The sequence below is a fragment of the Clarias gariepinus genome, chromosome 4 (assembly GCF_024256425.1).
Source record: "Clarias gariepinus isolate MV-2021 ecotype Netherlands chromosome 4, CGAR_prim_01v2, whole genome shotgun sequence".
Taxonomy (NCBI): domain Eukaryota; kingdom Metazoa; phylum Chordata; class Actinopteri; order Siluriformes; family Clariidae; genus Clarias; species Clarias gariepinus.
The window spans coordinates 480,311-552,111 of record NC_071103.1 but is presented as its reverse complement, the minus strand read 5'-3'; the positions used below and the strand labels follow the sequence as shown (position 1 = coordinate 552,111).

At 42.6% G+C, this 71,801-nt stretch overlaps 3 protein-coding genes and 2 long non-coding RNA genes across 6 annotated transcripts; 4 read left to right on the top strand and 1 right to left on the bottom strand.

The window, feature by feature from the left end:
* Positions 1–17,276: 17,276 nt before the first annotated feature.
* Positions 17,277–18,395, bottom strand: LOC128519941 (putative nuclease HARBI1). 2 transcript variants are annotated; one of them, XM_053493920.1, is made up of 4 exons: positions 17,963–18,395; positions 17,767–17,882; positions 17,574–17,685; positions 17,369–17,496 (listed from the first exon to the last, which is right to left on the bottom strand). In XM_053493920.1, the coding sequence occupies exons 1-4, from the start codon at positions 18,393–18,395 to the stop codon at positions 17,444–17,446; spliced, it is 714 nt and encodes a 237-aa protein (XP_053349895.1). In that variant the 3' UTR covers positions 17,369–17,443. The 2 variants fall into 2 exon arrangements, with proteins under 2 accessions (XP_053349893.1, XP_053349895.1); XM_053493918.1 differs by having other exon boundaries at positions 17,277–17,685.
* A 24,103-nt stretch (positions 18,396–42,498) lies between these two features.
* On the top strand, positions 42,499–44,032 carry LOC128519787 (lipocalin-like). Its single transcript, XM_053493655.1, has 6 exons — positions 42,499–42,610; positions 42,800–42,939; positions 43,025–43,116; positions 43,252–43,365; positions 43,616–43,717; positions 43,854–44,032. Exons 1-6 carry the CDS (start codon positions 42,515–42,517, stop codon positions 43,865–43,867), a joined length of 558 nt encoding a protein of 185 aa, XP_053349630.1. The 5' UTR covers positions 42,499–42,514; the 3' UTR covers positions 43,868–44,032.
* A 658-nt stretch (positions 44,033–44,690) lies between these two features.
* Positions 44,691–45,909, top strand: LOC128520897 (uncharacterized). Its single transcript, XR_008357966.1, has 3 exons — positions 44,691–44,864; positions 44,953–45,016; positions 45,735–45,909. It is a non-coding gene; the product is annotated as an uncharacterized LOC128520897 (long non-coding RNA).
* Positions 45,910–52,977: 7,068 nt separating this feature from the next.
* On the top strand, positions 52,978–54,196 carry LOC128520844 (uncharacterized). Its single transcript, XR_008357959.1, has 3 exons — positions 52,978–53,151; positions 53,240–53,303; positions 54,022–54,196. It is a non-coding gene; the product is annotated as an uncharacterized LOC128520844 (long non-coding RNA).
* Positions 54,197–66,113: 11,917 nt separating this feature from the next.
* LOC128519982 (lipocalin-like) lies at positions 66,114–67,604 on the top strand. Its single transcript, XM_053493992.1, has 6 exons — positions 66,114–66,209; positions 66,414–66,553; positions 66,641–66,732; positions 66,868–66,981; positions 67,230–67,331; positions 67,425–67,604. Exons 1-6 carry the CDS (start codon positions 66,114–66,116, stop codon positions 67,436–67,438), a joined length of 558 nt encoding a protein of 185 aa, XP_053349967.1. The 3' UTR covers positions 67,439–67,604.
* The last annotated feature ends 4,197 nt before the right edge of the window (positions 67,605–71,801 follow it).

Sequence of the window (71,801 nt, the reverse complement as noted above, 5' to 3'; positions counted from 1 at the left end):
CTCAACTTTTAAAGGCTGCAAAAAGAAGACAGCTGCCTAAAACACATCAACTACCACACAGAATTTTATTAGTAATCTCTTAGAGTTTGATTAGATCACCATCTGACCCCACAGAACTCGATCAGGCGACTAAATATTTAGAGTCGACATTTTGTTACAACTTAGATAATGTAGCTCCAGTTAAAAGAAAAATTATTAGAGATAAGGAACTTACTCCCTGGTATAACGATCATACATGCTCTTTAAAACAGACCGCTCGGAAATTAGAACATAAATGGCGTCAAACTAAATTGTTAGTATTTTAAATAGCATGGAAGGAGAGCATCCTGAACTAAAGAAAAGCTCTTAGTGTAGCTAGATCAACATATCTCTCCACTCTTATAGAAAATAACAAAAATAATCCTAGATTTTGATTTAATACCGTAGCCAAATTAACCAGAAATAAGACCACTGCAGAAATCTCCACAACAACAATGTGTAATAGTGAGGACTTTATGAACTTTTTCAATAACAAAATCATAAATATCAGGCATAAAATTAAGGCTTTGAAACCAAACAATGTAAGTTATGCAGATTTTAAACTAACCATGTCAGATCAGAACCTAGAATACTTTCCTCCCCATGAAGAGAATGAACTAATTTCACTCATTTCTTCTCCAAATTCATCAACCTGTATATTAGATCCTGTACCGACACATTTTCTTAAACAGATAGTACCAGAAATAACAGAACCCCTGTTGAGAATAATTAATTCCTCACTCAGCATTGGGTATGTTCCAAAATCTTTTAAACTGGCAGTTATTAAACCGATTATTAAGAATCCTGACCTTGACTTCTGTCAGCTGTCCAATTACAGGCCAATATCAAACCTCCTCTTTATCTCTAAGATTCTGGAAAAGATAGTAGCGGAGCAGCTATGCTCATATCTTCATAGAAATGGCATACATTAACTGTATCAGTCAGGACTTAGGCTTCATCACAGCACAGAGACAGCACTCGTTAAAGTAGTAAATGACCTATTGGCCTCTGATCAAGGTTGTGTAACAATGCTTGTATTACTCGACCTCAATGCAGCTTTTGACACCATTGATCATAGAATTCTTCTTCACAGATTAGAAAATGTAGTAGGAGTTAAGGGTACAGCCCTCTCTTGGCTCAGATCCTATTTGACTGATCGGTATCAGTATGTAGACCTAAATGGTGATTATACTGCATGTTGTCTAGTGGAGTTTGGTGTTCCACAGGGTTCAGTTTTAGGCCCACTGCTTTTTTCCCTTTACATGTACTCTTCTGGGCAACATAATCCGTAAGCATGGTATTAGTTTTCACTGTCATGCTGTGTCAAAGCCCCAAAGTTATGGAATAGTCTTCCAAATAGTGTTCAGGACTCACAGTCTCAGTGTTTAAGTCCAGGCTAAAAACCTATTTATTTAATCAAGCATTTTTATAAATAGATTTGCCTTAGGTAAAGGAGCAGATCTGGAGGACTCATGGACATAGAGTATTATGGTGAACTGGTATGTTTAGATGCTGCCTTCCCCACTCTCATTGATCACTCAGGTTTGTTAACGGTGAGGTGATTGGTTGCTTTACATCTCAGGAAGCTCTCATGTCTGTGTTTTCTTCTGGCTCTCCCTTTTAGTTATGCTGTTATAGTTAGTCCTGCCAGAGTCTCTGCTTGCACTCTACAGTAAATATACATTGACATTATACATTATGTAACTGTGACCAGACCTAACTGTTACCTCTCTCTTCCCTCTCTCCCCCTTTCTTTCATTCCCTCTCTTTGTCGAGCTACACATATCATTCCTGAGCTGCCAGTGATCCAGACTCCCTCTGCCCTCTGGACCTGTCTGACCCATCCTGGTGTCCCGCTTCTGGTTGGAGATCTTCTCTGGTTGGATTCCCCGTGTGTCTCTTTGGGATGCGTCTGGTGTCTGGTGATGGTTTTCTCTACCTAGAAGACGGTTCTGGCCTCGACTGGTGTTGGCAGCTGTTTCTTTGAGGACTTGACAGTTCGATAGTTCAGGACTTCATACAAGTCTACCTGAGTTTTCAATAACTAACTTGTCTCCATATTAACATCAATTAACATCAACTGTTATATCTGAACTGCATAAATGCAGTTATATATCACACTGTATAAATGCAGATCAATTTCTGCTTTCTGTTTCACCCAAATGAGGATGGGTTCCCTGTTGAGTCTGGTTCCTCTCAAGGTTTCTTCCTACTACCATCTCGGGGAGCTTTTCCTTGCCACTGTCACCCTCGGCTTGCTCACCAAGGACTATCTGACCATTTTGATTCATACACATTCAAATTCCATACAAACTTAAATAATTCTTTTGATTGTGTAAAGCTGCTTTAGGACAATGCCAATTGTTAAAAGCGCTATACAAATAAAATTGAATTGAATTGAATTAAAACTGCTGGGGCCATGCGCGTAAAGTAGAAGGATATTGGGAGGGTAATGAGCGACCAAGGCCCACGGCATACTTTCTGGTTCAAGGAGGCCTCTTATACTATCATGCTACTAGAAGAGGTGAGCCCTGTAATGTGTTAGTAATACCCCAGGGCAGAGTCTATACAATAATGCAACTGACTTGCTCATACTCCCTCGGCTGCCACTTGCGAGCTCAAAACACCATCAAAATCATCCACGGAAAAAAATTTCAGCCAGATTGCCAGAGAACCCCACAGAGGAAACCAGCCCCAGCTCCCCTCATTCCACTACCGATAATAGGAGTGCCATTTAGGCATGAACCTCATTAGCCTACTTCCCAAATCAGCACACGGTCATGAGTATATTTTAGTGATCATGGATTATGCCACAAGATATCCAGAAGCTGTGCATAAGGCCACCTCCAAAAACATTGCCCGCAAGCTTGTACTCCTTTTTAGTCGGGTCGGGATACCAAAGGAGCTGCTTACCGACCAAGGTACCCCGTTTGTATCTAAATTAATGTGTGATCTCTGCTGGCTGTTGCAGGTAAAGCGATTCTGTGTACCATCCACAAATGGAAGGGCTAGTAAAGCGATTCAATCAGACATTCAAGAGAATGGTGTGACGCAAGGCCCCCATAAACATAAACACAAATACAGGTACCTTCCCTGACTCCCTAAATTGAAAACAGTAAATAAATTCCCTCTTCCCAAAATAAGCTACACCCCTACTACTAGTAAGTGCACAAACATACAGTGAAATTATCTACACATATATGTAATATATTATTTAAAATGTAGCGAAGTACATCAAACAAAACATACTTAACACTAGAAGCGCAGAGTACCAGTCATTTGACCGCAGTGAGAAAAAAATATATATATTTTACCCTCGATCAAATTCCAGGACCCTCCTTTCATGACTTTTCCTAGATCTGTGAGCTTAATCACCCAGCATGCTTACATTTGTAAAATTGCACCAGTAAAAGCCAGTATAAAGCTATTTTGCTCTTATTTACGTGAAATTGCTGACAGCTGGTCATGCCATTTCCTGCCTTTTCCAACCTGCATTTCTCATTTTTCTCAGCAGATGGTGCAAGGGACTATCGCACACTATCTATGCGTCATTCAGCATGTATATGTAACTATCTCAGGTTTCATTCCATATATGCAGTTTATATACAAAAATGTATGATATGTTAGCCTAAAGCATAATTGTTTTATTGTCTTTATGCGCTTTAAATATACACTAAACAATTAACACTGCCTTTTGCAAAGTGAAAGTGAGTTGCGCATGCGGCTTTTTGATCAAAAGGCTGATAAAAGCGCGCATAGATATGAGCAGATTTATCAGTAAAACTACAGACATGAAATGAAACAAACATAAAAATATATGCTATTCGCTGAATACAAAGCGTCAGCACGCAGAATCCCTGGGCTTTGACTACGCTTTCTCCATTCATTAGTAGTAGGTTTCTGTAGACACATCGTTGGGTTGTTTATGCTGGGTCAAAATTCTCTGTTATTTTAGGTACGTTAATCACACTGTTGGGTTGCTTTTGCTATGAATACTAAAAGTATTGCATGAATAAACTCACTGTAAAAATATGTATTTAATTAAACCTATATATACACACACAGCATTTTAATTAAAATCCAACATTTTAATGGTTAGTGATTGGTGCATGGGCGTCAACTCGCACATTCTGTAATAGTCCATTGTCATTCATATTGCAGTTGTTTTAGAGCCCTTCACTAAAGCATTCGCTAGTTAGTAAGTAAGTAAGCAAATAAAAGATAAATGAATAAATAGCTTTAAATAGTACTTCACACACACACATATATATTTGTCACTGTGGGCTGAAGTGGCAGGCATAAATGCAGCCTTATGCCCAACACTTATGTTTAAGTCATAATTTAATATAACATATTTTCGCTGTGTAATAAATTTTTTTCTGTGTATAAGAATTGCATTTTAATTAATGTTTCATGGTGTTCCAGATGGCCAGTCCTTTACTGCTAAAGAGTATAGTATATACCATATAGGAGTGTAGAATATAAAATTAAAAAGCTATCTACACACGAGTGCTTAAATGTAAAGCCATAGCAATTATTAATTTATTGTGTATATTTAACTTCATTCAGCCGTTTAAGTTATATGAAAAATAACGTTCCTACCAGCCCATTATTATTTTCTGTTCAAATTTAAAGATGCCCCCGCGTGTGTACAAAAAGACGAATAAAAAGAATACAAAAGTGTATAATCAAGTTAGCCCAATACAATATTGTTTCCAATGCTAAAGCAAACATGACTTTATTTCAGTCTATTCTCTGAATACAACGTCACAGCGCGCTCCGAGGTGAAGCGCACCCACAGAACCCCCAGTTACTGTAACGCCTCGTCTCACCTTTCATTCATGATAGGTGGGAAGTTATCAAACCGGTTCCGCTGGGGGGATTTGCAGGAGAGTGACAATTAAATCCATTACATTTTCTATTAGTTTTGGGCAGGGTTTTATTGTTTTTTAGCTGTATATACAAGATGAGATCTAATTAAATTTAACCAAAAAATTATGCTTTGCAAGAAAACTGTTGCAAGTACAGTTATTTATTATATAGCCATTGTTTCTTTTAAACTATCTACAAATATGTAAATTACACTGGCTATTTACAGTATCCAGTAAATATATTAGCTATAGCCAACCTTAAAATAAACTATAGCCAAAATTTATGGACAGGTGTATCATGTTTGATCTGCATTATTGCGAGAGGGGATGACTGTCTGGTGGAATATGTCTGCATTTTATTGATAAATCGCACGCGTTTATCAGCCTTTTTGAAAGTACAAGCTGCTGTCATGATTTATGCCCGGTCTGCCTTGTGCTCTCTCTTTTTTGTCCCACGCTGTCACTTTCTCCATGTGCTCATGTTTACTCTAGTCTGTCTGTATCCTTTCCCACGCCCCTGTTTCTGCCCCGTCTGCACACCTGTCTCTAATCCCTGTCTGATTACTCCAGTATTTAAGCACGCGCTGCGCGCTGCTTAAATCACTACATTATCTTGTGTATTTTTGCCTAGATTCTCTCGCGTTCATTTTTACGGCTTTCACGTTGCCAAGTCTGCTTTGTTTCTTGTCTCGGTTTTGTTTGCCTCGCTCCTAGATTTTTCGGCTTTGACCTCACGCTTCCTTGTTTTTACCACGGCTTTTGTTTGACCGCATGAAATCAGCGCTGGAGAGTCAAGGTGCACTTCTCGGAGCTCACCAGCAGGAGCTGCTCAACACCAAGCAAACTCTCGCTGATGTCATGACTCAGCTCCAACGGCTCCATCTCTCTCCAGCACAAAGTGGGGGCCCCTGCACGCAACGAGAACTACAACTGCACTACCCCCCCCACCCCCACGTATGAAGGAGATCCAGGCACCTGTTGCTCCTTCCTCTCTCAGTGCACGCTGATATTTGAACTCCAGTCATCCACATTTCTCACTGAACGCTCCAAGGTCGCATATGTGATAACTCTCCTCTCGGGACGGGCTCGGGAGTGGAGCACTGCACTTTGGGATGCTCCAACTACAAGCACTTCGCTAAGGAGATGAGGAGGGCGTTGATCTCCCAAGAACTTCCCTCGTCGCTCCAAGATCTCATGGATCTAGCCAGCTAAGTAGATTCGCGCCTCCGCCTTCGAGAGTCAACCAGACCCTCACCACCCAGAGACCTCCCACGACCTCGCTCTCCTCAAACTAATCCTCAGGAGAGACCCATGCCACTGGACAGGACCTGCATCTCCCCTGAAGAACGACGACGACGCGGAGTGGATGGTGCGTGCTTCTACTGTGGGAGATCTTGTCATCAGCTCAAGAACTGTCCTGTAAAAAGGGAGCGTCTTCTAGTTCAGCTGGGAGGATTGGAGGGTGTGACACCAGGAAGATTCCCAGATCAACGCCGCCTGTTTTCAGTCTTTCTCATCCACGAGCAACGGACCCACCTGGTGCAGGCACTGATTGATTCAGGTTCAGACCGCAACCTGATCAGTGTGACTTCTGCCAAGACCCTAGGAATCCCCGCTCTACCCTTGGAGACCCACCTCAAAGTTCAGGCACTCAACGGCAGCCTGCTCCCATCTATCACACACAGAACTCCCCTCATCGGGCTAAGGGTCTCGGGCAACCATTTAGAACAAACTTTTTATCATGGAGGGATCACATGCTACTGTAGTCCTGGGCCTGCCCTGGCTAACCCGTCACAATCCTCAACTCGATTGGGTCAGGAACACAATTGTAATTTGGAACCCGGCATGCACCACTACCTGCCTGCGAGCTGCAGCCATGTCTTGCCTCAGCCCTGCATCTGTGGAGGAACAGACGAGTCTCATCGCCGTCCCTTCAGAGTACCATGATCTCAAGGAGGTCTTCAGTAAATCTCGTGCTGTCTCTCTGCCCCCCCACTGACTATATGACTGCGCTATTGACCTGCTCCCAGGCACCACGCCCCCCAAGGGCTGCCTATATTCTCTGTCACCCAGGGAACATGAAACTATGAACCACTACATCTCGGAGTCCCTTGAGGCAGGGATCATTTTTTCCTCCTCCTCCCCGGCGGGAACAGGCTTCTTCTTCGTGGGCAAAAAAGATGTGTCCCTTCGTCCATGCATCGATTATAGGGGCCTAAACCAGATCACAGTGAAGAACCGCTATCCCCTTCCGTTAATGACAACCGCCTTTGAACTTCTCCAGGAAGCAAAGATTTTTAATAAACTGGACCTACGCAACGGATACCACCTCGTTTGAATTCGAGAGGGTGACGAATGGAAGACTGCTTTTGATACCCCAACAGGACACTATGAGTACCTGGTGGTCCCGTTTGGCCTGACCAACGCCCCAGCCATCTTTCAGGCGCTCATCAACGATGTCCTCAGGAATTTTCTGAATTTATTAGTTTGTTTATCTGGATGATATTTTAATCTTTTTCCCGAGACCTAGGGGAGCACCAACACCATGTTCGACAGGTGCTACAAAGACTGTTAGAGAACAATCTCTTGGTCAAAGCAGAGAAGTGCAAATTTCACACAACAACCACCACTTTCCTGGGGTTCGTCATTGGCCCCTCAGGCTTTGAAATGGAGCCTGCCAAGCTTCATGCAGTCACGAACTGGCCCACGCCCACCACAAGACAGATTCAAACACTTCAAAGATTCTTGGGTTTCGCCAACTTTTACCGTCACTTCATCCGAGGCTACAGCTCCATTGCTGCCCCCTTAACAGCCCTGACTTCTCCCAAGACGTGTTTCCGTTGTAACATGACCTCTAAAAAGAATTCCAAGCCAGATGCACTCTCCAGGCAGTTTTCACCTACTTACGACTCCATTGCCAATGAAACCATCATTCCCCTGTCACGCTTGCTAGCAGCAGCTGAGCTTGAAACCAAGGTCCAGCAAGCCCTGTCTCATGAACCCGGGCCAAGTAACGTGTCTCCTAACTTCCTGTTTGTTCCACTTCCCCTACATTGTCAAGTTCTGGAATGGGCACACAGCTCCAAGCTCTGTCTCTAATCCAACAACGTTTCTGGTGGCCCACGGTCAAGGAAGAAACCTCCAGCTTCGTGGCAGCATGTGACACCTGTTCTAGATGTAAGCACACCAACACCGCGCCGGCAGGCCTCCTCAGACCATTACCTATCCCATCCCGTCTATGGTCTAACATTGCCCTGGACTTGTCACAGGGTTACCCTCCTCCGACGGCCACTCATGCATCATGACCATGGTGGATCGGTTCTCTAAGGCCGCCCATTTTATTCCGCTACCTAAGCTCCCATCCGCCAAGGAAACCGCTGATCTCATGATAACGCACGTTTTCAGACTCATTGGAGCCACCCCAGTCTGTCCTCAGGCTTTCACCCCCAGTCCAACGGGCAGACCGAAAGAAAGAACCAGTCCATCGAGGTAGCCTTAAGTTGCATGGCCTCCTGAGATGTCGCCTCCTGGAGCAAGTTCCTTCCTTTGGTGGAATACGCCCACAACTCCCAAGTATCGTCATCTACTGGTTTGTCTCCCTTCCAGTGCTGCCTGGGCTATCAACTGCCCTTATTCCCGTCTCAGAAGGAAGGAGGTTAATGTCCCATCTGCCCAAGCTTTTGTCAGGCAATGTAGAAAGAACTGGCTGCAAGCGAGGAGAACGCTGTTACGGGTCGGCAGAAGATACAAGACACAGGCCAACCGCAGCTGCTCTCAGACTCCCAAGTACAGGGTGGGGCAGAGAGTCATGCTCGCTGCCAGAGATATTCCCCTAAAGACCACCTGCCTCAAGCTTTCCCCTCATTACCTCGGCCCCTTCACCATCACCAAGATAGTCAACCCCTGCGCTGTTAAACTCTTGCTCCCCTCAACTAGGGGGCGAACCAATCCTACGTTCTACGTGTCCCAGCTGCGTCGTCTCGCCTCATGCCCATTAAGTCTGCTTAAATCACTGGATTATCTTGTGTATTTTTACCTCGATTCTCTTGCGTTTATTTTTCCTGCTTTCACGTTGCCATGTCCGCTTTGTTTCTCGTCTCGGTTTTGTTTGCCTCGCTCTTTGATCTTCCGGCTTTGACCTCGCGCTTCCTTGTTTTGACCACGTATATGGTCAGTGAAATAAAACAGTGAAAACACTGACCAAAAACAGAAAAAACTGAAAACACAAAATAAACAGCTCTGCCGTGATTCCGTGTTTTTGTGAAAACAAAAAACTAAAGATGCTCTAGGGGCTTATGCCCTTACCGAGGATTTATAAGAAGAGAGAGAGTAGCGTGCTAAACTGATGTGTGTCGCTCTCCCTCACTTTCTCACTGGTGTCTTAGACAGACAGAGGCTTGGGCTTTGCCTGTGTCTTCTTCAGCACGCTTTGTCTTTGGCCCTGAAACCTTTTACCTTTTAAGTGTCGCAGTATCACAATCCTTTATATAAACACGCTGCCAGACGCAGCGCATTCAGGCTGATTGCCTGACAGCAGGGTTGCTTGGCAACCAAGTGTATAAATGTCCGTGCCTTTGCCTGTTCAGAACTCCGTGTGGTAGCAGGTTGAGGATCTGCCCGTTCTCAACAGTTTATGATAAGTTGATAAGTGTATGTTGTCAAAGAATTTGTGGACATATATGTAAAGATGCGGCTCGTGCAGCAACTTTTTTGCCTTTTTCTTTGAAATAAATAAATGTGGGTCAAATTTGACCTGTAATACCATAGATGTTACTATACACTCTAAAAAACGCTGGGTTGTTTTTTCTACCCAAGCGCTGGGTTGCCTCTGTTGGGTCATTTTTCTGGGTTATTTACAGAGAGTTGGGTAGTTTTTGTGTAACCCAGCTGCTGGGTTGAAGTTTGGTGGCTCCTCCCCCAAAGTTCACCGGTGGATTCAGCGGCTGTCAGTCAGAGCTTCGTGTCTCTCTTCAGCTCCCACACCGCTGATGACGGTTCATTTAAGGGGAAATAGCGTTAAATACAAGGTCTGTATACACATGTTCACTCACCTAAGTCACATATGACTAAAAAAATATTACTATATGTGAGATTTATTACTGTTACCGTGTTAAGGTTACACTTAAACTTTTAGGCTAGTCTGAGGTAAGATAATTTAGCTGACAATAGCTGCTATAGTTAGCCAAAGAACCCCACCTGTGTGTGAAAGAAACGGATAAGATGTCTGAGCTTTTTATCTTACTCTGTAGAATGTTTGCAGGGTGACGAAACTGTAACTGTAGTATTAGCATGAAGCTAGCATTTAGTTAACATTAGAACTTTATTAATCTCACTGTTTGAGACAATAAAATGCTGGGGTGTTACAAAACACTGACCCTCTCACAAATATACACACCTGCTAACCTCCCGTTTTTCACTAGCTAGTAATTTACTCCGCGGTCAAAAGTCACCCGCGTTTCTCCCGAGTTATAACAATATTTTACACCTTTTCCCCTTTGGCAAGTAGTATGCAAATATGACTGCTGCATGTAAGCTAACCAGGTAGCCCTCTTTAACCAAAGTTGCTTGTGACTCAGACTAAATTAACTATCAGTCAGCTGTACACTAGATAACTACTAGATGGAAGTATTAATATTTGGGTGATTGTAATGTGCCAGTATGACCCCAGCTATGACAATGCTCTATGACAATAATCTTCTCGGCAATTAGCTTAAAATCAACGCAGACCACAAGATCAACTAGTCTGACTAATATATATGAGCTTTAAAGCCAATGTTTTAAAAGCCATGCTTATTTGCATTTTTTTTTTTTTTTGGTAGTAGCTGTCTCCATGTTTTTGTTTCAGGTTACCTATACCCTAGCTTTGTCATTTTTTTTATTTAGTATAAATCCTATTACACATTAAATTGATAGTCTTGTTCAGTTTAATCTTTGTTATTCAACCAATTTTTACCTTTTTTTCATTTCTTTCTAAGGTTGGCACCAACATGGTGGAATACCTCCAGCAGGCTGAAAGGTCAAGGCCGTACCCCTACTGTACATCCTGACGTTGGGAGATGATGACCAGCGCTGCTCTCAGGCATTCGTCATTCTGGTGGGACAGGCTCTGGAGCAATGCACACTACTTGGGGCGGTTGATGTGTGCTTCAAGGCATTTTATATTTTTGACATTAACTATTTAAAGTAGTGTGCACCTGTATAGGACTTTTTGTAATGTTGCTATGAAATAGCGAGGCCTACTTGAAAAGTCATAGACAGTGTTTGTATGTTAAAACGGAACCAGGGCTGAATAGTTTTGTTCTGCAGAAAAGATATCTAATGTCACAGAGAGATCCTGCTCTGTAGAAGCTGCCTCAGCCTATTTGTGTTATTACTCTATTCTGCCCTTATGAGTAATAGTATAGTAATGATGTCACTGTTGATTATCTGTTCTTGTGCTTTTGAAAAATAAACGTTTTTTCTATGAACGTTTAATAGGATGTTGTTTATTGCATATATGTATGGTTTGCAAAACTTTTAAGTTTTTTTTTTTTTTTAATAAACCAGTATATCAAAGTAATTTAACTGTTTAATAGACGTGGGTAGTTTTAACATGAAAATAATAATAACCTATTTGTGAGGTAGAATTAACCCAGCATTATAGTTAAATATGACCCAGCATTTGGGTTGAATATTTAACCCATTTTGCTGGGTTAAAAAAATAACCCATTTTGCTGGGTTAAATTAACCCAGCATGTAGTTAGTCCAATAGTTACCCAGCAGCTGGGTTAAAAACAACCCAGATTGGGTTGTTTTTAACCCAGCATTTTTTAGGGTGTAGTAAATTATATTATAATAAAAAATATACACTACCGTTCAAAAGTTTGGGGTCACTTTCTATCTCCATGATCATTCCTGATTTTTATTTCTATCTACATTGTAAAGGAATGCTGAAGGCGTCCAAAAAATGCATTAATCTCCTTTGAACAGTTAATGGTGAGATGTTTCTGCTACTTCTGCTCTGTAAAGACTTCATAACGCCTCTAATCTAAGGTGCTATTAATTGTTAAATTTTCAGGCTGATGACTCTAAATGAACTTCTCGTCTGCGGCAGAGGTAGGTTTTGGTCTCGCCCTCCTGGGACGGCCTTCATGGGAGCCAGTTTTATTATGGCGCTTGACGGATTTTGCAAATGCACTTGACAATACTGTTTTTGCAAGAACTATTACAGAAAGGCTGACCTCTGTGTTTTAAAATAACAACTAACTGTTGTTTTTCTTGTTGTTACGTAATTACCTAACTCCATATGTGTTATTTTATAGTTTTGAAATCCCCAGTATTGTTGTAGAATGTAGCAAATAAATCACTAAACAAAAACAAAGAAATTTGCAAGTGACCCCAAACTTTTGAACGGTAGTGTATATAACATTTATTTAAGAGATGTGTTCTAATACCCCTCAGTAATAGTCAGGTAACATAACAACCTTTTATTTATTTAAATAATTCTCCTGAGGTTCATTTAATTATTATTTTTTTTAATGAAAACGAGAGGTAAGCTCATGGGGTAACAGCAAAAATATTAAAAACATTCTTTTAATGGACAAGGAAGCATAACAAAGTAACCAGGAGGTCAGGGAAAAAATTGGATGATAGATAATTGTTTTGAGGGTAATATGGCTGATTAAAGACACGGTCAAAACTGACCTGTTAACATAAGAGATAAAAAAAAAACAGAAAGCCAACATAAGAGGAAGGTTAAGTGATATTAATTACATCTAAAGATGCTTCTCCTTCATTCACCTTGGTGAATGTAGCCTTAGCCAGGAGGAGTTGATGTCATCAGGCGGTATCCAATGATCATTGGGTGTTTCAACCCTAAACCACAACACCCTCAACATTGGTGGGTCAGCAGTGGTGGCCAAATCACTGCCCATCTACTCCCCCTGGCTTCCAGCTAAACTCTTCTCTCCTGCTCCATAACCAGCAAGAAGCCCTCTCTGCAGCCTCCCCCATCCTGCGGACAGTCATCTTTCTCTCCCTTCCCATCACCCCAATGGCTGTAAGCATCCTCCATACTGACTGGGCAGGGAATCCTCTACAGCCGACCTCAACTGGGAATAGCCATGCCTGCCAACCTTTCTCCCTACAGTCCTGCAAGAGATCCTGGTATTTGGCGCTCTTTCTCTCAAATGCTTGCTCACAACCCTCTTCCCATGGGACTGTAAGTTCGATGATGATGATCTTTTTTGCCTCTTCAGACCACAGTACTGCATCTGGCCTCAGGGTTGTCTGGACAACCGGGGGAAACTGCAATCTTTCCTTCAGGTCTACTTTCATTTCCCATGATTGGGCCTTTTGCAGCAGATTAGTTCTCATTATTACTGTAGTTGGTGGTTTTTGACCCGAGCTTACAAACTTAATCGATGGTATTACTCTCCCGTGTGGTTGGTGTTTCTTGCGTCTCTCCTGCTCCAGGGTGTTGGCAAGTGTCATGAGCACCTTGTCATGGCGCCACCTGTATCTACCTTGGGCCAGTGCTGTCTTACACCCTGACAGGATGTGTGCCATGGTACCCTTCTCCCCACAAAGCTTGCACAGTGGATCCTCTCTTAAGCCCCACTTGTGCAAGTTTGTCGGAGTTGGGAGTGTGTCATACACCGATCTTAACAAGAATGAGATACGGAAAGGTTCCAGTTTCCACAGATCTCCCCATGTGATCTTCCTCTTGGGTAGGTCCCACTTGGTCCATGCTCCCTGGGATGCTAGTTCCACTGCCCTTGCCCTTCGTTCTTCCTCTTCCAGGTTCCGTACCTCCGCCTGGATCATGGCCCTTCTATCCTGTAATCCAGCCTTCCCCCATTGCTGGATATGGGAAGTTCCAAGACCCTGTCTTCCTATGCATGGCGTTCCCATGATGTCACGTAGCTTCAGCATACTTTCAGCTTGTGCAACAGATGAGTCAGCTGCCCATTTGCGTCCTGATCTTGTAAGGATGCCTGCCTGCCTGACTTGTTCATCCTGGGAGTCTCTGTATGTCATTATGACTCTGCACTTTGCTACCTTAAATTCCTCAACCACGGATGACAGAGGAAGTTGGAGCTGCCCTGATCTTATGTAAAGGCCTACTGAAGTGAAACTTGGAGGAATTCCCAGCCACCTCCGGAGGTACTTGTTAATCTTTCTCTCCACTCTTTCGACGCTTGTCATGGGAACTTCATACACCGTCAGCGGCCACATGAGTCTTGGCAGCAAACCATGTTGGTAAAGCCATGCTTTGAACTTCCCCGGGAGCCCTGATTTTTCGATCCTCCTCAGCCATTCCTCTGTCTGCTTCTCTGTACTGCTGATGTTATTCCTGTCGGTAAGTGAATCATCGAACCACTTCCCGAGGCACTTAATTGGATTTTCCTTTATCGATGGAATCTCCTCCCCTTGCACATGTAGCATGACTCTATTTGTCAGTTTACCTTTCCTGATCACCATATACCTGGATTTCTTTGGCTTAAACCTCATTCTGGCCCATGTTACCATGCGGTCCAGAACAGTTAGTATCCACCTCGCCTCCACATGGGTTGTGGTCGTCACAGTAAGGTCGTCCATATAACCTTTTATTGGGGGTTGTCGGATGCCCGATTGCATTTTTGGGCCTCGGGCTTCCTTCCCAGCAGCTGTTATTATGAGGTTCATTCCCATGATGAAGAGGATGGGGGAGATTGTACAGCCAGTTACGATCCCTTTTTCCAAGTTTTGCCACGCGGTGGTGAAGTGGCCTGTCCTGAATCGTAGCTGGATTCCGCCAAAGTAACTGGTGATCATTCCCTTGATGTGCTGAGGTATGAGGTAATGGTCTAGTGCTGCATGGATGAGGGCGTGAGGGATTGATCCATACGCATTAGCCAGGTCCAGCCAAACAACGGTCAGATTGCCTTTGCTGGCCTTGGTCTCCTGGATCATCTGACTGAGAACTCCAGCATGTTCCAGACATCCAGAGAAGCCCGGGATCCCCCCTTTCTGGATAGCAGTGTCGATATATCCATTTTCAGTCATATATGAGGTCATCCTCTTAGCCAGTACAGAGAAGAAAATCTTACATTCTACACTTAACAGTGAGATTGTTCTAAATTGGTCTATGGTTGAGGAGTTCTCTTCTTTTGGTATAAAGCAGCCTTCTGCCCTTTTCCAACACAATGGAATGATGCCCTTCTTCCAAATCCTCTGGAACAGCTTCCATAGCCTCCGGAGGAGCATTGGGCACTTCTTATACACCTTATAGGGTATGCCGCTTGGGCCAGGGGCAGAACCCGACCTGGCCTTCTTCACCACCTCTTGGATTTCCTTCCAGGATGGTTTGCTAATGTTAAGCTCCTTTGCAGGTATATCAACACTGTTGATATTTGGGTTGGCATCGAGGACCTGTGGGGTATTGCACAAAAGTAGAATTAAGAAAGCCAGGATAACAGAACAGTCGCGGCTTGACCTAGTTCAATCAGTGCATCCTGGCTTAATCCGTTGCACGTTTGCTGAGCCAGGATGAGAACGCGCGGATATGTTAAGCCAGGTGTATATAGTTTGGATAAATGCGCGTTCATGGTATTCTTAAAAAGATCACGAAATCGATCACAGAATCACCGATGCAAAAATGGACAAAACCCGTGCGGCATACTTTTCGCCTAATGAGCAACAGCTTCTTATGGAAACGTATGAAGAAGTGAAACATATAATATGTAAAAAAGGCAATACAGCTGCTGTAATAAAGCAAAGAGAGAATGCCTGGCAAACAATAGCGGACCGATTGAATGCGTAAGTAGTCCAAATAACCAGTGCTCCACTGAAACCCTCAATTACAATTCAAGGAGTTACTTGTCATTTTCAAAAATAATTGTATACTTTGCCTTAAATGTGTCCAGTGGATATGCATTTAACATGAAGAATAATTGCAAACACTTACCCACTATGTGCATCTATTTGATATATTTAGTTTATTTTATGTCTCTAATGTGTTTAATCCTTTTACTCTTATCTATTTGTATGTAGGTTTTGTTTCTAATTAATTTGATGTAATCTATAATCAGATAATTTGCTCTATTTTTATCCATCTAATCTATTTTATCATTTGTATCTATCTATTCCTCTTAAAGAACAAACATGTCTGGCCAAAAAAGGACTTGGCAGCAAGTCAAGATTAAATACAAGAATATTTTGCAGGCTGGTAAGTGACTTGTTTGCTGAGAACATAGGTGACATGTTTGCTGACATTTTATTATCTGTGCTGATTTTAGCCATAAAAAAAAAAAGTCATATTACTGGTACGGGGGGTGGCATTCCAACCCAAGACTTCACCCCAGCAGAGGAGCTGGCCCTGGACTTAAATAAAGGGAAGCCAGTGATTGAAGGGATCCAGGGAGGGACAGCCACTGACTCTGGCCCAGCAAGGGATACTGGCCTCTTCATACAATGTACATTATTGCCATACTACTGCGCATGGAAAATATTAAAATCCATTTATATTTTGTTATGTGGACTGTGTGACTTTGCTTTACCTTGCAGTGGCTGGTAACACCCTTACACTTTTGGAGCCACCAGACTATGATTTGCCGGTGAGTATTCTTTATTAAATCATTGGCTTTGCGTGTTCTGTCAAAAATATTGTAGCGTTTTTACGCCGGAAAGAATGCTGGAGAGACGAGTGAGCTTATTTGCTGCCCAATGCAATGGCTGGGAGTACTTTATTAGGCACACAGCAGGTATGGCATGAGCAGCACCTTCACTCAGGAGCCTACATCCAATTCAGCGTCAGCCTTCACAGAATTCACAAACTGTCAGATATCTCTACACAACACATCTTAAGAGACAGATCGAGCTGACAGAAGTCAAGATTGATGTGAAAAAAAGAAAGCTACAGGACATGGACCTTGACATGTAAATTAAACGTAAGACACTGAGGAAACTAGAACTGGAAATCCAGAAACTACAAACAGAAGTAAGTGACTTCAGTTCATACTGTAACCATGACTGTAACCCAATGTATTGATCATCATAATTTGTTCTTTCCAAAGCTCCAAGCTGACAAGTGATAACAGCAAAATAATAAAAGAAAAATATTCCAAAACCATTGTGGTCTTCTACAATTTTTTTATGACTGTCAGGTACACTTTATAGTGATCGATCCAGTGAAGTGGAACTAGAATTTGGGAAGATAACCACAGTGTGTGCTACTGATGCCAAATAAAATGCATGTACACATGAAAAAGTTATATAGCCTACATTATCCTTTATTAAGGGATGGGCTAAATCAAAACTAAATTAACTGAAATAATTTGCAATGTATTGTTCTCTAACAAGTCTACCATTTCTGTTATCTGGGAATATGGCAGCATTGTCCCAATCAACATCCAAAGCAACTCTGGGAGCCCTTTCTTTTCTTAGGCTGGCAATATTGTGCAGCACTGTGCAGGCAACAGTCACGTCGCATGCTCTGTCTGGGAAGACCCTCAGGTGGTGCAGGCACTGAAATCGGGATTTCAGGAGGCCGAAGGTCATTTTAATTCGAGCCCTGGTTTTGGCATGGGCATGGTTCATGTCTCACAGGCATAACCTTTGTCCCCCAGCAGCACACCAGAGAACTCGCCTGTGAATACAAAACATAATTCTTACAAGTACTGTACTCTTGCTGTTCAAGGTGCTTAAAAAAATGGGGTGGTTTACCTAGAGAGAGTCTCTGGTAAATTCTACTGGCCCGAAAGATTCTGGAGTCGTGGACTGAGCCAGGCCACTTTGCCTCTAAATTTGTGATAAGGCAGTCAGCATCACAGATCATCTGTAACAATATATAGCCTATTAAGGTAATTTAATGCACAGAATAATTATGTAGCTGACAGTAACCATTACTTATTCTTACCTGAACATTGACACTGTGGAAGGATTTCCTGTTCACATAATCTCCCTCATGTGCCCCTGAGGGGCGTTGGATACGAATATGGGTGCAATCCACTGTACCAATTACATTAGGAAAAGCTATAACACAAAACAATGACTGTCATACTGTGACTGTGCTAATGTAACATTTTGTGGTAATCTGTTATTATTCATGTTACCTGCAATCTTGTAGAACTCCTCCTTGATGTGGATGAATCTTCTGTGGCCAGGGAAGGTGATAAATATGTGCACAAGAGATTTCAATGCCAGACTTACTTTTCTTATTGTGCGGCAAATAGTGGCTTTATTGAGGTTTTCTGCATCACCGACAGAATACAGAAACATGCCACTTGCAAAGAATCGCAGTGCTATGCAGACCATCTGTGGGACAGTGAGAGCATGGCTCCGTGCGGTCCTGTGCTGTATGTTTGGACCCAGCAGCCTACACAAATATCTGATGCCATCACTTGAGAATCTGTACCTCTCAGTCAGATATTCGTCTGAAAAGGCCAATGGGTCTGCCCTATCTCGGAAGACTCTTTCATGCCTGAATGCTCGTCTGAGTATTAAAACTTCCTCATCGACTACATCATTCAACAAAGGGCAAGCCATTGTGGATAGGAAACACAAATCTTAATTGAAACCACATTTGCAAATTCAAGAGCCATTTCTTATCATCTTATCAACTGCAATAAAATATAATATATTAATATTTTTTATCATTCAACAATACATTTCTACTTTATACTTGCATATATAGATATACATAGTCTATATTCTATTTCTCATTGTATAGTATAGTTCTTTTGCACTGTGTTGGCATTCATTGTGGACAGCAAAGTAATAATTGCTCAGGAAAATGTGCTTTCCTCACTGGGTGTTTTAAATCTCGAATAATATATATATATATATATTCATCAAACCTCTGACAGTGAAATGAACAGCAGTTTTCAATAATAACTAAAATAACAGTACGCATAAATAGATGAATGACAGTATATCTAGTTTTTTAATGCAGGACCATGAAATGACTAAAACACATTAATATCTGTAGGATTTGGGGAGGAACTAGCCGATAAATCACTAAGATTAATCTTAGCCTGGTTGTTAGCCTGCTCTGGAGCAGGCTAGCTGCAAAGTGTAAATCTCCATAGTAACTTAATGTAGATTAATTTAGCCTCCCTTCATGCAACCGAGTCAGGGCTAAATTCAGCCCGGATAACCAAAAAATCCCAGCTTAATTCCTTATCTTGGTTTTGTGCAATACCCCACTGGTTTCTGAAGATGTCATTGTGGGTTTCTCTCAAAAATGTCTCCACGACTTCTCTGGTGCTGGTCAGCCTTCCAGACTTTACTTCCCCTAGCAGTGTTCTGGTGAATCGGAAGGGGTCTTTGGTGAACTGAGATCTTTTGTTCTCCCTATCCTTCCTTCTTTTTCGAGTGCTTTCTGCTCTTCGGAGACTGCAGAGACGTTCTCGGAGTTGACTCGTCAGGTCCTTGATGCCTTCTCTTTCACAAACCATGGATCTTTTGAACTGCTTATTAAGCACCTTAATTTCTTTCCTTAAGTGGTGGATTTCCCTTTCTCTTCTATTTGGTTGGTGTACAGCCCTGATGTTCTCCTTCTTATCCTCCAGTCCGAACCGCTCCCTTGCCAGATTGTACGTTATTGTTGTGAGAGTGTTGACTTTCTGCTCAGCTGTCCCTACTAGTGTAACTTCTAGCACTTTATCGAGATCTTGGTCTAGTTGGTCCCATTCCTTGTTGTCGCCCATCTTGGGCCATTTAATTCGCTCCTTCGCAGGGTGGGTTTGGCTTTCTGGGGAGGTATTAGAAGAGTCTGTCTTGTGGTCTTGGGGTGACACAGGTGCTGAGAGATCTCCCGGACTGTGGGGTTCTTCCTGCCTGGAGCTCTCCTGCGTCTCACCAGTTACTACTGTGCGCTGCATTTGTGACCCCTTCTTTCCACATTTGGTCCTGCCTTGATGTATTTTAAGGCCTTTTGTGTTCTTGCAGACCTTTCCGCAATGACACTTAACTTCCGTAACTTCCCCAGTTAACGTTGTTTGAGTGAGCCTTCTCATTATCTGTGGATCCATTGTCCTAGCCGTTACCGTTATGTCTGTCCTGCTGAGTCGCTCATCCTCCCCCCCTCTCGGGCGACTCTGGGGGTATTGCTTCATATAACTTTCCGTAGCTTGAGTTGGTGCCCTCTTGCGAGTGCTGTGCATGAGGTTGCTAACCTAATGCACCCACGCCAGTCTTTCCTGGAAGTCATCTGTCTCTCCAGAGTCACCGAACTTCCTCGGTTGCCATCCAGCCTTTCCTGGAAGTCACTGGTTGCCCAGAGATTCATGATATTAATTACATCTAAAGATGCTTCTCCTTCATTCACCTTGGTGAATGTAGCCTTAGCCAGGAGGAGTTGATGTCATCAGGCGGTATCCAATGATCATTGGGTGTTTCAACCCTAAACCACAACACCCTCAACATTGGTGGGTCAGCAGTGGTGGCCAAATCACTGCCCATCTACTCCCCCTGGCTTCCAGCTAAACTCTTCTCTCCTGCTCCATAACCAGCAAGAAGCCCTCTCTGCAGCCTCCCCCATCCTGCGGACAGTCATCTTTCTCTCCCTTCCCATCACCCCAATGGCTGTAAGCATCCTCCATACTGACTGGGCAGGGAATCCTCTACAGCCGACCTCAACTGGGAATAGCCATGCCTGCCAACCTTTCTCCCTACAGTCCTGCAAGAGATCCTGGTATTTGGCGCTCTTTCTCTCAAATGCTTGCTCACAACCCTCTTCCCATGGGACTGTAAGTTCGATGATGATGATCTTTTTTGCCTCTTCAGACCACAGTACTGCATCTGGCCTCAGGGTTGTCTGGACAACCGGGGGAAACTGCAATCTTTCCTTCAGGTCTACTTTCATTTCCCATGATTGGGCCTTTTGCAGCAGATTAGTTCTCATTATTACTGTAGTTGGTGGTTTTTGACCCGAGCTTACAAACTTAATCGATGGTATTACTCTCCCGTGTGGTTGGTGTTTCTTGCGTCTCTCCTGCTCCAGGGTGTTGGCAAGTGTCATGAGCACCTTGTCATGGCGCCACCTGTATCTACCTTGGGCCAGTGCTGTCTTACACCCTGACAGGATGTGTGCCATGGTACCCTTCTCCCCACAAAGCTTGCACAGTGGATCCTCTCTTAAGCCCCACTTGTGCAAGTTTGTCGGAGTTGGGAGTGTGTCATACACCGATCTTAACAAGAATGAGATACGGAAAGGTTCCAGTTTCCACAGATCTCCCCATGTGATCTTCCTCTTGGGTAGGTCCCACTTAGTCCATGCTCCCTGGGATGCTAGTTCCACTGCCCTTGCCCTTCGTTCTTCCTCTTCCAGGTTCCGTACCTCCGCCTGGATCATGGCCCTTCTATCCTTTAATCCAGCCTTCCCCCATTGCTGGATATGGGAAGTTCCAAGACCCTGTCTTCCTATGCATGGCGTTCCCATGATGTCACGTAGCTTCAGCATACTTTCAGCTTGTGCAACAGATGAGTCAGCTGCCCATTTGCGTCCTGATCTTGTAAGGATGCCTGCCTGCCTGACTTGTTCATCCTGGGAGTCTCTGTATGTCATTATGACTCTGCACTTTGCTACCTTAAATTCCTCAACCACGGATGACAGAGGAAGTTGGAGCTGCCCTGATCTTATGTAAAGGCCTACTGAAGTGAAACTTGGAGGAATTCCCAGCCACCTCCGGAGGTACTTGTTAATCTTTCTCTCCACTCTTTCGACGCTTGTCATGGGAACTTCATACACCGTCAGCGGCCACATGAGTCTTGGCAGCAAACCATGTTGGTAAAGCCATGCTTTGAACTTCCCCGGGAGCCCTGATTTTTCGATCCTCCTCAGCCATTCCTCTGTCTGCTTCTCTGTACTGCTGATGTTATTCCTGTCGGTAAGTGAATCATCGAACCACTTCCCGAGGCACTTAATTGGATTTTCCTTTATCGATGGAATCTCCTCCCCTTGCACATGTAGCATGACTCTATTTGTCAGTTTACCTTTCCTGATCACCATATACCTGGATTTCTTTGGCTTAAACCTCATTCTGGCCCATGTTACCATGCGGTCCAGAACAGTTAGTATCCACCTCGCCTCCACATGGGTTGTGGTCGTCACAGTAAGGTCGTCCATATAACCTTTTATTGGGGGTTGTCGGATGCCCGATTGCATTTTTGGGCCTCGGGCTTCCTTCCCAGCAGCTGTTATTATGAGGTTCATTCCCATGATGAAGAGGATGGGGGAGATTGTACAGCCAGTTACGATCCCTTTTTCCAAGTTTTGCCACGCGGTGGTGAAGTGGCCTGTCCTGAATCGTAGCTGGATTCCGCCAAAGTAACTGGTGATCATTCCCTTGATGTGCTGAGGTATGAGGTAATGGTCTAGTGCTGCATGGATGAGGGCGTGAGGGATTGATCCATACGCATTAGCCAGGTCCAGCCAAACAACGGTCAGATTGCCTTTGCTGGCCTTGGTCTCCTGGATCATCTGACTGAGAACTCCAGCATGTTCCAGACATCCAGAGAAGCCCGGGATCCCCCCTTTCTGGATAGCAGTGTCGATATATCCATTTTCAGTCATATATGAGGTCATCCTCTTAGCCAGTACAGAGAAGAAAATCTTACATTCTACACTTAACAGTGAGATTGTTCTAAATTGGTCTATGGTTGAGGAGTTCTCTTCTTTTGGTATAAAGCAGCCTTCTGCCCTTTTCCAACACAATGGAATGATGCCCTTCTTCCAAATCCTCTGGAACAGCTTCCATAGCCTCCGGAGGAGCATTGGGCACTTCTTATACACCTTATAGGGTATGCCGCTTGGGCCAGGGGCAGAACCCGACCTGGCCTTCTTCACCACCTCTTGGATTTCCTTCCAGGATGGTTTGCTAATGTTAAGCTCCTTTGCAGGTATATCAACACTGTTGATATTTGGGTTGGCATCGAGGACCTGGTTTCTGAAGATGTCATTGTGGGTTTCTCTCAAAAATGTCTCCACGACTTCTCTGGTGCTGGTCAGCCTTCCAGACTTTACTTCCCCTAGCAGTGTTCTGGTGAATCGGAAGGGGTCTTTGGTGAACTGAGATCTTTTGTTCTCCCTATCCTTCCTTCTTTTTCGAGTGCTTTCTGCTCTTCGGAGACTGCAGAGACGTTCTCGGAGTTGACTCGTCAGGTCCTTGATGCCTTCTCTTTCACAAACCATGGATCTTTTGAACTGCTTATTAAGCACCTTAATTTCTTTCCTTAAGTGGTGGATTTCCCTTTCTCTTCTATTTGGTTGGTGTACAGCCCTGATGTTCTCCTTCTTATCCTCCAGTCCGAACCGCTCCCTTGCCAGATTGTACGTTATTGTTGTGAGAGTGTTGACTTTCTGCTCAGCTGTCCCTACTAGTGTAACTTCTAGCACTTTATCGAGATCTTGGTCTAGTTGGTCCCATTCCTTGTTGTCGCCCATCTTGGGCCATTTAATTCGCTCCTTCGCAGGGTGGGTTTGGCTTTCTGGGGAGGTATTAGAAGAGTCTGTCTTGTGGTCTTGGGGTGACACAGGTGCTGAGAGATCTCCCGGACTGTGGGGTTCTTCCTGCCTGGAGCTCTCCTGCGTCTCACCAGTTACTACTGTGCGCTGCATTTGTGACCCCTTCTTTCCACATTTGGTCCTGCCTTGATGTATTTTAAGGCCTTTTGTGTTCTTGCAGACCTTTCCGCAATGACACTTAACTTCCGTAACTTCCCCAGTTAACGTTGTTTGAGTGAGCCTTCTCATTATCTGTGGATCCATTGTCCTAGCCGTTACCGTTATGTCTGTCCTGCTGAGTCGCTCATCCTCCCCCCCTCTCGGGCGACTCTGGGGGTATTGCTTCATATAACTTTCCGTAGCTTGAGTTGGTGCCCTCTTGCGAGTGCTGTGCATGAGGTTGCTAACCTAATGCACCCACGCCAGTCTTTCCTGGAAGTCATCTGTCTCTCCAGAGTCACCGAACTTCCTCGGTTGCCATCCAGCCTTTCCTGGAAGTCACTGGTTGCCCAGAGATTCATGATATTAATTACATCTAAAGATGCTTCTCCTTCATTCACCTTGGTGAATGTAGCCTTAGCCAGGAGGAGTTGATGTCATCAGGCGGTATCCAATGATCATTGGGTGTTTCAACCCTAAACCACAACACCCTCAACATTGGTGGGTCAGCAGTGGTGGCCAAATCACTGCCCATCTACTCCCCCTGGCTTCCAGCTAAACTCTTCTCTCCTGCTCCATAACCAGCAAGAAGCCCTCTCTGCAGCCTCCCCCATCCTGCGGACAGTCATCTTTCTCTCCCTTCCCATCACCCCAATGGCTGTAAGCATCCTCCATACTGACTGGGCAGGGAATCCTCTACAGCCGACCTCAACTGGGAATAGCCATGCCTGCCAACCTTTCTCCCTACAGTCCTGCAAGAGATCCTGGTATTTGGCGCTCTTTCTCTCAAATGCTTGCTCACAACCCTCTTCCCATGGGACTGTAAGTTCGATGATGATGATCTTTTTTGCCTCTTCAGACCACAGTACTGCATCTGGCCTCAGGGTTGTCTGGACAACCGGGGGAAACTGCAATCTTTCCTTCAGGTCTACTTTCATTTCCCATGATTGGGCCTTTTGCAGCAGATTAGTTCTCATTATTACTGTAGTTGGTGGTTTTTGACCCGAGCTTACAAACTTAATCGATGGTATTACTCTCCCGTGTGGTTGGTGTTTCTTGCGTCTCTCCTGCTCCAGGGTGTTGGCAAGTGTCATGAGCACCTTGTCATGGCGCCACCTGTATCTACCTTGGGCCAGTGCTGTCTTACACCCTGACAGGATGTGTGCCATGGTACCCTTCTCCCCACAAAGCTTGCACAGTGGATCCTCTCTTAAGCCCCACTTGTGCAAGTTTGTCGGAGTTGGGAGTGTGTCATACACCGATCTTAACAAGAATGAGATACGGAAAGGTTCCAGTTTCCACAGATCTCCCCATGTGATCTTCCTCTTGGGTAGGTCCCACTTGGTCCATGCTCCCTGGGATGCTAGTTCCACTGCCCTTGCCCTTCGTTCTTCCTCTTCCAGGTTCCGTACCTCCGCCTGGATCATGGCCCTTCTATCCTTTAATCCAGCCTTCCCCCATTGCTGGATATGGGAAGTTCCAAGACCCTGTCTTCCTATGCATGGCGTTCCCATGATGTCACGTAGCTTCAGCATACTTTCAGCTTGTGCAACAGATGAGTCAGCTGCCCATTTGCGTCCTGATCTTGTAAGGATGCCTGCCTGCCTGACTTGTTCATCCTGGGAGTCTCTGTATGTCATTATGACTCTGCACTTTGCTACCTTAAATTCCTCAACCACGGATGACAGAGGAAGTTGGAGCTGCCCTGATCTTATGTAAAGGCCTACTGAAGTGAAACTTGGAGGAATTCCCAGCCACCTCCGGAGGTACTTGTTAATCTTTCTCTCCACTCTTTCGACGCTTGTCATGGGAACTTCATACACCGTCAGCGGCCACATGAGTCTTGGCAGCAAACCATGTTGGTAAAGCCATGCTTTGAACTTCCCCGGGAGCCCTGATTTTTCGATCCTCCTCAGCCATTCCTCTGTCTGCTTCTCTGTACTGCTGATGTTATTCCTGTCGGTAAGTGAATCATCGAACCACTTCCCGAGGCACTTAATTGGATTTTCCTTTATCGATGGAATCTCCTCCCCTTGCACATGTAGCATGACTCTATTTGTCAGTTTACCTTTCCTGATCACCATATACCTGGATTTCTTTGGCTTAAACCTCATTCTGGCCCATGTTACCATGCGGTCCAGAACAGTTAGTATCCACCTCGCCTCCACATGGGTTGTGGTCGTCACAGTAAGGTCGTCCATATAACCTTTTATTGGGGGTTGTCGGATGCCCGATTGCATTTTTGGGCCTCGGGCTTCCTTCCCAGCAGCTGTTATTATGAGGTTCATTCCCATGATGAAGAGGATGGGGGAGATTGTACAGCCAGTTACGATCCCTTTTTCCAAGTTTTGCCACGCGGTGGTGAAGTGGCCTGTCCTGAATCGTAGCTGGATTCCGCCAAAGTAACTGGTGATCATTCCCTTGATGTGCTGAGGTATGAGGTAATGGTCTAGTGCTGCATGGATGAGGGCGTGAGGGATTGATCCATACGCATTAGCCAGGTCCAGCCAAACAACGGTCAGATTGCCTTTGCTGGCCTTGGTCTCCTGGATCATCTGACTGAGAACTCCAGCATGTTCCAGACATCCAGAGAAGCCCGGGATCCCCCCTTTCTGGATAGCAGTGTCGATATATCCATTTTCAGTCATATATGAGGTCATCCTCTTAGCCAGTACAGAGAAGAAAATCTTACATTCTACACTTAACAGTGAGATTGTTCTAAATTGGTCTATGGTTGAGGAGTTCTCTTCTTTTGGTATAAAGCAGCCTTCTGCCCTTTTCCAACACAATGGAATGATGCCCTTCTTCCAAATCCTCTGGAACAGCTTCCATAGCCTCCGGAGGAGCATTGGGCACTTCTTATACACCTTATAGGGTATGCCGCTTGGGCCAGGGGCAGAACCCGACCTGGCCTTCTTCACCACCTCTTGGATTTCCTTCCAGGATGGTTTGCTAATGTTAAGCTCCTTTGCAGGTATATCAACACTGTTGATATTTGGGTTGGCATCGAGGACCTGGTTTCTGAAGATGTCATTGTGGGTTTCTCTCAAAAATGTCTCCACGACTTCTCTGGTGCTGGTCAGCCTTCCAGACTTTACTTCCCCTAGCAGTGTTCTGGTGAATCGGAAGGGGTCTTTGGTGAACTGAGATCTTTTGTTCTCCCTATCCTTCCTTCTTTTTCGAGTGCTTTCTGCTCTTCGGAGACTGCAGAGACGTTCTCGGAGTTGACTCGTCAGGTCCTTGATGCCTTCTCTTTCACAAACCATGGATCTTTTGAACTGCTTATTAAGCACCTTAATTTCTTTCCTTAAGTGGTGGATTTCCCTTTCTCTTCTATTTGGTTGGTGTACAGCCCTGATGTTCTCCTTCTTATCCTCCAGTCCGAACCGCTCCCTTGCCAGATTGTACGTTATTGTTGTGAGAGTGTTGACTTTCTGCTCAGCTGTCCCTACTAGTGTAACTTCTAGCACTTTATCGAGATCTTGGTCTAGTTGGTCCCATTCCTTGTTGTCGCCCATCTTGGGCCATTTAATTCGCTCCTTCGCAGGGTGGGTTTGGCTTTCTGGGGAGGTATTAGAAGAGTCTGTCTTGTGGTCTTGGGGTGACACAGGTGCTGAGAGATCTCCCGGACTGTGGGGTTCTTCCTGCCTGGAGCTCTCCTGCGTCTCACCAGTTACTACTGTGCGCTGCATTTGTGACCCCTTCTTTCCACATTTGGTCCTGCCTTGATGTATTTTAAGGCCTTTTGTGTTCTTGCAGACCTTTCCGCAATGACACTTAACTTCCCCAGTTAACGTTGTTTGAGTGAGCCTTCTCATTATCTGTGGATCCATTGTCCTAGCCGTTACCGTTATGTCTGTCCTGCTGAGTCGCTCATCCTCCCCCCCTCTCGGGCGACTCTGGGGGTATTGCTTCATATAACTTTCCGTAGCTTGAGTTGGTGCCCTCTTGCGAGTGCTGTGCATGAGGTTGCTAACCTAATGCACCCACGCCAGTCTTTCCTGGAAGTCATCTGTCTCTCCAGAGTCACCGAACTTCCTCGGTTGCCATCCAGCCTTTCCTGGAAGTCACTGGTTGCCCAGAGATTCATGATATTAATTACATCTAATTACATCATCGAACCACTTCCCGAGGCACTTAATTGGATTTTCCTTTATCGATGGAATCTCCTCCCCTTGCACATGTAGCATGACTCTATTTGTCAGTTTACCTTTCCTGATCACCATATACCTGGATTTCTTTGGCTTAAACCTCATTCTGGCCCATGTTACCATGCGGTCCAGAACAGTTAGTATCCACCTCGCCTCCACATGGGTTGTGGTCGTCACAGTAAGGTCGTCCATATAACCTTTTATTGTATAAGTAAAAGTAAAATTAAAAACTACTTTAAAAAACTACTCAATTACAGTAACGCAAGTAAATGTAATTCGTTACTTTCCACCTCTGGTGAAGACTGTGTTCTTGACATTAATTTTAAATTGTTACAAAGTAAATTAATTGTTTTTAACAGTACGGTCTGAAGAATATTACTCTAATTAGAGTTAATAGCATTAAAATTGTTCCATATTTTTTTTTTATTTATTCTTTCAATTTTGGATATCTGATCTCTGTATAAAAGCTCAACTTTTCTGAGATTTTCACATTTACAGTTTAGGATTTCTCTGGTGTACAGCTAAAATAGCTTGGAAACTCAGTTACACCTGCAATAACACATTGCTGGTATAATCAGAATATAAAGGAATACAAGGGAAAAAACCCACAGGTGTGTCTGTTTAAAAGTGAAACAGAATAAGTTGTGTTGAAAACACACCTGTTATCTGTGTGATCTCCTCCCATCAGCTCTGTACACACCTGTCTACTGACCATCAGCATTCTGGTCCATCTACATTCTTTCACAGGACAGCCAGTTTGGCGCCAGTTTGATAATCGTTATGATAATCAATGTCCCGTCTTTAGCACTCTCCGGATAGGACCATATCTCACACTTCTCACATCCAGAATGTGTAATAAAGAGGTTTGTGATTTCAGTTACAATCATAAACACCAAGATTTCGATTTTAATTACTTCAGCGTCCACTCAACTTTTAAACAATGAAACTTGTGTCTTGCTTGAGTGCAAATGTTACAGTGTCAACCTGAGAGAGATTCTTTTACTCCTTCTTTTTATTATTTTTATTATTTTTAATAAGAATAAGTCCTAAACCTCAGGGGTTGTATTTATTAATTCTTGCGGAGTTCTACTGATGAAATTCTCAAGTTTCCTAAGAATTCTCCTTAAAGACTAGATTCTAGTAAACATAGAAGTTATTTATCTTAATGCTTGGAAAAGCTTCTTAAATAAAAACTGTTAGGAGTAGTGGGTAGGACTTTTAAAAGCCTTAGGAGTTTTTTAATCAGAGGAGAAAAATGGAGAAAGACAAAGATTAAAGTACTTGATCCCATGTTTGCTGTACAAATCAACCCACAGTTACTGTGTCAGAAACCACAGTAAAGAGCTGAGATGTTTATCTCCAGTTTCTTGCAAATAGATTCAGTTAAAAAAAAAAACTGGCATGTTAAATAAACCGGAAATAAATTAGGGGAATTAAATGGGCCTTTTATATAAAAGTGAAGATTTATATCATAATTATATCATCCGTTTGTAGTTATGCTCGGGTAATGCATGTTCCATTCCCACTTCCGATCTGACACACCTGACCGGCTCTAGCATGCGCAAATCAAGCACAGCAATGGCATCCACTGAAAATACCATGATGTAGTTTATTAGCACCAGACTGATAAATGAAACAGATGAGCACATTGACAGCACAGAGTAAGGGAGAGTTCCCTGTCCCCCGCTCCCAGAAGAGGAAGAAGCTAATAAATATAGTTATTTAAAAATTAAAATAATAAACAAATAGTTTCAGGCTTATGACAAAAACATAAAAGTGTTTTAACACTGGTGGTATAAGAGCAATGTAAACAAAAACTACGGATACCATTTAGGGGAAAGTCTAACTCTATTCCACTGGGCCATTCAGAAATGTGCTCCCGAATAAACTGATGAATGTCATGATTCTCAGGGCTAGAAGACAGATGCAAATGCAGAATGTGCTCTGTAATCGCTCTTGCTGCGTTGTTGGAGGGAGTAGGGACCCGCCAACCGGATGGGATTGCCGGCGGGTGGGGCGGCCCGGGGGTCATGGTGCGGGATGATCCGTCCGTGCTCTGTTGACCGCTGCGGTGAGCTCAAGGTTTAAGATGTCTCTGGCCGGAACCCAGCTTCGTTCCTCCGGACCGTGCCCTTCCCAATCCACGAGATATTGGAGGGAACCCCCTCTCTTCCGTGAGTCTATTAGTTCTTTGACTCTGAATGCAGAGGCGCCGTCTATTTCCACAGCCCCTGGGAGTGAAGGCTCTGTTGAGATCTTTATGTGTGCATCCTTCCATACTTTCTCTGCTTTTTTGAACCACTGAAAACGGCGTCAGGCCGGTTGCGGAGTGGCATAACGAGTTTTGCGCATATTCCGCCCTAATTAAGCAGTTCGCCCATTCATGTTGTCGACTGCTACAGTATGCACGGAGGTATCTGACTCGGGGTGATAGCCCAACGTTAGGCTAACAGTGGTCCCCAACTTCTAGAAGAATGCTTTCCAGACTTTGGCAATAAATTGGGGAACACAATCGGAAACAATATCCTCCGGGATGCCATAGCAATGAAACACTGTCTCGAATAGGGTTTCTGCCACCTGGAGGGCTGATGGGAGGGAGCTAAACAGGATGAAACGACATCCCTTGGAGAACCAATCCATTACTACTAAAACTGTTGTATACCCTTTAGACACCGGCAGATCAGTGACAAAGTCCACAGCAATGTGAGACCAGGGTCTATTTGGTGTTGGTAGGGGCAGAGGTGTGGACTCGAGTCATGTGACTTGGACTCAAGTCAGACTCGAGTCATGAATTTGATGACTTTAGACTCGACTTGACAAAATATAAAAATACTTGCAACCCGACTTGGACTTTAACATAAATGACTTTCACTTGGAGTTGCGCCTATTGACTTGTAAAGACTTGTTACTTCCCATAAAAAGCCCAAAGATAAAAAGTATGTTAACACAGACCGCTCTATCTCTGTTTATGTGTCTGTGCGCGTGTGTGTGACAGAGACCATGCGCGCATTCGGCACGACATTCAATCAAAGTACTGTAGATTCTTTTGATTCGACAGCGTCCAACGTGACAACAACGTGAACGCGCCAGTTTGCGAAATGATACCGAAGATAGTTTCGTTCGGCAATAAAAATTACGAGGTGGTCAACAAAAAACAAATAGCAGTATGTAAAACATGCGGGTCGAAGATTACAGACGGAGGTGCCACAACTTCCAACTTTGTTCGACACTTGAGGTAAGTTTTGAATGAATGTCAAGACTACCTTATCAGCTAAGTAATTTACTAGCTGCATGCTTATATCAATGAGACTGTACATTTCCTCAACGTCACCTTTCAAACACTATAATCTGCAAACCCCTGCTGGTTCATACTGATCGGGATTTTGAAAGCAGGTGCTGTGTCGAAGTTGGTTCCCCCATCAGGATACGTTTTTTTAGCCCCACCCCCGTGAAATCGGCACAGGGAACGCGCATTTAGGAGAAGGCTCGCCCGCGAAGGGTTATGCGCAGACCACTGAGCTTCTACGGAACGCAGTAAAGGCCAAAAAGGAAATTGTTAGCATTTTTTAATCCCCTGACGAACTCTAGCCATCAGGATGAACCCTTGTTATCTTGGACATATTTAGAATGATGAACCTCGGCTGAGTTACTTGTAGGCTGTAAACATATTAGTACATGCGTTGTATTGTTTATATTTAATCACTGGTATACACTACCCATGATTTGTTTATGCTATTTTATCAAGGGATTTTTTTTAAATACAGTATATATTTAATATAAAAAATGGACCACTGCGAGTGCTGATTTCTTTTATATGCAGTTTGGGTTTATTCAAATAATGTGACCTAGTAAATTGACATCACACGGATAAAATGCTAATTATCTCGCATAATAATAATAATAATAATAATAATAATTATTATTATTATTATATATTTAATAATAATAATTATTATTATTATTATTATTAATATTATATTATGTAATATTTAATTATAATATAATAATAATAATTATTATTATTATTATTATTAATTTATATATTTAATAATTATTATTACTATTATTATTATTAATGTCTCTAATGTGTATAATTAAGGTCTCTATTTTGGCATTATGGTTTTGCTGAAAAGGCATATTTGATATGAAATATCAGACAAAATACTGACATGTTTACAGCCTACAAGTGACTCAGCCGAGGTTCATCATTCTAAATATGTCCAAGATAACAAGGGAAACACATCCTGTTGGCCAGAGTTCGTCAGGGATTAAAAAACACTAACTGTCCTTTTTATTCTTTACTGCGCTCCGTAGAATCTCAGTGGTACGCGCATAACCCTTCGCGGGTGAGCCTTCTCCTAAATGCGCGTTCCCTGTGGCCTTTTCACGGGGGTGGGGCTAAAAAAACGCATCCTGATGGGGAAATCAACTTCGACACAGCACCGGATTGTTTCTATAAGGTAGCCTACGTGAGTGTATCACGCAGGGTAGGGAGCAAAGTTCTTGTTATGTGAAGAAAACAACGTTATTGTTTGTATGAAGTAGCCTACTTGAGAATTTGTGCTACCATTTTACATTGCTACTAGCATTTACTAACATTTGTATTTTTATGTATCTGAGCAATGTTCTTTCATGAAAAAAGGTTTGTTTAATAAATACAGATCTTACAACCATACATAATCTGTATACAATTTATTTTTCTGCTAAAAAGACTTGAAAAGACTCGAAAGTCAAACCGTAGGACTTTGGACTTGACTTGAGACTTGTTGGCCTTTGACTTGGGACTTGACTCGGGACTTGCCTGTCTTGACTCGGGACTTGACTCGGGACTTGGGGCAATGAATTGAGACTTACTTGTGACTTGCCAAACAATGACTTTGTCCCACCCCTGGGTAGGGGGCATTAATTTACCAACGGGCAAACAATGTGGGTTTTTTGTTGTCGCACAGATTGTACAAGATAAAACTACTGTTCTCAAGGTTTTCCTCATTTTAGGCCACCAAAATTTTCATGCTAGGATTTTCATAGTGCGTGTTACGCCGGGGTGTCCGGATGACAAATTGGAATGTGCTTCTATTGTCACTCGGTCAAGAAGTGAAACCTGCCGATGCAGGAGACGTGGACCTGCTGATGAGCCCCTGACAGAGAGCCTCGCCGACGTATTCCTCCATTGCCCTGGTCTCCTCCAGGGAAAATGGATAAATATGCGAGCAAGGCGGTGTTTTTCCCGGCAGAAGCTCTATCCCACGAACGATGAGGGGAAAGTCGTGCTGCTGCCCTAACACTCAACACATCTTTAAATTTTGAATACTCTGATGCCACTTCGATTGATACTTGGGACCGCGGGCTTTCAATACTAGTGGTCTGGACCGTTAATGGCAATCGTTTACATAATTTCGTGCATCCAGGGGCCCAGGATGAGATGCGTAAGTTAGCCCAATAAAAATTAGGATTGTGGAAGCTAAGCCATGGCAGACCCAACACGACAAACTGGTCTGACCGAGGAAGCACAAAAAATTTTATTTCTTTGGTGTGACTCGAAAAAGTTAATCGAAGGGGAGCTAAAATTAGTTTAAGAGGCGACTGTTTTAAGGTACTGCCATCTAGAGCTTTAACTGATATCAGGCATGGAAGCTTCAACACTGGAGCTCGCAGTGAGGAAATTATAGATGAAGAGAAGAAATTTCCAGCCGACCCGGAATCTTTTAGGGGAAAAACAGACAAGGTGTGATTATTACAAGAAATTTGTGCTGGTAAACAAAAAGGTTAGTGTGTGCAAGTTGGTGTGAGGTGCGTTACTTTTAAAAAGGGGCATGTGCTAACTCTGTGATTCCCCCCCCCCCACACCTCCCCCAAAGTACAGGTATAACCTTGCTGTCATTCTCCGCTTCCTCTCTGCCGCCGATAGGTGGGATGTGCCCACGTCCAACGGTTCTGGTCGGGACCCTTCGCGCAAACCTGGCTGCAACTTACTGGGGCTATCCTTGCGGCTGGGCTCGTATCTTTTCGCCGAAGTTCTGAGTGAGGTGCGACGCTGCTGGCCGCGGAGGTGCTGATCCAGCTTGATAGCTAGGGTGATGCAATCATCAAGGGACATTTCGGCATCCCTACAAGTGAGTTCAAATTGAATCTCTGGGTGAAGTCTGTCCTGAAACCTGGCCACCAAGCTCCTGTCGGCTGTGTCTGTGCCTGTTCAGCAGCATTCAACAGGCAAAAATCCTCGTGTTAAATGGAGATGGAAGTAATGACAAAATTAACATTATTTTAAAGAAAACAGTGCTGATTAAACACTATTGAAAGATTTATTACATGTTAAAATCCAATGCACAATAAACCTAAAAATTTATCTTTTTTTTAATTTCATAATAAGGTCTGATGACAAATTTACCATATAAGCCTGAAGTAAGATTTTGAAAATAAGGGTAGGGTTTGGGTGCACACACAACATTCCCCAGCGCACACCCCACACGCCTCACACACATACACCATACACCATACCCTGCATGGCTCAGGTTCTGTATACTCTATTAGGACAGAAAAACGTACAATATCTGCATTGAGTTTAATCACACACAAAACCGTGCATCACTATCTATATTTATGACAACATTCAATGGACATCACACTTGATTAAGCGATTATTCTGATAATACTTCTCTCAACCCCCCCTCTGAGAAACTCCAATCCTCTTTCCTTCTTCCTCTTCTTAACTGCTTCTCTTTAACTCTAAACACTTGCCCTCCCACACACAGGGGAAATAATTCTCTTGACTTCGTTTTCTGCCCCCAATCACAGATATAATTACTATTCCTCTTCATAAATCTGATCATTACCTGGTATCCTTCACCATCACCCCTTCTTATTCTGTCTAAAGCTAACCATCAAAATTTCTCTTTTACCCACAGAAAACTTAACTCTGTCTCCCGTTGCTCTGTGTCTTAATGCACACTATCATCCCTCCCAGACCCAGACCCCTTTTCCTTTCCACTACTGGAGACTGTGACTTGAACCTAATCCAGGCCATCTCACGAGACACACACTTCCTTTCACAACAACTATCCTCAACCATTCCATATCATCTGGTCGGGTTTCTGCTGCTTTTAAGAAGGCAGGAGTTATTCTGTCTGACATCTCATCCTGGATAGCAGCTCATCAGCTGAAGCTCTGAGTAAAACCGAACTGCTGTTTATTCCTGGCAAATCATCCCCACCTGTGTGATATCCCTGGACAACAAACAAATCACTCCTTCAGCCACTGCCTGCAATCTTAGGGTAACTGTGGACAACATCTGTCATTTTTCCCACACATCGCCAACCTTACTTTTGTTGGTTTCTTCTTTACAACATCAGTAAAATCTGTCCATTTCTTTCTTCACAGGCTACTCAGGTGCTTGCTCAGCCTCTTGTTATTTTAAGACTGGAGTACTGCAACTCACTCCTGGTGTAACAGGCGGTTGCCTGGTTACGGGCTCCCGTCCCACGTTGGGTGCCACTGTAACAACCTTGCTACTATTAATTAAAACAGTAACAAGCCGTTAACAGAAATCAGGGTAGAGTAAGGACCACCAGAGACACTAATGATATATATCCAAAGTGTATATACATTTACTTTTGTGCCACAATGGATCAGCTGTAACGTAAATTGGAGAATGCCCAGATGAAGATGCAGCAACTGTGTCAGAAGGTAAAAAAGCAGTGTGAGGAGCAGTTGAACAATATAGGCCATTCCGTGGTGGAGTGCATGAAGAGGCGCAACCGGTCGCATCCTCCTCCCCTCATCCTCCCTCTCCTAATAGTTGCTCACACCCTCCTACTTCCAAAGCAACTGTAAAGCAAGTCTCCCTGCATGTGGCCAATTAGGACTTTAGGGCTCTCAATGGCAAAACACCACTAGATGGCTTCCCTATGCCCCAGGTCTATGAGATCTTGGAGGCACTTTATGGGGCTACTGTATTCAGCTCATAAGATTTGCGTAGTGGATATTGGCAGGTGGCAATGCATCTGGACAGCATCCCAAAAACAGCGTTTATCACCAAAAACAATCAGTATGAGTTTTTCTGACTTCCCTTTGGCCTGAAGAATGCTGGGTCGACGTTTCAGAGGCTTATGACTTCCGTTTTGGCTAAAGCCATCAGGAAATATTGTTTTGTTTATATCAACGACCTTGTTGTTTACTCAAAAGACCCCAGTACTCATCTTAACCATCTCCGACAAGTATATATTATCGCGCGCTCCACTTCCAAGTTCGCGGAGGATTCCCCAACGTCATCGCCCACCCACTCCTTGCGTCACAGGGTACTCCCCTGCACTTTGCCAGGTCTCTTTCTCACATACACACACACACACACAAACAAACACACACACTTAAACAAACACACACACACACACACACACTCTTTGCTCTTCCCAGTCCCTGTTCATTTAAATCTGCTGCATTCAATAAAATCAGTCTAAATCATCTCTCTTCTGCTATTGGGTCGTTCCTCCGTCCACGCCCGTCCCTGACACAATATTTTTTAATTGTGTTTATGTGCTTTAAATATACACTAAACAATAAACAGATCAGACTGCGCAAAAGGTGTGTAAAGCTGAGCTACTCGAGCGCTCCTGCAGGCCTGTGATTGGCTAAATAGTAAGGTCACATCTGATTGGCTAAAGAGCACGAATGACGCTCCAACGTGCCAGCAAAGTCTCAAAAACACACACACAAATCCAGTGATATTCACACATCTAAGTCGATTTTCACATGCACAGCCCATGATGCACTCGTAAATTTTAAACATTCTAAATTTTTTACACAGTTGTACATATGTGAATTGTATATTATAAATATGTATTTTTTTTATGCACATGAATGTGTTTTTTGTGAATATATATTTTTTTGTGCACGTGAATTAGCATTTTTTACGCATGTGAATTAGGTTACGCATGTGAACATAGTGTCTTTTTTGTGAATTATTTATGAGACCGGTCTGCCTCCATACACACACTCTCTCAGTGCAGATACACTGTGCAGAGAACAACAGGTCTTCAAAAAGATATTTACACATGACTGCTCAAATGTAAAGCAAACGCAATTATTAATTTATTGTGTATATTTAACTTTATTTAGCCGTTTACGTTAAATGAAAAATAACATTCCTACCAGCCCACTATTATTTTCTGTTCAGCAAAAATAACAAAAGTGTATAATCTTTAATAAAGTTAGCCTAATACAATATTGTTTCCAATGCTGAAGCAAACATGATTTTGTTTTATTCTATTCTCTGAATACAACGCGCACCCACAGAACCCCAGTTACTGTAATCCCCCTTCTCACCTTTCATTCACAATGGGTGTGAAGTTATCAAACCGGTTTCGCTGCTGGGGGAAGTCGCAGAATTGGGGTTTTTAAAACAAATGAATAAGACCGAGCAGACGTCTCTGCCTAAAATGTATTTCGCCAGCAAAACATAAACATAAATAGAAAAATAAATATAAATAGATATGAAATGTTTAATGGTAACAATTAAATTAGACTTCATAGTTAAATGTGTGGGAGTGTAGCGGTTCCTTTTATAATCGCCTCTTCGAAGAAAGACCTGTCCATTATTTCTTCAAAGATGGCAATAGGTCCTGGTCCAAGTCTAGAAATGGCTTCCCAAACATGAATTTTAAGAGGATGTATCGGCTTGGGTTTGAACACCTGTCTCCCTGTTATACTCTGTAGTACAGTATTTACTAATGTGGATTGATTTTTAACATAATATAATTATTATATTTTTATATAATTAAATAAATAGCTGTCAATCTTCTATTTTTTCTTTTTGGTTTATTATACACCTCGGCACCACTTATTATAAAAAATAGCTTTAAATGGTATAAACGTACCCTAGCAACATGTAATTTGGTCGTGTTCACCCATGAGGTACATATTCATGTTTATTTAAATTCTTAAATCATCGTGTTCACCCATGGAGTAAACATGACCAAATTACTGCATAAACACAGGAACATAATAATTATTCATTATTAATTATCATGCTTACTTACAGTACTTAGAGAGATTTTGTTTGTATATATGTGTATATATATATATATATATATATATATATATATATACACACACACACACACACACACACACACACACACACGTGTGTGTCATTTTAATTCAAATCCAACATTTTAATAGTTTCTGATCAGTGCATGGGCATCAACTCGCACTTTCTGTAATAATCAATTGTCTTTTAGAGGCCATTACTAAAGCAATCGCTAGTTATCCAGCTGATATACAGGTTAATATGTTGATACACAGGTCAATCTGCATTTGAAAAGAATAAAAAATGTAAAAGTAAGTCAGCAATTCAAAGTTAACTAATAAATAGCTTTAAATGGTACTTCAGCATAGTAAAAGTACCCTAGCATGAGTTAATATATACCTATATCTACACTCAACAAAAATATAAACGCAACACCTTTGTTTCTGCTCCGATTTTTCATGAGATGGACTTAAAGATCTAAAATTCATTCCAGATACACAATATTACCATTTCTCTCAAACATTGTTCACAAATCAGTCTAAATGTGTGATAGTGAGCACTTCTGCTTTGCTGAGATAATCCATCCCACCTCACAGGTGTGCCACATCAAGATGCTGATATGACATCATGAGTAGTGCACAGGTGTACCTTATACTGCCCACAATAATGTCTCTCTGGAACTTTATCCTGGCCCTGAGGTCATCGAGTTTGTTTTCCAGTGACTGGACATTGGCGAGCAGGATGCTAGGCAGAGGTGTGCGGTGTACACGGGCTCTCAGCCTGTTCCTGACGCTAGGGATCCCTCTGGGCCGCCGCTTCGCGTCACGTCCTTTGTTCTCCCTCAGGATCTCACTCGGCCAGCTCGGATCCGGAGTTAAAAACTTTGAATTGTGAGTACATTGTATACCAAAAGAAACAAGAGTGGCTCTATCATACCTAATGTACGAAGATAGGTCAAAGCAGTCATAACGGCAGTCGACCTCACCGGCGCCATCTTGGATTTCTGGGTGCTAACCCAGAGTGTATCCAAAAAACATAAGAACATAACACAGCTGCCCAACTCACTGTAAAATTAAATGTGAACCCCAACTCTCCTGTTTCCACCAAAACTGTTCGTCGGAAGCTCCACAGGGTCAATGTACATGGCCGGGCTGCTTTAGCCAAACCTTTGGTTACTCGTGCCAATGCCAATGGTGCCAGCAGCTAAAATCTTGGGCTGTGGACAATGGGAAACATGTAATGATCTCTGATGAGTCCACCTTCACTGTCTTTCCCAACTTTTTTTTATGCGTGCTTTGTGCCTACCCTTGAAAGTCCACAAACTCCACCACTAATAAATACTGAGCACTGTGCTCACAACAGAGCGTCATTAACTGTACCTATTTCCATGAGCATATAAACCCAACAGCTTAATGACTTAAAGTAACTGGGTTCATAAACAGATTATTGGTTTGTTAAACATTGCAAAACACCCCAAGTTCCACAGCATAAGAGCTAGTGGCACAATGCAGTGTTTTGATTATGCTTAAATGGCTACATGGCTTTAACAAGATAATGGTATGCCAGGCCCTTTTCTTATACCTCCATGTCCCGTAGTTATGAAAAATATAGTGACATGCTAAGACGGATATAGGCACGCAGGCACTCACATGTCAAAACTAATGCAAACCAACAGAGCATATGGAACAAACATCATCTCTGTCCATCTCTTATGTGTGCAGAGCTCTGAAACGAGCAGTTTCTATATCTTTCAGTCTGTCCTCTCTGCACTGTACCAATGATGTCACCTATATAATTTCCACTCCAGCATTTTCCAAAACGTTCTGAATAAGTTACTGGGTTTAAGATTGAGAATGGTGTTAAACTCCTCTGTGGCTGTGTCTGGCTGTATCTCTCTCTAACAGTTTTTAGATAAAATTGATTCAGTAGTGAACCCAGCGCTACACTGTAAGGGTAAACCCCAAAGACTGTTTTTTGTTGGTTTATGTTTTGTAGTTTTGTTTGGGTTGAACTTCAGTTTCCAGGTTACACCTCGGTCAGGTGACGTAGCCATTCACCTGAACCGAGGAGGGTAATTAAGTTAATTATAAATAGCCTGACTGAACATCAGTCAGGCGTCTAGCTTTTGTTATTATAATTATGGTTTATGTCGGTTGTGTTTTTGGTAAGCTGTTACATTAAAGCTTCATAAGTGTTTTAAAGAAAGAGCTTTACTTCTGTGTTTTGAGTTAAATAAAAGTCTTTATTGAACCGCCAGCTCGCATCTGCAGTTATGCCACGCAAACACTCAAGCCAACTGAAGAATCGTGACATACACATTCTGTGAGGTGAAGAGTGTGACTCCAAAAGGCCTGTGGTTATTGGTGGGTTACAGATCATTTCTGATCTCAGAGATACTTTCTTTTACAAAACTTATCATCCCTGTGAATTATTTTCCCTGACTGTGGCCTGTTTTATTTAATAAAGAAGAAAATGTCTTTGTGTGTTCTTTAGTCTGACTTAAGGTTAGCAAAGTGTTTCTGATTAAATACATTTTAACTTTGAATCTTCTGCACCTGCTCTCCTCCGCCACAGTGACTTCACACATTTTAAAATGAATAATAAATTTCATATTTTAGTTCAAATGTAGCAGTTAGTTATAATCTTTTGTTCTTACAGTAATGTAAAAAATCTTTCTTTAAACTGTTTGTTTTTTATACAGAATGATCATGGAAACCATCTTCAATAGAAGAAAACTGCATGTCATAGTTACTTTGATTTCTGCTATCAGCACAGGGCAAAATGAAACACAAGGCACACAAGGGACAATCATACTTGGTTAAATGTCATTAAAAAGGTATAATCATTACCAGATGGTTATGTTTGCCATAAAAAGCATCTTGCAGAATTTTTGTTAAATATTTGAGAACTCGTCTTGGCAGAATTGATGATGTTTATTTAAATTGCTTGATCCTTGGCATAGACTTTTAAGCACACTCTACAATTTTTTTTTGCTGCAGTATCCATTTCACACTCACCTTCGATGAGGGTTTGGGTACATTGTCCTTTTGAAACACACATTTATGTCTAGGTTTCAACTATCTAGTTGATGATTTGAGGTTCTCCTTTTTGTTCATGGTAGGAAAAAAGCCCCAGAGCTTCTATTCTACCACCACTATGCTTAACAGCTACTACAGTGTTTTGCTGGTTGAGGGCTTTAACTTTACTCATTACTAACCCTAACCCATACTTCCTAAAAGCACTCATCACCATAACTATCTCAGAGGGAGGTTCCATCACTGCTTTACTAGATATGGGAGTGTAGTGTCACTCGCCCAACCCTACACTCTACCCCAGGATCTCATGCTCTCCTGAGGATCCTGTGTACATGCAGGCCCCTGCCACTGAGGTCTGGGTTGAGAGATGGGATGATAATTGTCATAAATGTTTCCTATTAGACTCACCAGATTTCTGGTAGGATAGACTGACAGGGGTTTCCTGTCATGCCAGCCATGTCACAAAGAAAGGAAAAGGGATGGGCATGTCACTGGATCATGCCCTGTTTGTCCTGCCTAGATTGGAAAGAAGCTGATTTAGAGACAAAAGATGTGGTTGAAGCACTGTTTGACCCAGCACCTAAAGATTAAAGGGAAGGACCAGGTCAATGTGACACCACTTCCTACAACCTATTTTTATCATCTGAGATAGTCAACTCTATTTTCACACCCAGCACCAGGGCAAGAATGTGACCAGCTTATCACCCCAGAACCAAGATCAACATCATAATGCACCTGACCCACAACCAACTGCTAGGGAGCCTTCTCAGTGCTTGAAACACCCTGGAGAAGGTTCCCTAGCCCTGGTAGAGATAGCAGTGCTATTCCCCAAGCTCAACAGTCAGGCATGTGACAGCAGCAGAAATGGATGGCACACAACACGTACAATCCAGCTGCAAAAATTCCAACCAGGTGTCTGCGTTCTGCTTATGCTGCCAGTAGCTGCATGTGCAGCTTGACATAAGGAGAATTTTGGAATTGGTGGTGTGCCAGAGAACCTAACAGATCCCAAAGGCACACCATCAAGCTACCAAAGAAGAGGTAGCTCAAATGCAGCAGAAGGGGATTATCAAAGAATTAGGCAGCCCATGTTCTAGACCCATTGTGGTGGTAAAGTCTGATGAGAGCCACTGACATTATAATGACTCTTGCTGACTACATAAAGGTACAGAAGAGTTGGCAACCTGAATGAATAGAATGATTGGCGGAGATGTTAATGAGAACATCCACTAGCGGGTATCCTCTGATCAGTCTGTCAGCATGTTGTCTGGTTAAGCAAGCTTCTGTAGACTGACTCTGACCTTTCCTCACATAAATCCCAGTAACTGGTCATTGGGAGGGAGGAAGGTCCTGCCCAAGTCCTGCCCAAGCATAGAAGTCTAGTGCACTTGAGATGCATAAAAGATGACGTTAATGTAACATACAGGTCATGTTGTCCTGTGGTTGGTGATAGCCTGGTTGGCCGGCCACATCCGTCATGTGTCACTGCTGTCCTGGAAGTATCTGTGGGTTTTAGTGTGTGTAGTTGATATGTGCCTGATTGTTGTGTGTAGTGTGTGTCTAATATGTGTTCAAATTAGTCTCTACGTGACGTGAGTGTGTGAAGGATGTGTGTGCATGTAGGTGAGGGGGGGGTGTATGTGAGGGGGGTGTATGTGAGGGGTGTGTGTGAAGGTGAGGGGTGTGTGTGTATGTGAGGGGGGGGTGTATGTGTGTGGCTTCTGAGCTGTATATAAGTTTATCTCAGCAGCACGCCACCACATTCTCTCTACAGCATTCATTCTAGAGTCACCATGGCAACCACTATGCTGGGACTTCTGGGAGTTTTTCTGTTTGTTTTGTCCACAAATGCAAATCCGACACCGTCGTCCAACTTCAACGTGAGCAAGGTAATAATAATATATTAGAAGAAGAATTTGTGTCATTTCTCGTTATTTAACCTTTTTTTTTATTTCTTTACTTCATTTGAGAAACCATTTTTTTTTCACATTTCTTAATCCTACTGTGAAATAAATGACATTTATTTATTGACTTATTTACCCGTTGCTGCTTCTGTGTTTTTGAATGTTTGCCCTCAGGTGGAAGGAAAGTGGTACCTGTCAGCTGTAGCTTCCAGTTCACGATTCCTAGATGGTCACAAATTGATGGACAAGGGCTCTGTGGTCGTCGTGACAGTCACTGCTGATGGGAACCTGCAAGTGAACGGCTCGCATCTGATGTGAGAAACAGACCGAAAAACCAGCACACAGTGAGAACACTTTAGATACAGAATATTAGAAGTGTGTGTGTGTGTGTGTGTGCAGGAGGAAGGACCCTAAACGTGTAGGCTGTGTCAAGGTATCTCGTTTACTGAGGAGATCCGAAACCCCAGGAAGAGTTGCTACCTACAGCATGCGTGAGTCTGAAACACACCACATTATAATAATAAATGTTGTACAGTTATAAATGATAAGGCTTTATTCTGTGCAGTAACGTGTCATGAGGATTGTAATATGCAGTAGTACGTTACTCTACTGTATCTCTCTCTCAGACTCCCGGACTAAGGATGAAACCACTATTTTGGATGTGAAGGATGATGAGTACATTATCACCCAGACCAAATGGACTTTAAAGAAAAATGTCACCTTCACCCTCGAGCTCTTCAGTCAGTCGCCAGCGCTTTATAAGAATTTTATTATTATTACCATTTCTATTAATGTTATTATATTCATACTGAAACTTATTAGCACTGTAGCTATAATTATTAGCCTTCATTCAAGCTAATGTTTATTAATTCTGTATAATTAATAAACTACATAAAAAAATGTATTACCAAATTGTAATTGATCCCATAACAGGAATCTTTCTGTGTGTGTGTGTGTGTGTGTGTGTGTGTGTGTGTGTGTGTGTGACAGCCCGTGAGCCTTTGGTCAGTGAGGCCATTAGGAAGAAGTTCAGTCAGTTTGCCATGAAGCGACACATCGACCCTGAGAGAATCCGGATCCTCCCTTACAAGGGTACGACACACACACACACACACACACACACACACACGAGACACACACTAACCCTACGTTTAGGACACTGCAGGAGCGTGATTGTACTCAGTCGAGCCCAGTTTCTGATCAACTTCCTGTTGTTTTAATTTTCCAGGTGAATGCGTCTGAGGAGCCGACTCTGATGTCTGACCCCTGACCTCTACAGAAATCATCACCATGGCTGCACACAGATAAATTACACTCCACCTCCTGATCAGGGTTTCAGCTTCTGTTCCCTACAGCAGGGGTTTAACCGTGTCGAATAATCTACCGCTTCAAGCAATAAACATGATCTACTGGCTGTTTCTGGTTCTTGGCTCTTTATTGTAATCATTCTGCTACTGTACAGAAATGTGTGTAAGGCTTTTTATGAACATCAGATGGTTAAACCACTAATCACCAGCATTAGCATGGGGCAGAGTTTGAGATGTTGTGTTAGATGATGTATAATGGGAGTTTCATCATGAAAAAAGGCTGATGAGCATTCTTCACTTTTCACACTTCAGAATGCAGCACACCCACAGCAAAATTCAGTTGTTCGGAATCAAGTTTTTCGAGTCTCATGAGACTCAATTGAGCTTTCTCGTTACAAGCTTGACTTTGTCTTTTCTATTTTTCTTAAGGCGGACTTGGGAGAAACAAAGAGAAATAAAAGAAATACAACTTGAGACTTACTTAAGGAACATTTGAGAAATCTGAGATGTATATGAGAAATGTAACCCCAGTTAGTTTTGCATGACTCAGTAATGCACTACAACATTGTTATTGTCAAATTGTAATTCACAATTAGCCTGTTCATCACTAAATGGAGCTAAAGTAAATTCAAAATAAAAGATGAATGATATAAATATAAGAATAAAACCCCGAGAAGTAAATGTAAGACTCCTACTGGTTAAGAGGGAGCAAGCCCCGCCCTCACCTGCTCTGTAGCGTCGCATGTGCTTACACACACACACACACACAGAGACGGATGTGCATGAGATCACTGTTGATTAAAACTGTGAGTTATTGCTGAAAGAGAAACAACTATAAATGTGATAAATTGAGCGGATATCCATACCGGAAATCTGCAAGGATTTCGGAGGGACGAACTTGGGTGAACTTTTTGAACTTCGGAATCAACGCGGTGAGTCGGAAGCTGTTAAGCTACACTTGAAGCTAAAAAGCTAGCAAAAAGTTAACGGGAAACATGATGACCAATTTCAATGTTGTAGATCTGCACGGGTGTGGATGAAGCGGACAGGATCTTCTCTAAGAGTGAACATTTGAAGCGCGCTGGTGAGTTAGATTGGGACTGGGCGAATCAGGCTAATGGGAAAGCTAACTAGCCTAATGCTCCTAGTTGTAGCTGGAGCCGACCATGTTTTCACTGTGGGAGAACACACAGTTTCTTTATGAAGTTTAACTACTTTGAGCACTCATCTAGTGTGCTGATGATAGTTTAATATTACTTGTTGAATATTAAACGCACTAAAATAAGATGATGGGGAAGAAGTTAATTTTGATATTAAGGGTTATGAAGCTATTTTATTTTCTTGTTACAATGATGCTTGAGCAGCCCTGTATTGATGTTTCTGCATATTTTTTATGATGCCGCTGCCTTAACAAACTGTAAAACTACAGTCTGTGGACCTTTGTATATTTTTGGGTAAATTTATTTTGTACATTAAGTGTAATCAACATATTGCTTCATTACTATGCAATGTAAAGCAATGCTCCTGGTCGTTCAGTTAAAGGAGCGGTACTGTAAAGATAACCTACCATAGTTTATGGTTTATTAATGATTTCTGATAGAAATGTGCACTATGATGATAAAATAAGATGATTGTGATTTAAAGATTGCATTCATGATTAACATGCACTGTCTAGATTAGTTAGAAATTAAAATGAATGTTTTGTGCTTGTTTAGTTAAAGCACTTGCATTATTTACACATATGGCCATATACATCACTATAGAGTGTGTGAATCGAATTGTAATAGCCCTGTTGTTTACAGGCTAGGTTTTTGTGGGACCGTGAGATCTGGATTTCTTCCTGACGAGGAAGATGGCGAGCCTTTCTTTTTGAATCGAACCGGAGCCATTCCGAGTTGGCCCAGAAGGGCAGGTCGCTCTTCTTTCATGAACAATCACAACAGTGCGGTAGGACGAAATCGCACCAATCACAGACTTTTGACTTTTGGGATTTTAATTGACTGAACACTGACTATTACGCTGGCAAGACTGACATATCTGAGCTCAGATAGGATTGGGAAATTACTATTGCTGTTGTTTTTATTTTATATTTCCATTCCTGTAGAAAGAGTTGTTTACTCATTGTTATACATATCAATACAATTCAAGACAATTTTATCTGTGACTCCAGTCATTCTTCTCCATGCAACTCATTTTATCCCTCCTGCGAATCTAGCTATTGGCCCATTTTCTCCACTTTACCATAACCTACCCTACCCTATCCTGTAGCGGGCTACAGAAATTGGCGAGCCAGCCAGGAGGGTTGCAGAGTTGTTAGCCCACCCAAGATTTGATAAAACCTTTAAGAGTGCCTGGAGCTTCACAGTTACTAGTTTTTTTCTTTTCCAACTACTGGTGCTTTCACATGCCCTAACAATGGAAGTTGTGAAAACAGAGAATGTTAAAGTTCAAAATGCTGTTTTGGTCAGTGGTTTAACTAACACAGACATTGATAACGAAATAATTGAGTTCTTAGAAGCTTTCGGTCCTGTCAGTAGGCACATTAAATTACCAACGGGGGGTCAGATTATTGTGGAGTTTCAACATGAGGCTACTGTTAAGGAACTAGAGAAAAGGTATTTGCCTTGTGACAGACCTTGCACAGTAAAACCAGAAGTCATCTATCGCATACGAGACCTAGCCAGTGCATATAGCATTGAAACCAGCGCATCAGCTACTGTAACTTACCTGTCACAGCTTAAAGACGTGGCAGCACGAAGCAACCGATCGTTTAAAGACCTTTTGATGGATGAGCTAGCAAAAATTGGAGAGTCGTTGGGAGGGGAGGTCCACACAGCTGAGCCTTCCACAGAACAAGAGCCAGTGTTCCGCAGTAATGAGGCCCTACCTTCTCCCCCTTTAACAGCCAATAGTGACCATGTAAGCGCCTGGGATGATGCTCACCCACCTGTAGAGGCTGAGAGACCAACCCCTCAGATTCCCACCAACCTCTTAAGCACCCCTGAAGTGCAGCGAGTTATTGTAGAGCACATTGTTAAAAGCAGCGACGTTGTTCCCTCACCAAACTCGCAATACAGACTAAAACCTTTTTCAGGGAGAGTTCCACATCCTCATTTCGAAACTGATTATGACACTTGGCGCAGCAGCGTAGAGTTTTGCTTGACCGATCCTTCATTCACTGAAACTCAAGTTGTGCGAAAAATTGTTGAAAGTCTTTCACCCCCTGCAGCAGACCTGGTGAAAGCTCTTGGTCCAAAAGCAAACCCCAAAACTTACCTCGAACATCTTGATTCTGCTTATGCAACTGTAGAGGACGGTGATGAACTCTTTGCTCGCTTCTTAAACACCAACCAAAACGGAGGCGAAAAACCCTCATATTACCTGCAAAGATTGCACACCGTGTTAAACCTAGTAATAAAGAGAGACGGAATTGCGTCTAGTGATGTTAATAAGCAGCTCTTGAGACAATTTTGCAGAGGGTGTTGGGACAGCTCATTGATTGCAAACCTTCAGCTCGAACAAAAGAAAGACGATCCACCTCATTTTGCGGAGCTACTTCTCCAATTACGCACAGAGGAGGACAAACAAGCGAGTAAAGCAAACCGCATGAAACAACATTTGGGGGTACAAAAGACTCGTGTGTATTCCAGCATGCAAACTACGTGCCCTCAAGGTAGGAATGATTATGAGCATGAGATGGATCACAATTCTGCCGATCTCCAGAAGCAAATTGCTGACCTCAGGACTCAAATCGCACAGCTCAGAGCTGACAAGACAGAGAAAAGATCAAAGAAACCCCAGAAGGAAGCAAAACCGAACTTGAGTACCAAAACTCATGACAAGCTAGAACGAATACCACAAATCGCTGCCGTGTCAGCCAAACCCAAACCTGGATATTGTTTCAAGTGTGGGGAGGACGGTCATATCGCCTCTAACTGTAGTAATGAGGCGAACCCAGCATTAGTAGCCGCTAAAAGGAATGCCCTCAGACACAAGCAGCGGGAATGGGAACTATCAAGACCAGTCGGTGAGTCTTTTAATTTAAACTAGAAGGAGCCCCTGTCGCGGGACAGATGGGTGCTAAAATTGAACCAAGTCCCACTAAGACAAGGACAACAAAAGCTCAATGTAAAACAGTTAATATTCACTCAGTGCCTAAACTTCCCAAAAAACTTGTGGGTGAAAAATGCACAGCCCGAATTGTTATCAGTGGTGTTGAATGTAGTTGCTTGCTTGACTCAGGCTCTCAAGTAACCACTATTGCCCAGTCTTTCTATCAAAAACACTTACCTGATCATCCTATAAAACCCATCAGTGATCTCCTAGAGGTCGAATGTGCGAATGGTCAAACAGTCCCCTACTTGGGATACATCGAGACGAGTATCGCGTTTCCCAAAGCTCTCGATCAGTCAGAGCTTGAACTAACTACTCTCGCCTTAGTTGTCCCTGACATTCGCTCAAACTCAGACACACCTCTACTCATTGGCACAAACACACTTGACCCCTTATATGAGCATCTTTGTGAGAGCACCTTACCTGACTTTAAGGTACTCCCTTTGGATACCAGCCAGTGCTGAAGACATTAGCATCCAGAAAAAGACAAACTGACAGTGGAAAGATTGGCTTGGTAAAACTTCGAGGTAGAACCCAAAAAGTGCTTCTTGCTAATCAAAAGCTACTACTGGAAGGTTTTGTGCATGCTAGCCACGCTAAGCCTGAACAGTGTGCAATTACTGAACAGCCCACCACCTGCTCCCTACCTGGTGGTGTGTTTGTAGATTGTTGCTTTATATCTCTGCCAAAGCACAGTTCTTATAAAGTTCCTGTGGTGCTGAGAAATGAGACCAACCATGACATTACGTTGCCCACTAACTGTGTAATTGCTGAGTTAGTTGCACCTGATTGTGTCATTTCATGTCCTGAGCCTGAGAAAGGTGACCCAAAGGTGTCTGCAACGTGTAACTCTCTGCAACAGGCCTCAAACTCAAGGCCTCCTCTCAGTTTCGATTTTGGTGAATCACCCCTATCTGAAGAGTGGAAGGAGAGGATAACTAAGAAGTTAAACACTTTCTCCGATGTTTTTTCACAAAATGATCTTGATTTTGGACACGCCACACATATAAGACATCACATCAACTTAAAAGACGAAACCCCCTTCAAACAAAGATCTCGCCCGATTCATCCTAATGATTACGAGGCAGTTAAAAAACACTTACAAGCCCTCTTAGATGCAGGTATAATCAGAGAATCTGAATCTCCATTCTCATCACCTATTGTGGTGGTCAGGAAAAAGAATGGTGATGTGCGTTTATGCATCGATTTTAGGAAGCTTAACTTGCAGACCATCCGCGATGCATATGCCCTGCCGAACTTAGAGGAGTCATTTTCTGCGCTTGCGGGATCTCAGTGGTTCTCAGTGATGGACCTTAAGTCAGGGTACTATCAGATCGAGATGTGTGAAAAGGATAAGTCAAAGACAGCCTTTGTGTGCCCCTTTGGGTTCTACGAATTTAATCGTATGCCTCAGGGAATAACAAATGCACCGAGCACTTTTCAAAGGCTTATGGAAAAGTGTATGAAAGACATCAACCTGAAAGAAGTGTTAGTCTTTTTAGATGATTTAATAGTCTTTTCCAGTTCCCTTGAAGATCACGAGACCCGACTCATTCATGTGCTTGAGCGACTTCGAGAGTACGGCCTCAAACTCTCACCCGACAAATGTCGGTTCTTTCAAACAGCAGTCCGTTATCTAGGCCACATTGTATCTAGAGATGGCGTAAAGACCGACCCCGAAAAAGTTGAAGCACTCAAAACCTGGCCAAGACCCCAAACCTTAAAAGAACTCCAATCGTTTCTAGGTTTTACCGGTTACTACCGGAGATTTGTTAAAGACTACTCCAAAATTGTCAAGCCCTTGACCTCCCTGACAGCTGGTTATCCTCCAAAACGAAAGCATTGTAAAAACCCACCGAATGATCCAAAGTATCTGAACCCTAAAGAACCTTTTGGTGATCGTTGGGGACAAGAATGCCAGAAATCGTTTCAAACTATTATTGAAAAACTCACCACTTCACCAGTCCTTGGGTATGCCGATGCAAAGCACCCTTATTTGGTGCACACAGATGCCAGCACAACCGGACTTGGGGCAGCTCTTTATCAAGTGCAAAATGGAACCACACAGGTTATAGCCTATGCAAGTCGTGGTCTATCCCGTAGTGAGGCTAGATACCCTGCCCACAAGCTAGAATTCCTGGCTTTAAAATGGGCCATAACCGACAAGTTTCATGACTATTTATATGGGACCACATTTACAGTTATTACCGACAATAACCCATTAACTTACCTTCTAACTACAGCAAAGCTCGACGCCACGAGTTATCGCTGGTTGGCTGCATTGTCCACCTATAACTTTGACATTAAGTATAGAGCTGGGAGACAAAATCTCGATGCAGATGGACTATCTAGGAAACCACATGACGAACCAGAGGACGATCCAGTCTTTGCTGAGGAATGTCAACGCATTGATAAGTTCAGATCCCATCTCTTGTCCTCAGTCAAGGATGTTGAGCTCCAACTCCAATCCAATACTGTGATGGCAGCCTGTCAAAGACATATGGCTTTGGATCAGAATGAACCCTCTTGTGCTCTAGTCCAGTCACTGGCCATGTCTGCAGTTGCCATTCCAGACATGTTCCAAGAAGAAGGTCACGATAACAACCTCTTAGCCTTACCTAGATACACCCATGCTGATCTTATCAACCTGCAAAGAACAGATCCAGCCATTAGTGAAGTCATCAAGTTGCTGGCAGCTGATTCCAGGCCGCCAGCCAATATTAAGTCTCAGTCCCGTGATGTTCTCCTGTTTTTAAGGGAGTGGAACCGTCTTGAGTTTCAAAATGACTTACTGTACCGAAAACGGCAGTTGGGGCCAGAGACCTGGTCGCAGTTAGTCCTTCCTGAGTCCTTACGCCCCACAGTTATGTGCAATCTTCATGACAACATGGGGCATTTAGGGGTCGAGCGCACGCTGGAACTCATTCGGTCTCGGTTCTACTGGCCAAAAATGGCGATTGATGTTGAAAAGAAAGTGAAAGGGTGCGAGAGATGTGTCCGTAGGAAAGCCCTGCCAGACAAGGCTGCTCCTCTGGTAAATATCACAACTTCCAGGCCTATGGAGCTAGTCTGCATGGACTTCCTCTCAATAGAGCCCGATAGTAAAAACACTAAAGATGTCCTAGTGATCACGGATCATTTTACAAAGTACGCTGTGTCCATTCCAACCAGAGATCAGAAAGCCACCACTGTTGCAAAGAACTTATGGGATAACTTTCTAGTCCATTACGGCTTTCCAGAGCGACTTCATAGCGACCAAGGGAGAGACTTTGAATCGCGTACAATCAAAGAACTATGTTCCCTGCTCGGTATTCGCAAAGTCCGAACAAGTCCGTATCATCCTCGTGGCAACCCTGTTGAGCGATACAATCGCACATTACTCGGTATGCTCGGTACCCTGAAAGACACCGAGAAGCATCACTGGCGTGACTTCGTAAAACCACTTACTCATGCCTATAACTGTACGAGAAATGACGTAACGGGATATTCTCCTTACGAATTAATGTTTGGTAGACAACCCCGTTTGCCCATTGATATTGCCTTTGGCCTGCCACAACCAAACAAGCCACACTTGACTCACTCTCAGTACGTCAAGCAGTTGAAAAGCTACCTCGAGCAGAGCTATGTAATAGCCATAAAAACCTCCCAGAAAGTAGCTGAAAAAAACAAGAAACGTTTTGACAAAATCATCCGTGAATCCACACTAGATGTGGGAGACCGAGTCTTGGTTCGAAATCTCCGCTTGAGAGAGAAGCACAAATTGGCAGACAAATGGGAGCAAACAGTGTATATTGTTACCAAACAAATGGAAAACTTACCTGTATATACTGTAAAACCGGAAAAGGGGGATGGACCCAACAGAACACTCCACAGAGATCTGTTACTTCCCTGCGGATTTCTTTCACCAATAGAGCATGAAACCGAGCGAGTCACCAAACCAAACAGACCACGCACAAGACAAAGTTCAGCTCTGGAAATTGACACCGACCAAGCACTTGAAGAGGAGGGTGAGCTTTATTACCCTGAAACCCCCCAAGTGGAAGACAGACAATTTTACCAAGTATGTGTCGTGCCATCAACACAAGGGTTCCAACCAGACAAAGACTCTGTAAATGATAAAGAACGACCTAATACATTACTGGAAACGACAGACTTACCTGGAGAGGAACCCGAGAACGAAACTGAAACGTACTTACCTGAGCAAGAGACTGGGAACGAAATTGAAACATATTTACCTGAAGATGAAACTGGAAGTTCAACTGACACCAATTTACCTCAGACAGAACGTGAAAGTGAAGCAAACTTACCACAAAGTGAAAGTGACCCAAGCCTACAAAACAACACACCATGTGAGACTGAAACAGATACTCAAAAAGGAAAAAATGTTTTGTTGACCAGTTTGTCAGATTCACCGTTGTCAGAGGACTCAACTAATCAACCTTCACCTGAAAGACAAGTTGAAAATGAGGACGAACCTGAAGCTTTCCAAACAGAAACACAGGTCAGAAGATCTGAAAGAATTCGCCAACCGTCCCAAAGACTCACTTATCCTCAGCTAGGTAACCCACTAGTAACAGTGGTTAAATCACTCTTTCAAGGATTGAACAAAGCTCTTATTGACTCCCTTGTTCCTGATGTAGCCTATCCCACTAGAGCCATGCACGGGGACGTACATGAGATTTAAGAGGGGAGGATGTAACCCCAGTTAGTTTTGCATGACTCAGTAATGCACTACAACATTGTTATTGTCAAATTGTAATTCACAATTAGCCTGTTCATCACTAAATGGAGCTAAAGTAAATTCAAAATAAAAGATGAATGATATAAATATAAGAATAAAACCCCGAGAAGTAAATGTAAGACTCCTACTGGTTAAGAGGGAGCAAGCCCCGCCCTCACCTGCTCTGTAGCGTCGCATGTGCTTACACACACACACACACACAGAGACGGATGTGCATGAGATCACTGTTGATTAAAACTGTGAGTTATTGCTGAAAGAGAAACAACTATAAATGTGATAAATTGAGCGGATATCCATACCGGAAATCTGCAAGGATTTCGGAGGGACGAACTTGGGTGAACTTTTTGAACTTCGGAATCAACGCGGTGAGTCGGAAGCTGTTAAGCTACACTTGAAGCTAAAAAGCTAGCAAAAAGTTAACGGGAAACATGATGACCAATTTCAATGTTGTAGATCTGCACGGGTGTGGATGAAGCGGACAGGATCTTCTCTAAGAGTGAACATTTGAAGCGCGCTGGTGAGTTAGATTGGGACTGGGCGAATCAGGCTAATGGGAAAGCTAACTAGCCTAATGCTCCTAGTTGTAGCTGGAGCCGACCATGTTTTCACTGTGGGAGAACACACAGTTTCTTTATGAAGTTTAACTACTTTGAGCACTCATCTAGTGTGCTGATGATAGTTTAATATTACTTGTTGAATATTAAACGCACTAAAATAAGATGATGGGGAAGAAGTTAATTTTGATATTAAGGGTTATGAAGCTATTTTATTTTCTTGTTACAATGATGCTTGAGCAGCCCTGTATTGATGTTTCTGCATATTTTTTATGATGCCGCTGCCTTAACAAACTGTAAAACTACAGTCTGTGGACCTTTGTATATTTTTGGGTAAATTTATTTTGTACATTAAGTGTAATCAACATATTGCTTCATTACTATGCAATGTAAAGCAATGCTCCTGGTCGTTCAGTTAAAGGAGCGGTACTGTAAAGATAACCTACCATAGTTTATGGTTTATTAATGATTTCTGATAGAAATGTGCACTATGATGATAAAATAAGATGATTGTGATTTAAAGATTGCATTCATGATTAACATGCACTGTCTAGATTAGTTAGAAATTAAAATGAATGTTTTGTGCTTGTTTAGTTAAAGCACTTGCATTATTTACACATATGGCCATATACATCACTATAGAGTGTGTGAATCGAATTGTAATAGCCCTGTTGTTTACAGGCTAGGTTTTTGTGGGACCGTGAGATCTGGATTTCTTCCTGACGAGGAAGATGGCGAGCCTTTCTTTTTGAATCGAACCGGAGCCATTCCGAGTTGGCCCAGAAGGGCAGGTCGCTCTTCTTTCATGAACAATCACAACAGTGCGGTAGGACGAAATCGCACCAATCACAGACTTTTGACTTTTGGGATTTTAATTGACTGAACACTGACTATTACGCTGGCAAGACTGACATATCTGAGCTCAGATAGGATTGGGAAATTACTATTGCTGTTGTTTTTATTTTATATTTCCATTCCTGTAGAAAGAGTTGTTTACTCATTGTTATACATATCAATACAATTCAAGACAATTTTATCTGTGACTCCAGTCATTCTTCTCCATGCAACTCATTTTATCCCTCCTGCGAATCTAGCTATTGGCCCATTTTCTCCACTTTACCATAACCTACCCTACCCTATCCTGTAGCGGGCTACAGAAACATAAGTGCATTTGAAGAAGAAGCAAATGAGCCATATATAAAACCATAATGAGATTAAAGCCAGATATAAATGAGAAGAATAAAACACAAATGAGAAATATTATAGTTTCATTAAACATATCTAAAATTCTGAATTAACAGCATACAGTAATAAACCACAACAAACCCCACCTGAGACCAGTCAGTGTCCATACTGTCACCAGTCACCTGTCCACCACAACATTAAAACCAGCAGGTTAACAATAATACAAATATTACAGTTTGCTATTACCACTAATTTGTAGATTGAGCCCATACATAAAAATAAATACATAAATGTGGAAAAAATACAATATACAATCATATGGTTAAATTTGAAATAAATAAATTTACACTTTACACAATATAACAGACACCCACACAATCTGGCAAATCAAGACACTAAATGATATAAATGTCCCACATCCTGACAGAGATATTAAGTGCTACACTGCTCAACCCAAAGTGGGAGTTATACAGGAGTTACACAAAGTCCACAGCATTGTGACAATGAAATGAATCAGTCAAAAAGGAGCTGAATATTTTTTTGAAGGGAATCTTTTCTGCCTGCTTTCTGAATGTAAGGGGGCCAGGAACAGGTCACTGCCTGGTTAAAGTTCTTTCTCACCGGGACATCAGTCTTCTCTTGTGGTGGATGTCCAACAAGTTTGTCCAAAGTCTGCAGCTCCTGGAGTTGCTTAGTAGCTAATGAAACAACAAAAATGTATTTAAACATTTGAGATTTACCTAAACACCATTCAGCTACTTCATTCCCAGCTGTCTGAAGGTTGAGAGGTGGACTTGAGCTCATGGGCTGGTGCTCACCTGACTGATGGTGTGGTGCTGATGGAGACTCTGGAACAACCTCCTGCAGTTTCTTTGTTGAGATTCTGGTTCTCCTCAAAGGTTTCTGAGATGGCTTGCTGCTGAAAAGAACCCAGTTAAAGTAAAGTGTATTATTATCAAGAACCTTGTCACAAGCATAGAGCAAACATACTGGTCTTTATTTATAGAATATAATTAACTGATGTCTCTAAAGTTACATGTTCTGGTAACTAGTGTTAAACACTAAAAACTACTGGTTGTCAAAAACTGATCCTGCAGTAACATTAACTTGATAATAAAAAAGGGAAAAGAAATAGTCAAAATTAATGTAATGTTTCTAACCACTCAATAGTTAAAATAGGATCAGCCTAATAATAATAATAATAATAATAATAATAATAATACCCTAACCAGTTGACGACTAATTTGTACCACAAAAATACTTTCAACCTCACTAGTGTAAGTTACCTAGATATGCTACTACACATGCACAACCACAGGTAGCATTCAATTTTCAGTTCAATTTTCAGCTAAAATATAGACTGAAATAAAAATAAAACAAATAACTTACATTCTGACTCCTTGTCAATAATACCTACGTACGTAATTTTAAATTCTGATTAATTTTAAATTCAATTTAGTGTTGGAGGTTTCATGGCTAAATTTGACCAGCCTGGTGGCCAATCTTCACTGATTGCACATTAAACCAGTAAGAGCAGAGTGTGAAGGTTTAATTATCAGAGTAATAGCACAGTTTTGCTTAAAATATTGCAATGCACACAACATTATGTGTGACATATCAGAGTTTAAAAGAGGACAAATTGTTGGCGCGTGTCTCACTGGCACATCTGTGACCAGGGCTGGACTGGGACCAAAAAACAGCCATAGCGGCCCCACCATAATTATTTAAACAAAATGCTGAGGCATATGACACATCAAAGGATATATGCGCCTACTGTTTTGTTTCAAACATTAAACCACAGTAACCTGCATGGAAGCAATTAACCTTGGTAAAAAATTATTTTCGCACATTTTGCTGCTTCCACTTGTAGGCTTTTGCGTCTTTTCTCCCACAGCTTCTCTGCACCACCCCTTGCTCTTTTCTGGTTTATTCATTGTTATAGAAGGACTTATCTCAAACTCCAGTCGAACTCTAAATAGCAGATTTTGTCAAGGCAGGGCGTGGCCTGAGATTTCATTGGTCTAGCTCAATGTCCTTTAAGACAGTCAACCAATGGGCTGCAATTCGTGTCTCAGATACTCTACCGTTGCGGTAATAAATAAATTGACCTAATAAACTTTTAAAAAAATATAAAATTATGACTGAAAGCCCCAGCCCAAAAATGTGCGTCGGCCCGGTGGGCATTGCCCGGTATGCCCTATGGTCAGTCCAGGCCTGTCTGTGACCAAGACAGCAAGTCTTTGTGATGTAATAAGAGTATCCAGTGTAGCGTCAGCATACCACCAAGAAGGACGAACCACATCCAACAGGAGTAACTGTGGAGACAAGAGGAAGCTGTCTAAAAGGGATGTCTGGTTGCTAACCCAGATTGTGTCCAAAAACATAAAACCACAGCTGCCCAACTCACTGCAGAATTATACGTGCACCTCAGCTCTCCTGTTTCCACCAAAACTGTTCATCAGGAGCTCCACAGGGTCAATGTACATGGCCATGGTCTATAGCCAAGACTTTGGTTACTCGTGCCAATGCCAATGGTGCCAGCAGCGAAAATCTTGGGCTATCGATAATGTGAAACATGTAATGTTCTCTGATGAGTCCACCTTCACTGTCTTTCTCAACTTTTTTTTCCATGCGTGCTCTGTGCCTACCCTTGAAAGTCCACAAACTTTACCACTGATAAATACTGAGCACTGTGCTCTCAACAGAGAGTCATTAACTGTACCTATTTCCATGAGCATATAAACCCAACAGCTTAATGACTTAAAGTAACTGGGTTTATAAACAGATTATTTTTTATACATTTCATCTTCGTACATTTCATAGCCTGTTGGTGACGTAGCTTCCTGTTTTTGTATCATTGCTGCGAAAGTTTCGCGTTTGTATCAGCGTTTAAATGACATAGCTTTTTCATTTATACAATAATAATATTAATAGCAACTAGTTTTTACATCTTCATACTATTTGGCTTTGCCTTTTTCTGCGCTTTTTGGAGAACGGAAACAACAAACGGAATTCAGCTCCAAACAACTAAACTCCGACACAGGTACGATATAATGTCTAATATTCAGTTAGTTCAGTGTGTGGAGTGCAGGATGTTTAGACATTCTTCCTCTGTCGTTAGTGGTAATTTTATTTGTGATAGGTGTGTGTAAGTGAGCACTCTGACGGAGAAGATATCAGCGTTAGAGGAGCGCATCCAGACTTTAGAGAGGGTTAGAGAGTGTAAGAGCAGCGTTATTCCTGTAGCGGACAGTCTGGGTGCCGCAGGCGGAGATAACCAGCCCCCGACTCCGGCATTAGAGCCCTCACAGTGGGGCGAGTGGGTGACACCTCGGCGGCATACTCGTTCAGCCAAAGCTAACGCTAAGGCTAGCCCACCGGAACAGACCTCTTCTGCGCTTCACGTGTCCAACAGGTTTGCTCTCCTCAGTGATGCACCCACCAAGAAACCTGAAAGAGCTCTGGTTATAGGAGACTCTATAATGAGGCACGTGAAATTAGCTAGGCCTTTAGGGACGCCAGCGGCAGTGGTTAGGTGTATCCCAGGACCCAGCGCACCAGACATAGCAGGTAATCTTAGGGCTTTAGGACAGCACAGGTTCTCCAAGATAGTGGTACATGCTGGAGCTAATGATATAAGCCTTTGTCAGTTAGAGGCTGGTAAGAATAGCTTTACAGAGGTGTTTAAATTAACACCTCTGTAAATACTGGCATACGCGTAACTCATCCCATAACCTCATACTCCAGTACACCTATCCTGAATGGCAACCCCGCTAATTCTCTCCATCTTTTCTGTATTTTTCTATCCATCCCGAGGCATCTGGAGATTGTGCCAGCTTCAGTAGACACAGGCCAACCCTGCGAGGTTTCTAAGGCATCCAGAAAAGGACCAGCTTCAGCTGGATTCTGCTTTATGATGGCTGGAGCTACCATCCTGCTCCTGTGCTTCCAGTGATCCAGACCCCATCTGCCCTCTGCACCTACTGACTCCCTGTGCTAAACTGGACTTCATGTTAATCTACACAACTTCTGTTATATTGAACTTTCACCTGCACAACACACATGATGTTATCTCTATCTGTTATCACCCAGATGAGGATGGGTTCCCTGTTGAGTCTGGTTCCTCTCAAGGTTTCTTCCTATTGCCATCTCAGTGAGTTTTTCCTTGCCACCGTCGCCGTCACCCTTGGCTTGCTCATCAGAGACATTTCATTCATCATTCATTCATCTAATAATTATCTAGACACATTTTTCTCACACATACACACTTCCAAATATTTTCTTTTCTTTTCTAAAAAAATAAATAAAATTCTTTAATTTTTTGTGAAGCTGCTTTGAGACAATGACCATTGTTAAAAGCGCTATATAAATAAAATTGAATTGAATTGAATTGAATAGATAATTGGAAGACCTTTAAGGGCAAAACTGGCCTGTTAGGGCGCAACATAATTCGTGAACATGGTATTAGTTTCCATTGTTATGCTGATGACACACAAGTATACGTTTTAGCAAAACCAGATGAGAAAAAACAGTTAACTAAAGTTGAGCAATGTGTGCAGGACATAAGAGATTGGATGTTAATTAATTTCCTTCTGCTTAGTCTAATAAGACAGAAGTTCTAGTCATAGGACCACAAGCAGCTAGAAGTAAGCTTTCTGATCACACTGTGATTTTAAATGGCCTTTCTGTTTCATCAAGTGCAACAGTAAAAGACCTCGGTGTGATTATAGATTTAAGCCTTTCATTTGAAGCTCATGTAGATAATATTACCAGGATAGCATTCTTTCACCTCAGAAATATTGCCAGAATAAGAAATTTATTGTCGCTAAACGATGCAGAAAAACCAGTTCATGCTTTTATCACCTCTAGGTTGGACTATTGTAATGCCTTACTGTCTGGTTGTTCAGCTAGATGCATAAATAAGCTTCAGCTAGTCCAGAATGCAGCAGCGAGAGTCCTCACCAGAACCAGAAGATATGAGCACATCACCCCTATCTTATCTTCACTCCATTGGCTCCCTGTGAAATTTCGCATTGATTTTAAAATACTACTCTTGACATATAAAGCATTAAATGGTCTCGCGCCGCAGTACCTGAGCGAACTGCTAGTGTCTTACGATCCGCCACGCCTACTTCGATCAAAGGATGCAGGCTGCTTGTCAGTACCGCGTATTATGAAAAATACAGCTGGGGGCAGAGCTTTTTCTTACAAAGCCCCAAAATTATGGAATAGTCTTCCAAATAGTGTTCGGGACTCAGACACAGTCTCAGTGTTTAAGTCCAGGCTAAAAACCTATTTATTTAGCCAAGCATTTTTATAAATAGATTAGCCTTAGGTAAAGGAGCAGATCTGGGGGACTCATGGACGTAGAGTATTATGGTGAACTGGTATGTTTGGATGCTGTTCTCCTCACTCTCATTGATCACTCAGGTTTGTTGACGGTGAGGTGATTGTTTGCTTTACATCTCAGTTCCCCCTCATGTTTGTGTTTCCTTTTGGCTCCTCCCTTTTAGTTATGATGTCATAGTTAGTCCTGCCGGAGTCTCTGCTTGCACTCTACAGTTAATATACATTCACATTATACACTGTGTGACTGTGACCAGACCTAACTGCCATCTCTCCTCTTCTTCTCTTTCCCCCCCTCTTTCTTTTTCCTCTCTCCTCCTGTCTCCCCCTTTCACTCTTTCTCTCTCTCTCTGTCGAGCTACACATGTCGTTCCTGAGCTGCCAGTGATCCAGACTCCCTCTGCCCTCCGGACCTGTCTGACCCATCCTGGTGCCCCGCTTCTGGCTGAAGATCTCGTCACATGGATGCCCCGTGTGTCTCTCTGGGATGCGTCTGGTGTCTGGTAATGATTCTCTCTACCTAGAAAATGGTTCTGGCCTTGACTGGTGTTGGCAACTGTTTCTCTGGGGACTTGACAGTTCAATAGTTCATGACTGGAACTTCTTACAGCTTCTGTAAAGCTGCTTTGCGGCATTGACAATTGCTAAAAGCACTATACAAATAAAATTAAATTGAATTGAATTGAATTACAGACACAGTAGGGGTAACACCCCAAGTTCCACAGCATAAGAGCTAGTGGCACAATGCAGTGTTTTGATTATGCTTAAATGGCCACATGGCTTCAACAAGATAATGGTATGCCAGGCCCTTTTCTTATACCTCCATGTCCCGTAGTTATGGAAAATATAGTGAAATGCTAACACTGATATAGGCACGCAGGCACTCACATGTCAAAACTAATGCAAACCAACAGAGCATATGGAACAAACATCATCTCTGTCCATCTCTTATGTGTGCAGAGCTCTGAAACTAGCAGTTTCTATATCTTTTAGTCTGTCCTTTCTGCACTGTACCAATGATGTCACCTATATAATTTCCACTCCAGCATTTTCCAACACGTTCTGAATAAGTTACTGGGTTTAAGATTGAGAATGGTGTTAAACTCCTCTGTGACTGTGTCTGGCTGTATCTCTCTCTAACAGTTTTTAGATAAAATTCATTCAGTAGTGAACCCAGTGCTACACATTCTGTGATCACATCACATTAATGCATTTCACTACATTTCGTACTGTGTATGTTTGTGTATGTGACAAATAAAATTTGAATTTGAATTTGAAGAGTGTGACTCGTAAACCAAAAGGCCTGTGGTTATTGGTGGGTTACAGATCATTTCTGATCTCAGAGATACTTTCTTTTACAAAACCTATCATCCCTGTGAATTATTTTCCCTGACTGTGACCTGTTTTATTAAATAAAGAAGAAAATGTCTTTGTGTGTTCTTTAGTCTGACTTAAGGTTAACAAAGTGTTTCTGATTAAATACATTTTAACTTTGAATCTTCTGCACCTGCTCTCCTCCGCCACAGTGACTTCACACATTTCAAAATGAATAATACATTTCATATTTTAGTTCAAATGTAGCAGTTAGTTATAATCTTTTGTTCTTACAGTAATGTAAAAAATCTTTCTTTGAGCTGTTTGTTTTTTATACAGAATGATCATGGAAACCATCTTCAATAGAAGAAAACTGCATGTCATAGTTACTTTGATTTCTGCTATTATGCTATATGTTAAATGTCATTTAACAGGTATAAACATTACCAGTATCCATTCACAGTCACCTTCGATGTGGGTTTGGGTACATTGTCCTTTTGAAACACACATTTATGTCTAGGTTTCAACTATTTAGTTGATGATTTGAGGTTCTCCTTTGGAAAAAAGCCCCAGAGCTTCTATTCTACCACCACTATGCTTAACAGCTACTACATTGTTTTGCTGGTTGAAGGCTTTAACTTTACTCATTACTAACCCTACCCCATTCTTCCCAAAAGCACTCATCACCATAACTATCTCAGAGGGAGGTTCCATCACTGCTTTACTAGATATGGGAGTGTAGTCTCACTCGCCCAACCCTACACTCTACCCCAGGATCTCAGGCTCTCCTGAGTATCCTGTGTACATGCAGGCCCCTGCCACTGAGGTCTGGGTTGAGAGATGGGATGGTAATTGTCATAAATGTAGATTTCCTATCAGACTCACCAGATTTCTGCTAGGATAGACTGACAGGGGTTCCCTGTCATGCCAGCCATGTTCAAGTTCAAGTTCAAGTTCAAGTAGGCTTTATTGTCACTTCAACCATATACAGTTAGTACACAGTGAAACGAAACAACGTTCCTCCAGGACCAAGGTGCCACATGCAACATAAACTTAGAACATAAATTAACAAAGAAGCTAAACTAGCTAGCTAGGAGGCCTAGTTAGCTGGCTAGCAGAGACAAGACAGATATTCCTAACATAAATTACAACATAAATTAAATTAACAAAAAAAAAAAAAAAACTAACTAAAAGACTATCTACAGGTTTCTTCTTCCCAGACAACAGACAACAACATAAAGTGCACGTGCAAATGTGCAAAACGAGCAACAACAAAGTGACAGTGCGACGACAACGGCATATCAGAACAAAAAACATAAGACATAAAATATGGTGTTGAGGTAGTAAAAAACATAGCAGCAAGAATTGGTATTTGTGCAAAAAGTAATGAATATTGTGCAGAAGAGATAAACAGTGAGGCATTTACAGATGTGTGTAGAATAGTTTGTGTGGGTCAGTGTGTCTGCGCTTGTGTTGATTTGTCAGTCCAGTCACAGTGTTTTGATGTATTAATGTAGTTGAGTTGTAGTAGTTAAGCTGAGTGATAATGTTTGTGTGTGTGTGTGTGTGTGTGTGTGTGTGTGTTTATCAGTTCAGTCCCTTTTTGTTGAGGAGACGGATGGCTTGTGGAAAAAAGCTGTTGCACAGTCTGGATGTGTGTGCCCGAATGCTTCGGTACCTTTTTCCAGATGGCAGGAGTGTGAAGTGTGTGTGAGAGGGGTGTGTCCGATCAGCCACAATGCTGTTGGCTTTGCGGATGCAGCGTGTGGTGTAGATGTCTTCAATGGAGGGAAGAGAGACCCCAATGATCTTCTCCGCTGTCCTTACTATCCGCTGTAGGGTTTTGCGGTCCGATATGGCACAATTCCCAAACCAGACAGTGATGCAGCTGCTCAGAATGCTCTCGATAGTCCCTCTATAGAAGGTGATCAGGATCGGTGGTGGAAGCTGGGCCTTTCTCAGTCTTCTCAGAAAGAAGAGACGCTGTTGGGCTTTCTTGTGTAGGGAGCTGGTGTTGAGGGACCAGTTGAGGTCCTTCTCCAGGTGGACACCCAGGAATTTAGTGTTTTCGACAATCTCCACAGAGGAGCCGTTGATGCTCAGCGGAGAATGGTCGCCTCGTGTCCTCCTGAAGTCAACAACCATCTCTTTTGTCTTGTCGACATTCAGAGACAGGTTGTTGTTGTTGCACCAGTCCGTTAGCCTCTGCACTTCCTCTCTGTACGCTGACTCGTCGTTCTTGCTAATGAGACCCACCACGGTCGTGTCATCAGCGAACTTAATGATGTGATTTGAACTGTGTGTTGCTACACAGTCGTGAGTCAGCAGTGTGAACAGCAGGGGACTGAGCACACAGCCTTGTGGGGCCCCAGTGCTCAGTGTGGTGGTGCTGGACGTGCAGTTCCCGATCCGTACTGACTGAGGCCTTCCGGTCAGAAAGTCTAGGATCCAGTTGCAGAGGGAGGTGTTCAGGCCCAACAGGCTCAGCTTCCCGATCAGTTGTTGGGGGATGATAGTGTTGAATGCTGAGCTGAAGTCTATGTACAGCATTCGAACGTATGCGTCCTTCTTGTCCAAGTGTGTGAGGGCAAGATGGAGTGTAGTGGAGATGGCATCGTCCGTTGAGCGGTTAGGACGATACGCAAATTGCAGTGGGTCCAGTGAAGGGGGCAGCAGCGTCTTGATGTGTCTCATGACGAGCCGCTCGAAGCACTTCATGATGGTGGGTGTAAGTGCAACGGGACGGTAGTCATTGAGACAGGACACAGTAGACTTCTTGGGCACGGGGACGATGGTGGTGGCTTTGAAGCACGTGGGAATGACGGCGCTGCTCAAAGAGATGTAGCCCACCTCGGCTACTCAGACCACATCTCTGTTATGCTAATTCCAGCATACAGACCACTCGTCAGGCGCTCAAAACCGGTTCTGAAGCAGGTGAAAACCTGGCCAGCAGGAGCCATCTCTGCTCTTCAGGACTGTTTCGAGAGCACTGACTGGAACATGTTTAGGGAGGCTGCAACTTACGGTGACTTCACTGACTTGGAGGAGTACACGTCATCAGTGACCAGCTACATTAACAAGTGCACCGATGACGTCACTGTCTCCAAGAACATCATCTCACGACCCAACCAGAAACCCTGGATTACTGCGGAGGTGCGTGCTCTTCTGAGGACCCGAGACTGTGCCTTCAGAGCGGGAGACAAGGTGGCCCTCAGAACAGCAAGGGCCAAACTATCTCGGGCCATCAGAGAGGCAAAGCGCGCACACGCCCAGAGAATCCACAATCACTTCAGGGACAGCGGTGACACACGGCGCATGTGGCAGGGCTTACAAGCCATCACTCACTACAGGACGACATCACCTGCCTGTGACGGTGACGGCTCCCTCCCAGATGCGCTGAACAACTTCTACGCTCGGTTCGACAGGCAGAACGACGTGGCGGCGAGGAAGTCCACCCCTTCTCCGAACGACCAGGTGCTGTGTCTCACTACAGCTGAGGTGAGGAAAACTCTACGCAGAGTCAACCCACGTAAAGCTGCTGGACCAGACAACATCCCAGGCAGAGTGCTCAGAGAATGTGCTGAACAGCTGGCAGATGTTCTTACCGACATCTTCAACATCTCACAGAGAAATGAAAAGGGGTGGGCATGTCACTGGATCATGCCCTGTTTGTCCTGCCTAGATTGGGAAGAAGCTTAGAACAACAATGATTTAAAGACAAAAGATGTGGTTGATGCACTGTTTGACCCAGCACCTAAAGATTAAAGGGAAGGACGAGGTCAATGTTGAACCACTTCCTACAACCTATTTTTATCATCTGAGATGGTCACCTCTATTTTCACACCCAGCGCCAGGGCAAGAATGTGACCAGCTTATCACCCCAGAACCAAGGTCAACATCATAATGCACCAGACCCACAACCGACTGCTAGGGAGCCTTCTCAGTGCTTGAAACACCCTGGAGAAGGTTCCCTAGCCCTGGTAGAAACAGCAGTGCTATTCCCCAAGCTCAAAAGTCAGGCATGTGAGAGCAGCAGGAATGGATGCTTATACTTATGCTGGCAGTAGCTTCATGCACATGTGCAGCATGACTTAAGGACAGTTTTGGAATTGGTGGTGTGCCAGAGAACCTAACAGATCCCAAAGGCACACCATCAACCTCTCATCAAAGAAGATGTAGTTCAAATGCAGCAGAAGGGGATTATCAAAGAATTAGGCAGCCCATGTTCTAGACCCATTGTGGTGGTAAAGTCTGATGAGAGCCACTGACATTATAATGACTCTTGCTGACTACATAAAGGTACAGAAGAGTTGGCAACCTGAATGAATAGAATGATTGGCAGAGATGTTAATGAGAACATCCACTAGCGGGTATCCTCTGATCACTCTGTCAGCATGTTGTCTGGTTAAGCAAGCTTCTGTAGACTGACTCTGCATAGAGCTTTCCTCACATAAATCCCAGTAACTGGTCATTGGGAGGGAGGACGGTCCTGCCCAAGTCCTGCCCAAGCATAGAAGTCTAGTGCACTTGAGATGCATTAAAGATGACGTTAATGTAACATACAGGTCATGTTGTCCTGTGGTTGGTGATAGCCTGGTTGGCCGGCCACATCCGTCATGTGTCACTGCTGTCCTGGAAGTATCTGTGGGTTTTAGTGTGTGTAGTTGATATGTGCCTGATTGTTGTGTGTAGTGTGTGTCTAATATGTGTTCAAATCAGTCTCTACGTGACGTGAGTGTGTGAAGGATGTGTGTGCATGTAGGTGAGGGGGGGTGTATGTGAGGGGGGTGTATGTGAGGGGTGTGTGTGAAGGTGAGGGGTGTGTGTATGTGAGGGGGGGTGTATGTGTGTGGCTTCTGAGCTGTATATAAGTTTATCTCAGCAGCACGCCACCACATTCTCTCTACAGCATTCATTCTAGCGTCACCATGGCAACCACTATGCTGGGACTTCTGGGAGTTTTTCTGTTTGTTTTGTCCACAAATGCAAATCCGACACCGTCGTCCAACTTCAACGTGAGCAAGGTAATAATAATATATTAGAAGAAGAATTTGTGTCATTTCTCGTTATTTAAGTTTTTTAAAATAACAACCTTTTTTTTATTTCTTTACTTCATTTGAGAAACCATTTTTTTTCACATTTCTTAATCCTACTGTGAAATAAATGACATTTATTTATTGACTTATTTACCCGTTGCTGCTTCTGTGTTTTTGAATGTTTGCCCTCAGGTGGAAGGAAAGTGGTACCTGTCAGCTGTAGCTTCCAGTTCACGATTCCTAGATGGTCACAAATTGATGGACAAGGGCTCTGTGGTCGTCGTGACAGTCACTGCTGATGGGAACCTGCAAGTGAACGGCTCGCATCTGATGTGAGAAACAGACCGAAAAACCTGCACACAGTGAGAACACTTTAGATACAGAATATTAGAAGTGTGTGTGTGTGTGTGTGTGTGCAGGAGGAAGGACCCCAAACGTGTAGGCTGTGTCAAGGTATCTCGTTTACTGAGGAGATCCGAAACCCCAGGAAGAGTTGCTACCTACAGCATGCGTGAGTCTGAAACACACCACATTATAATAATAAATGTTGTACAGTTATAAATGATAAGGCTTTATTCTGTGCAGTAACGTGTCATGAGGATTGTAATATGCAGTACTACGTTACTCTACTGTATCTCTCTCTCAGACTCCCGGACTAAGGATGAAACCACTATTTTGGATGTGAAGGATGATGAGTACATTATCACCCAGACCAAATGGACTTTAAAGAAAAATGTCACCTTCACCCTCGAGCTCTTCAGTCAGTCGCCAGCGCTTTATAAGAATTTTATTATTATTACCATTTCTATTAATGTTATTATATTCATACTGAAACTTATTAGCACTGTAGCTATAATTATTAGCCTTCATTCAAGCTAATGTTTATTAATTCTGTATAATTAATAAACTACATAAAAAAATGTATTACCAAATTGTAATTGATCCCATAACAGGAATCTTTGTGTGTGTGTGTGTGTGTGTGTGTGTGTGTGTGTGTGTGTGTGACAGCCCGTGAGCCTTTGGTCAGTGAGGCCATTAGGAAGAAGTTCAGTCAGTTTGCCATGAAGCGACACATCGACCCTGAGAGAATCCGGATCCTCCCTTACAAGGGTACGACACACACACACACACACACTGTAGGAGGGTGATTGTACTCAGTCCAGCCCAGTTTCTGATCAACTTCCTGTTGTTTTTATTTTCCAGGTGAATGCGTCTGAGGAGCCGACTCTGATGTCTGACCCCTGACCTCTACAGAAATGATCACCATGGCTGCACACACATAAATTACACTCCACCTCCTGATCAGGGTTTCAGCTTCTGTTCCCTACAGCAGGGGTTTAAACGTGTCGAATAATCTACCGCTTCAAGCAATAAACATGATCTACTGGCTGTTTCTGGTTCTTGGCTTTTTATTGTAATCATTCTGCTACTGTACAGAAATGTGTGTAAGGCTTTATTATTTTTTTATTTTAAGTAGCAGTTTAAACAGTCCATTTTTAATGTAGTTACTTTGTTCTCTGCTAATCAATTTCTTTTTTTAAGATAATGCAAAACTAAATATAAACTTAAATCATTCTGTACTGAATAATGTTCAGTGTTTGTTCATGATCTACGATGGAGACTATGGGGAAAAAAATCAGCTGGTCTCCGATATGAAAAAGTTACACCATAGAGATTACATCATCATCTTTCATTCAGAAGGCAAAATCAATGGTTTTATATATTTAACCCACTTGGGATTTTTTTTAAACACATTCTCTTTCCGAAGAAGGAAAAAAAGGAATCTTTTCCATAAAATAAATATTTACTACATCCATCCACTCTCGTATTGTGGAGGGTTCAGGAAGTAATCAAGCGCTTTACCAGCAGATGTTAAAATGCCAAATAGGAATCTCTCAGAGGATCTTATCTGGAACTCAACACTTCCTAAAAATAAATGTGGAAAAAGTGTAAAGGCATTGAAGTGTTTAGTATGCTTATAAAGGTCTGCCCAGAAAGGTTTTATCACTGGAAACTGGGAACTATATGCCAGTGATTGGCTTCCCGAAACCCACACTGTGTCCAACATTTGGTGTCCCCTCCCTCAATATGAGCCTTCTGTTTTGGTGTAATAAAGAACCTGATAAGGCATTTCCACCCGAATTCCCACCATATGTCAGAGTTAGTACACTTCCATGGGAACCTACATACATCAAGCCATTCCTCATTTGATATTTAAAAAATTACCATTTTTCATTAATTTATTCAGTTATACAGTAGAATTATTTTTTAAAATCCTAAGGCCATATATAAAATTTATATACGACACCTTTATTTAAGTCACCTTGATAAGCACCTATAAATACGTTTACAATTGGGTCATTAAAGTCTGTTTTAATTTTGATGTTTTCGAAGTGATTGCGTAGCTGGAGATATCTATAAAAAACATGTTTCTCAAACTTTTAAATCTCCCTTTTTCATAAGAGAGTAGAATGTTATTCCTTTTGAGACCCACGACTTGGATCTATAATCCATTCTAATAGGTTTAAAATCAGATCATAAGCACACCATTGAATTATTTGTAATTTACAATCCAATTTATACTCTTTAAATGTATTCCAGATTTTTACTTGGGCTTTAATCCATTTGTGTGGCACCTCATCTATAAATCTTCCCAAGTTTATGCGCCAATACTGCTTGAATTGGGGGACCATTCATTATTAAGAGTTCAATGTCTTTCCATCTAGCTTTATACACCAGATTACATATGTTCATTAAATATTTAGTCTGGGCCGCATAAAAATGATCCCTAAATGGGGTAATGCCATACCTCTGTCACAGGTGCTGTGCGGGGGCTTTAGAAAAGGTATAATCGCAGAGGTGAATTACTAGGAAGTCTTTAATAAGGATGACAACACAAACAAATACTCACAATGGAACTAAAAAGAATCAGACTATGAAACCAACTTAAATCAAAACCCAAAACAGAACTTTTATCAAACAAAGACATAACAGGAACAGGAGTTATGGTAACCGGCATGACGCAGAGGACTCGGGTTATATTATAGTAGATATATACCTTAATTAAACTAGACAGAAACAGAAGCTAGCCTAAACAAGGGCTAAACTAAACAGGAGCTAAACTTAAGAAACTATAACAAAACACATGGAGCAGAACATAATGGTAATTTAAGCAACTTAACTGAATGGTACAGAAACAATGGAAAGCAGAATGACAAGAAACGTTCACCACAACTTAACAAAAAAGCACTTTAACACAACAGATGCCAAACAACAGAACAAAAGGCTTTTTATATAACACTAATCAGTTACCTGGGTTCAGGTGAGTGTTCCCATCACCTGACAGTGGTGCATCATGGGAAGCATAGTTCAAAAATAAAGAAACACAAAACTACAAAAAACTCAAAATGGGGTCTGGGCGCGTGGCGCCCTCTGGTGTTTATCCGTGACAACCTCCTTGCTCTTTTGAAAGCTGTAATAATTTGAATTTAATTCTATGGAATAAAATCACTGTCAAAAATAATTGTGCGTAAAAAAAAAAGATTTGTGTGTAATTCTGTCTTTTGTCTGAGTTGGATTCCAAAATCTACGGCCACGACAGCTTACAGATACGAGATTTTGTGTGTTTGTTACAATACAACTCTGAAATATACGACTCTGACCATTTACAGACACAAAACTCGTTTTTACAACTCTTCTGTTTCACGGACGAATTGCGAAATTACACCCACGAATGCTGTGTGTTAAACCGCTGTCAAAAATACGTCATCTAGGCCACATTACTATCCTAAATCTTACCTACTATTGTTAAAACATCTCTGTAATTTTACTTATCTTGAACATGTCCGAATTTGTGAAAAAAAAAATAATAATAATAAAAATCGTCTCCCCCGCTGGGTCTTAGTGCGCGTCTCTCACTGGTATAATCAACATCTGCGCACGCGTATACTGTTTACTATAACACTGTGACCACGTGTGTGTGTGTGTGTGTGTGTGTGTGTGTGTGTGTGTGTGTGTGTAAAACATATTTTATTTTGTGTCTGTATGCGTGTGTGTACAGCGCGCGTGTAAAGCAAAAGCAAGTCTCATTAGAGAGGTTAAAGATCCATTTTCTCTCTCTTTACCAGCCTGCTCTTTGGGTCTGTGTGCGCGTGTGTCATGTAGACACCGTTAGTGTCCAAAATTAGTGTCCAAACATCCAAGTCTTCTTCCAAGCTGATCTCTTCTTCAACCCAGATACTTTATGTATACTAGAGCCCAAAAGAGAGGTTACTAGTGGAGAGGTCACTTCATTGTAGACCCGTTCCTTCAATCCCTTGCTAGAAGAACTATGAGTTAGGGATATCTCTGATGAATGGTGCCAGAATTCCTCTTTGTCTGCTTTTAAATGCTGTTAATTTTAGAAAACAACATTCATAAATTTCATTATACACAGTAAAGTCAACCATCAGCTGCTCCTATGGAATTTCTGTACCTGAAATACCTGTCGCCGTCACCCTTGGCTTGCTCATCAGAGACATTTCATTCATCATGCATTCATCTCATTATTATCTAGACACATTTTTTTCACACATACACAATTTTTTTTTTTAATTGAAAAAAATAATAATTTCTTTCATTTTTGTGAAGCTGCATTGAGACAATGACCATTGTTAAAAGCGCTATATAAATAAAGTTGAATTAAATTGAATTGAAATAAAAGAGAAGGTTGTAATGGCGTCACACATTGTCAGGGTTTGTTATGCAGCGTGCTTCCTTCCAGTGTGCTTCGTCCTGTTTGGGAAATTAAGAATAAATCTTGCTGCAGCTGTTTAATCTGTAAAAGCAATATAGTTATGTTTAAACAGGAGTACAGTCACATACAACATGGGAGACCTGGAACTACTGTCCTACTACTGAGATTGGAAATCTGGAGAACTGGTGCCAGAGGAACAACCTCCTTCTAAACATCAGTAAGACAAAGGAGTTGATAGTGGACTTCAGCACTAAGCAGGAGAGGAACTACCAGACTCCCATCATCAGCAGGAGCCCAGTGGAGAGAGTGGGCAGCTTCTGATACCTCTATGTTTACATCACGCAGGACCTGTCATGGTCCTGTCACATTAACACCGTGGGGAAAAAAGCCAGACTGCATCTCTACCACCTCAGACGCTTGGGAGACTTCAGACTTCCCTTCAGGGTGCTCAGGAATTTTTACTCCTGCACCATAGAGAGCATCCTGACGGGAAACATCATGACCTGGTTCGGGAACAGCACCATGCAGGACAGACAAACTCTCTAGAGGGTGGTGCGATCAGCTGAGCGCATCATCCGCACCGAGCCCCCTGACCTGCACTCAGTCTAGAGCAAGTGGTGTTGGACCAAGGCCAGGAAGATCGTGAAGGACCTCAGCCACCCCAACAATGGACTGTTCTCTCTGTTATGGTCAGGAAAGGGATTTCGCTCCCTGAAGGCCAATACAGTGAGACTGAAGAAGAGCTTCTTCCCGCAGGTGATACCAGTGGTGGACTGGCCATCTGGAGCACCGGGAGTTTTTCCGGTGGGCCACTGGCCAATGTGGGCTGGCCCAGTCAGTACGCA

Bases quoted from the DNA above. Each gene is read 5' to 3' on its own strand.
- LOC128519941 (XM_053493918.1), bottom strand. From the start codon at position 18,395: ATGGCTTGCCCTTTGTTGAATGATGTAGTCGATGAGGAAGTTTTAATA. The intron at 17,883-17,962 runs GTAACATGAATA...TTTGTGTTATAG, and splicing joins GGAGTTCTACAAGATTGCAG to CTTTTCCTAATGTAATTGGT. The intron at 17,686-17,766 runs GTAAGAATAAGT...ATATTGTTACAG, and splicing joins TCCACAGTGTCAATGTTCAG to ATGATCTGTGATGCTGACTG.
- LOC128519787 (XM_053493655.1), top strand. From the start codon at position 42,515: ATGGCAACCACTATGCTGGGACTTCTGGGAGTTTTTCTGTTTGTTTTG. The intron at 42,611-42,799 runs GTAATAATAATA...GTTTGCCCTCAG, and splicing joins CCAACTTCAACGTGAGCAAG to GTGGAAGGAAAGTGGTACCT. The intron at 42,940-43,024 runs GTGAGAAACAGA...GTGTGTGTGCAG, and splicing joins GTGAACGGCTCGCATCTGAT to GAGGAAGGACCCTAAACGTG.
- LOC128519982 (XM_053493992.1), top strand. From the start codon at position 66,114: ATGGCAACCACTATGCTGGGACTTCTGGGAGTTTTTCTGTTTGTTTTG. The intron at 66,554-66,640 runs GTGAGAAACAGA...GTGTGTGTGCAG, and splicing joins GTGAACGGCTCGCATCTGAT to GAGGAAGGACCCCAAACGTG. The intron at 66,733-66,867 runs GTGAGTCTGAAA...TCTCTCTCTCAG, and splicing joins AGTTGCTACCTACAGCATGC to ACTCCCGGACTAAGGATGAA.